The sequence below is a fragment of the Camellia sinensis genome, chromosome 4, assembly GCF_055761805.1.
Source record: "Camellia sinensis isolate YWXY chromosome 4, ASM5576180v1, whole genome shotgun sequence".
NCBI classification, from domain to species: Eukaryota; Viridiplantae; Streptophyta; class Magnoliopsida; order Ericales; family Theaceae; genus Camellia; species Camellia sinensis.
The window spans coordinates 28,955,856-29,027,944 of NC_138964.1; the positions used below are offsets into that span (position 1 = coordinate 28,955,856).

At 38.3% G+C, this 72,089-nt stretch overlaps 2 protein-coding genes across 11 annotated transcripts; both read right to left on the reverse strand.

Annotated features, from left to right (window-relative positions):
- Positions 1–9,314: 9,314 nt before the first annotated feature.
- On the reverse strand, positions 9,315–24,762 carry LOC114275031 (F-box protein At5g07610-like). 10 transcript variants are annotated; one of them, XR_014366266.1, is made up of 4 exons: positions 23,333–24,761; positions 14,878–15,007; positions 10,654–10,799; positions 9,315–10,564 (listed from the first exon to the last, which is right to left on the reverse strand). XR_014366266.1 is itself a non-coding variant. In XM_082924528.1 (2 exons), exon 1 carries the CDS (start codon positions 24,597–24,599, stop codon positions 23,373–23,375), a length of 1,227 nt encoding a protein of 408 aa, XP_082780654.1. In that variant the 5' UTR covers positions 24,600–24,762; the 3' UTR covers positions 9,315–10,564; positions 23,333–23,372. The 10 variants fall into 10 exon arrangements, 3 of the variants coding, with proteins under 3 accessions (XP_082780654.1, XP_082780653.1, XP_082780652.1); XR_014366265.1 differs by lacking the exon at positions 14,878–15,007; XR_014366263.1 differs by having other exon boundaries at positions 9,315–10,799.
- Positions 24,763–47,219: 22,457 nt separating this feature from the next.
- Positions 47,220–48,062, reverse strand: LOC114273691 (F-box protein At5g07610-like). The gene has a single exon (XM_028215481.2). It carries the CDS (start codon positions 48,060–48,062, stop codon positions 47,220–47,222), a length of 843 nt encoding a protein of 280 aa, XP_028071282.2.
- Between the last annotated feature and the right edge of the window lie 24,027 nt (positions 48,063–72,089).

Consider the following 72,089-nt stretch of genomic DNA (forward strand, 5'->3'; position numbering starts at 1 on the left):
TAAATTTGAACATTAAGTCCTTCTGTTAGTCATGTGTTAGATATTTGGATGAAAAATTGTCAAGTGCTGTGCACATGAGTATTATATTAAAAATTTTATCTTTGCATCGGACAGGTTGGAGCGATGACGTGGATCCAATGTGGCATGGGTGACGTGGAATACAGTTAGCTCCACGTGGCAGTGATGTGGCGTCCGTTGGCGATGAGTCAATCAATCGATCGAATTGTTGCATGTCCGATCTGGAGCGGTTTGATCATAACCGTTGATTGGAGATGTGCGTGATCGTACGGATGAGATGGCACCCGATCGTGATCAGGTATTATCAGTCAATGCATCTATTCGGTGTGAGAATGATCTGTACCATATATCGTCGATCCAACGGTCAGATCTGATCGGATGCGATCAAGGGACATGACCATTTGATCAGGTGCATGAAGGCCTATAAATAGGCTGCGAAATCAGTTATGTCAATCCATTCAAAATTCAGAAAGCATTCCTGCAATTCTCTCTTTCTCTCTCTCCCTCTTGATTTTCCTCTCTTTCCAATATAGGACAAAGTCCCCAAGCTTATTTCAAGCTTTCCAAAGAAAAATAAGAAAGGTTTTGAAAACACCCAAAAACTAGACAATTAATTTTGAAAATTCCCCAACATTCCTCCAACATTTTCAAAATGCTAGATGATGACTCTTGGTTCACTTAGCAGCCTTATGCATAGGTGAAGATATCTTATGATTTGAATCATTCACTTAGTAAGACACCTCAAAGTTAGTCAAGATAGCATAATAGACTTGTCTTTGAACTAGCGATCTTATACGACTAGCCGGACATGTCTCACGCATAGTACAGGTTACCTTAAGTATTCAAACAAATTGACACGTAGATTGGCCTTGTGTCAATATCTTGTTTCATGAGCGCTCTAAAGTCAAGCCCTTGGACTCATAAGAAGCGGCACCACCTCCTACACTCACATAGGTAAGCTTACTGAGAGTACCCCTATAATTTACAATACCCTAACAACCCAATTGTAAGCTTATTAAGAGTTTGCTAACTCATCCTCTTATTTTCACATTACAAGTACCAATCACTTCAACCTTGGGATGAAAATGAAATAAAACTAAGTACTTGCAATCACGACATATGGTGTACTTGGGCTCATTGAACTCAAGACTTAATGTTTCTTCAAGCGTTGAGTCGAGTTTTCATCAGGAGTGAGTATGTTAAGTGGGCTTAAGATCCATCCCCTTTGATGTTTTCCACACCAAATCCCTTACAAGTCCCTTTGTTAAGGGGTCAACCAAGTTTTTACTTGACTTTACATAACTAATGGTAATCACACCTTCTGTGATTAATTGACTGACATATCTATGTCTCAGTCCTGTATGCTTGGACTTTCCATTATAGACATGGCTATAGGCCCGTGTTAGAGTTGCTTCATTATCACAATGCAAAAATATTGGTGGCATAGGTTTTGGCCATATCTTAATCTCTAACAAGAGATTCTTTAGCTACTTTGGCTCTTTCCTACAAGAAGCCAATGCTACAAACTCTGATGCCAGGGTTGAGTTTGTTATGCACGTTTACTTCTTAGAACCCCAAGAGATAGCTCCTTCTCCAAGAGTAAAAATCCAACCACTCGTGGACGAGTGATCTTCACGGTCAGTTATCCAACTAGCATCTGTGAATCCTTCTAGCACTACTGGATAGCCATTATAAACTATGCCATAGTCTATCATTTTCCTCAAGTACCTAAGCATTCGGTTAACAGCATGCCAATGCACACTATTGGGATTACTAGTGTATCTACTAAGTCTTCCCACTGCAAATGCAATATCAGGACTAGTGCAAGTCATGGCATACATCAGGCTACCTATCACTCTTGAGTATTCTAGCTGATCAATAGCTCTTCTAGTATTAGGATTCAATTTCAAATTTGAATGAAAAGGTGTAGACATGGGGTACGATTATAGTGATTAAATTTTTTAAGAATTTTCTCAATATAGTACGATTGGGTAAGAATCAAATTATTGTTCTCTCGTTTGATCTTAATACCCAGAATTATATTAGCCAAGCCCATAACTTTCATACTAAAGCTAGATGATAAGAAACTTTTAGTACTTTCAATGACATTATTGTCAGTACCAAAAATAAGCATATCATCTACATATAGGCATATGATTACACCTCTATTGTCAGTAAACTTACTATACACACACTTATCTGATTCATATATCCTAAAACCATTTGACACTATTGCTTTGTCAAATTTCTCATGCCACTATTTTGGAGCTTGTTTCAGTCCATATAGTGACTTCACGAGTTTACACACTTTGTGTTCTTGACCCTGTACAACAAATCCTTATGGTTATTGCTTGTAGATTTCCTCATCTAACTCTCCATTTAGAAAAGCGGTCTTAACATCCATTTGATGGATTTCAAACTTGTAGTTTGAGGCTAAGGCAATCAACACTCGAATGGTGGCAATTCTGGCCACCGGAGCATATGTATCAAAATAATCGATACCTTCTTTTTGAATAAAACCCTTAGCAACTAATCTTACTTTGAACTTGTCAATTGTGCCATCAACTTTCATTTTTCTTTTGAAAATCCATTTACAACCAATTGGTTTGGACCCAAGTGGAAAATCAGTAAGTATCCAAGTATTGTTATCCATGATAGAATCTATCTCATCATTTATTACTTCTTTCCATAAAACAACATCTTGAGACTTCATAGCCTCCTCAAAGGTTGATGGATATGAATCCATATTCAAAGAAATCATTGTTTGTTTACAATAAACTTTCTTAGTTCCTTCTACAAGATAAACAATGAAATCAGGGCCAAATGACTTCTCAGTCCTAACCCTCTTACTCCTCCTTAACTTAACAGGCACATTAGATTCATTAGGCTCAACGGGTTCATGTCGTTCACTTTTCTCTATGGACATCAAAGGAGTTGATTCATTTCCTTATTTAGAATCCAACCTTGGAATGGTTGTGAAACGATTCTCATACAATATCGCATCACTTGATTCAATAATGGGATTTGTTTCCACTGAACCATTGGGCTCTATTACCAGAAACCTATGTATAGCATAGCCAAGGAATATGCATTCAATTCCTTTTCACCTAATTTCTTCGTTTTAGATTTAGGCAATCTGACTATTGCTCTACAGCCCCACGTTTTCAAGTAACCTAGATTAGATTTCTTGTTTTTCCAAAGTTCATAAGGAGTAACATTTCTTCCCTTGAGAGGAATTCTATTGAGTATGTGACAGACAGTGAACAAAGATTCACCCCAAAAACCAGAACTTAAACTGGAGTAAGAAAGCATAGTATTAATCATTTCTATTAATGTCTTATTCTTTCTTTTAGCTACTCCATTTTGTTGTGCTGTGTAGGGTGTAGACTTCTCATGAATAATACCAACATTTTCACAATATTCTGGAAAATGGTATTCACCATCTCTATCAAACCTAAGTCTCTTTATTTTAACATTACACTGATTTTCTACTTCTGTCTTAAAAATCTTGAATTTATCAAGCACTTTATCTTTTGAATGCAAAAGATAAATATGACAGTACTTAGAAAAATCATCAATGAATGTTACAAAATATTTATTACCACCTCTAGTAGGGGTACTGTGCATGTCACATACATCACTATGCACAAGTTCAAACAGAGATGTGATTTTATCTACTTTAGGAAATGGAATGCGAGTAATTTTAGATTGCACACAAAATTTACATTTTTCAAATATATCAATATCATACTTAGGAATTAAATCTAAATTAACCATATCATGCATTTTTCTAGTATTAACATGACCTAAATGAGCATGCCATAAAGAAAGAGAACCAACAATATAAGCAGAAACGTATGTATTATTGATAATGTTAAGTTTGAACATTCCTTCATACATGTAGCCTTTCTAAACAAAAATCCTATCCTTAGACAGGGCAAATTTGTCCGACTCAAATACTAACTTGAAACCATGCTTATTAAGCAGGCTTCCAGATACAAGCTTTTTCTTTATATTAGGTACATGATAAACATCATTAAGACTTAAGACTTTTCTAGATGTGAACTCTAGATCCACCGTTCCTTTGCCTTTGATAGCAACAGTTGAAGAGTTAACTATGTAGAGACCGGTTCCATCACTCACTTGTTCATAAGTAGTGAAACGGCTCTTGTCATTGTAGACGTGCCTTGTTGCTCCTGAGTCAATCCACCAGTCACCAGCATCTTCGAGCATGTTCACCTAGGATACAATAGCCATGAACTTGTTCTTGGCATTTGATGCTTCAGGCTTCTTCTTGTATGACCGACATTCATTTCTGAAGTGCCTTGGCTTGCCATAGTGCTAGCAAGCGCCTTTCCGCTTCTTAGCATCCTTCTTAAGTTGGGGGTCGTGCTTATGCTTTCTTTTCTTGAACCTCTTGCCATCATCCACCATGTGAATCTTGAAATCTGAGCCAATTGGTTATCTTTATTTTCAAGAAGTCTTGACTCTTCCTCAACTTGGAGGTGTTGAGCCAATTCCTCTAAAGTTAGATCTTCCCTTTTGTATTTTAGAGTTTTCTTAAAATCCCTCCAAGAAGATAGCAGTTTCTCTATTGTAGATGAAACTATAATAGATTCATCCATGTTCATGTTCTTTTGTTGAAATTGACTCAGAATATGTTGGATCTCATGGAATTGTTCCATAATGGGCTTTGTATCAATCATAGTAAAATGCATAAAATTACTAACAAGAAATTTCTTACTGATGGCATCCTCGGTGAGGTACTTTGACTGTAATATGTCCCAAAGTTGTTTTGCATTTCCAGATGTTGATACACATCGAACAGATAGCCCGACAACGCATTCAGAATGTGTCCTCGGTAAATGTAGTCATCATTCTCCCATTTGGTTCTGGTACGGGTTTGCTCCATAGTCTCATCTTCTTGCTCCGCCGGATAGGGGGTAGTCAGCACATAGACCACTTTGAGAGTGGTAAGCAAAAAGGGCATCTTCTTTTGCCAGCATCGAAAATTTCCTTTATCAAATCGGTCAAGCTTCATGAAATCTTGAGTCATTTTCTAAATAGACATCGCCATATCTATATATTGTCTTTATATTGTTGAAACAATTTGTCTTGAATTTTTCAGTTAGTGGTCTTTGGGTCTTCAAAACTTGGTGATGATTTTGTCTATGTAGAACAGAAATTGGTGCTTCAAGTCGCGTTACTTCGTCACTTTTCTAAAGACAATATTTGCACCCACCAAAAGGTGTATGGGAAGTTATAGCAAATTCACCTCCAAGATACAATGAAGGCTGATCTAAAGATCAAGTCTATTGGCTTTTGCACTGACGATAGTAGATCAAAATACTCTTAATATAATCAAGAAAATCAAGACACTGATTAATCAAGTCTGCAGAATTTGATTACCAATAAGAAAAGTAGAAACTCTTGATTGAAAACTCTAAATCAAAAGGGAAAGAGAGAGAGAGAGAGAGAGAGAGAGAGAGAGAATTGCATGAATGATTTCTGAATTTTGGATGGATTGAAATAGCTGATTTCGCAACCTATTTATAGGCCTTGATGCACCTGATCGAATGGTCATGTCCCTTGATCGCATCTGATCAAATCTGACTGTTGGATCGACGATCTATGGTACAGATCATTCTCACACCGAATAGATGCCTCAACTAATCACACCCGATCATGATCAGGTGCCATCTCATCTGTACGATCACACACATCTCCAATCAACAGCTACGATCAAACCGCTCCAAATCGGACACACAACCGTTCAATCGGTTGGTTGACTCATCGCCAACGGACGCCACATCACTGCCACGTGGAGCTGACTGCATTCCACGCCACCCATGCCACGTTGGATCCACGTCATTGCTCCAACCTGTCCGATGCAAATAGGAAAGTGCCGGTGCTAAGTGCAAAGTGCGCTATCAAACACCACACAGCCCACTACCTACGCCACGAGCGAGTGCGTGTGCGTAGCACCATCCTTACGATGTGAGTGCATGTACACTAGCATCAATCCCACAATTCCATATAGCATTTTATTAAGTGCTCCATATTTTCCTCTTTTTCCAATATAAGACAAAGTCCCCAAGCTAATTTCAAGTTTTCCAAAGAAAAACAAGGAAGGTTTTGAAAACACCCAAAAACTAAATAGTTAATTTTGAAAATTCTGCAACAAATCCCACCATCATTATTTAGTTATTATGAAGTATTTGCATGATGAAAGCTCTGATTTTAAGAAGGATATCATCTTTTATGACAAAGATATCCATGAAAAGGTGAGTTTGAATATCAAAATCGTCTTTTGTTTTTAGCACCATTCGATAGGCTAGGGTCGAAATTATTCAATGTTGTAGTATTAAAAAAGTTAGTAATATTTAATATTATACTTCTGAACATATCTATTTTTTTCGGAAATCAAGTTGCAAACTTGTTTTTTGGTGGCAAAGAAGTTTCAAACAAAACATTTTTTACCCCCAGCTAAAACTAAAGTTCCAAATAGAGGACACTTGTTTGGTACAGTAGTTTGAACTCTTCTTATAATTTCGATTATGAATTTCCCAACCCATATGTTTTTAAAACTTAGGTTTCTATTGTTTGGGTCTTATTGTAGTTCTATGCCTCAACTCAAGGAAGCGAGGTTCACTTTGATTATGTACTTATGTACTTTATTACACTAGTCAATTTACAATTAAACATGTTAACTAAATGAAGCTCCTTACAATTCATGTATTTATGATATATATTTTTCATAATATTCATTCCATTTAATTTGTAGGTTTTCAATAACCAAGATAAATTGCTATTGGCTGGGGTGTTAGCTTTGAGTTGTGGTAGGCAGATTGTTTGGGGCTCAATGTATTTTGAATTTAGTTCTTCTCAACTTTTTTTTTTTTTTGGTTCTTTTTTGTTCTTTTTTTTCCTTCTTAAATTGTAAGGCCGAGGGTTTGGTTATAAGAATGAGAGTAGTACTCTCTGAATCTCTCTCAGTGCATCTTTTTTTATTGTACCTTTAATTTCATATTTTTAATGAAATTTTTACTTTGCCGATCCCAAAAAAAAAAGAAGGTAAATTACTCAATTGGGGTATGTAATGTTAGAAAGATGAATGATTTTGTCGTTACTTTAAAAACATCGGATTATGGTGGAGGTCGTAAAAGACCAAGGATTTATTTTGTTTGTGAGAGAAGTTGCCAATATAGAACAAGAAAGAAGTTGAAAGATGATTCAAAAACTATGTTGAGAATAACTGGTATGAAGAAGTGCAAATGTCCTTTTGATTTGAGGACATACAAGTTGACCACAAAGGATGAATGGTCACTAAATGTAGTATGCAGGTTGCATAACCATCTAGCTACAAAGCATCTTGAGGGACATTCAGGTGCATGTATATTGTCAAATGATAAGAAATTATTGTTAATGGATATGTCAAAGAGTATGGTCAGATCGAAAGAGATTTTAATTATAATGAAATAGAGGGATGCCCTTAATGCACTGAAAACCATTACATTGTGCGTCAACGAAGCAAGGTTGTAGAGAAAATTGGAATATCATAGATACAACAACTCTTGGGTGAATTAGAGAAGTATAATTAAATTGAACGTCATCGATGTAAAGAGGACATTATGACTATGATAGACTTGTTTTGAGCACATTCTGTTAGTTTGGATTTATTTCGTTCATTTCCAAGTGTGTTGATTATGGATTGCACATATAAAACAAACATATATCGTCTTCCTCTTTTTGAAATTGTCAATGTCACATCCACTGAAATGACTTTCTCACTAGTTTTCACATATTTATAGCTTGAGAGGACTGATAACTATGAATGGGCGTCGAATATATTGTCTTGATAAGTTGGTGTATCATATATACTATTTATGAGAAGTGTGCAAAATTTTGAATACATTCTTTGTGCACCCTTTTGTATTGTGTACAAACATTAGTATTTTTCGAATCCCTTTCACATCATATGACCAATTGTGTACTCCCAACACATTCCTACAAATTCATAAAACAATCAAACTAAGAAATAAATTTGTAAATTATGGTAATGAAATTAATATTGAGCGCAAGGGTGACATCTTACTTGGTGTAATCAATTAATGGGACCAACCAAATGAGAAGGGAGGGAGTGATCAACCATAAGGGTGAGCATAGTTTGGGTTGGGTTGGTTTGGTTTAGCCGTGAACCAAGACCAATCCATTCCATCAAATTTAGAACCAAACCAATCCATGAAATTCTTGGAAACCACAGTTCAGTTTGGTTTGGAACTGTGAATTTTAAAAATATTATCATTTATTCACAATATGATCACAAAATATTTTTCACAACCTAAGAATTATTTACATGATTGTTTAAAACTAGTTCTATCACTATACAAAAATATACTAATAATATCATAGAGTTATAATATTTGATATTAATAAGATATTTTAGTATTTACTATCAGTAACAAATTATATATGATGTAAACAATCTGGTTCGATTCCAATTGGATTTGTAACTATAAAACCACAGACTAAACCATGAAACACAGTTTGTCAATTTCAAAAACTAGAATAGAACCGTGCATTAAGAAAACTAAACCAAAGCGTGCAATTTGGCCTGGACCAAATTGGTTTGCAATTTTTTGGTTTTTATGGTCAATCCTAATCAACCAAGTGGTCCTCATCCAACCTCCTTTAAATCATTCATTGATACATGACATTACGTGACAATGTCATCTAATATCACTGTTGCACCCAAAATCTCCTTGAGGGAATGAAGACGATGTCACTTTTTTGACACATCGAACTCTATAACCTCGAGCAAGAGAAAGCTTTACCCTGTTGCAAGACTTGAAGGGATTCAGACCAATTGGCCAGAAATGCATCAAGATTTACAAATATAGAATGAGAAAGAAATGGGAGAAAATTATAAAAATAGAAAGATAGCTTTTTGTTTATTCTTCAACTTTGCCATTCATTGGGCTACAAGATGAAGGGGAAAGGAAAGAAATTCAGAGAAGGCTCTGCACCTTACTAGCACTTGGCAACGAAAAAAGCACTAAATACAGCAATAGATGGAACAATCTGCTTACCATATTAACTAATAAGCATGTGAACATTATGATATATGTGCAATATTTTGAGGTGAATTGTTGGATTTTCAGATTGTTCTTCCCCTATTTCTTCATTATGAAATATTTTATTGACTCAAACTCTTTGATATGGTTCGTTGTCAATTCCCAGAACTACCTTATCTTTCAAATGGTCATAGAAATTTTCATATAAAGAACAATCTGAAAAACCAAAAACAACAAAAACAAATATAATTATTTGACACCATAAATCCCCAAATGAGAGGGCATGACTTACTTTCACAAGGGAGAAGTACGTGAAAAACATAGCTTATACATTACAGAATTCTAAAAAAAAAAAAACAGTACTAAACAAAAGCTTTAGAACAATAAGAAGGTTACAAAAGGCACATCTGCTCCAACATGTAGAACAAGCTCAAACAGTGGCCAGGCTCTCATGGAATTCATAAACATACTTAAAGCATATGATGCACAAGAAGCATCCTTGTAACCAGGACATTCATAAAAGCTAGTTTGGTAATCACAAAGCACCTTCACTGTCTTGCACTTCAGATTATAGGAAACAATTTTGCCAGGAATAGATAACACCAACGTAAAATCTTTTTCATTTGCTCCCTTCACAGCACATGGAACAGAAATTTTACTGAAGCTGGGCGTTTCAAGCATGAGTCTGCGTCTCTCATCTATCTCGGGAAAAAGAGATATTATAGGTCCAAGACTCACCTGGTACTTCTACATCCAATGACAGCAGTCCCTCTCCATCTCAAGAATTTTGAATCCCATAGCACAGCACTGACAAAGCTGAACAAGAAGTAAATGGCCACAGCATTCTCCAAAATACCAAATCTTCTCTTCGGAAAGAATTTTAGGGTATGAAGGCATTGGAGGTCCTATTAGCTTGTGAGCATCAACATCCAATCGAATGTAAATGTTATCGTAACTCATCCAATGAATTGCCCCATTCCAAAATACCCTTTTTGTGAAAGAGTAACCTGGTGGTGCAGCGGCACACATGTATGTCCAAGAGGCACTCTCCGAAGAGTATATGTCAATTAAGTAAAAGCATCCATCACTATTCCTAATGTAACTTATCAATAAAACTTTGTAGTTAGGTGATTTTGAAGGATCAAAAACCAAATAACCACCAAACATATTACCCAATGATCCAGATGAACTCCAGAAAACACCAAACTTGAGATGAAATTGTACAGAAGATGATGTAGTGCCACCATGATAGGGATAGGGAAGTACTGTGTATTTCTGGGTGGTCAGGTTACAAACAATGAAACATGTGCCATTCAACAGTAAGCCTTTGCAAGAGTCTTCAATCCTCTATGTACCAGACCCATCTCCAACACCATTTAGGAATGACAGAGTCGGAAGACTTCGGTGGTGGCCGTGAAGTGAGACAGACTTGACTTGTGCATTGTCTGATGTACAAGGGTTGATGAATAGTCCTGAGAACAAGGCATTGGGATCTCGGTGAGAGTGGTTGCAAGAAAATTGTGAATCGGAGATTAAAGAGAGCCAATCCTTAGAAGCGCACTTGAATCTGATGAGGAACTTTGCCGGCACACAGGTAAGGATCTCTGTTAGGATATCTGCAATGCTGCCAATTAATTCTGCAGCTGGTGTATGTTCCGATGAATTGTAGCCAATAATTAGCTTTCTTTTGTTGTTGGTCATTTTTCCCTGTGCACAACCCAGAACAAGAACAGGGAATACGCATCTCCATCAAACTTTTAAACGTCAGCCAAATTTTAGTTAAAAAACTACTTTTTCTATTTTAACTAATCCCACTACTGGAATTCCTTTTTGTCAAGCATTTTCCTTATAACTATGATGTGATCTAGTTACTAGTATAATTCATTACAGCATTCTCCCATCCTTCACAAAATCTTGTGTCAAATTTGAATTTCAAGAAAATGACTCCAATCATTTCATCAAATTTGTATCAAATCAAAATTTTCTTCAAATCAAGACAAAATAAGTTTTTCACTAGATTTGATGAAACAAACTTTTGGGGATAAGCATGGAATTTTTAAGAGTAAAGCCTCACTTGAGGGCTCATGGGACACACCACATATCCTGTTTCGATGATCCAAACCATTCATTTCATAAAATCTTTTGTATATATCATCTATGAAAAAAAGTAGCTCAGTCCAATAATCGTAATATCTGTATTTACCATGTTTATCGCAAAAAAATACGGTCTATTTTCAAAACATACTCATTGTCCATTTTTGGAAACAGACATGATGAAATGAAAATGTTGCCATTATTCAACTGTGATAATTTTTTTCATGGATGATATACACAAAGGCCCCTACATGAATGGTTTGGATCATCGAAACAAAACTTGAGCGGACCCCACGAGCCACTCAAGTTCTCCTCTCTAGTTCTCTCAAGCCAAGATTTGAACTTGAGAAGCCAAACCCAATTCGTAAAAAGGATTTGACGAATTTTTAAAGTGAGGATTGGAGCATTAAAAAAATTTCACCAAATCAAGCTTGCAGCTAAATTTGATGAAAAGCCATTGGAGCATGAGCATCCCATATCAAATCAAGCTTAAAGCTAATTTTTTACCCAAATTTGATTAAAAAAATAAATAAATAAAAGAATGAACTCATTGTATAGTGAGATCTAATCAATAGTTCAAAACTTTTAAAACTTGAAAAAAATTATTTGTGAGATTTATTAGTTTTCTTGTAAAATACTTCTGTTGCAATGCTTATACAAGAAATTATGATAAATTAGTAATCAATCAAACTAATTATGTATGTTATATGTTTAAGATTCCTAAAAGCTTTTCTGTATATTCGATTGTTTCAATTTACAAAGAGTTCATTAGTTTATATAGCCCTAAATCTATGATTGAAAAAGGAAATACAAACTATGACTGAAATATGAAATACAAACGAATTCCTATTTACACACTCATGCCATATATACACAATCTATATATATAGAATATATTCTCACAACCTCACTCAAACTCAAAGTGTTTTAGCAGAAAACGCTGAGAGTTTGCTAAGAAGAAACTGAAACTGAGCGGTAGTATGAGTCTTGGTGAAGAAGTCCGCAAGTTGCAAAGCTGAGGAGACAAAAAGAAGCGAGAGAGAGCCAGACTGCAAATGTTGTCGGACAAAACAAAATGACAATCAATCTCAATGTGTTTCATCTATTCATGGAAGACAATATTGTGGGCAATCTGAATAGCACTGCAGTTGTCACAATAGAGAGAGGTCAGAGAAGACTGAGATCCACCCAAATCAGAGAGAAGACAACGAAGTCAAACAAGTTCGTCAGTAGCATAAGCCATAGCACGATACTCAGCTTCGATAGTAGAGCGAACAACAACAGTTTGTTTCTTACTTTTCCAAGAGATCCAAGAATCGCCAAAAAACATACAGAAACTAGAGGTGGACTTACGATCATTAACATCACTAGCCCAATCAGAGTCAGCATAGGCCACCAAGTCTAAAGAGGAAGAAGTAGAGGACAACCGTAGGCCCTGAAAGATGGTACCCCGGAAATAGCGAAGAATGCGAACCAAAGTAACCCAATGGTAGAGCGAGAAGCAGAAACGAACTGACTAACCACATGAACAGCATAAGCAAGATCAGGACAAATGACAGTCAAATAAACTACACAACCCACAAACTCGCAATAGAAAGTGGGATCATCCAAAGGGACACCATCAGTACAGTTGAGCTTCACATTAAGCTCAATAGGTGTATCAAAAACCTTAGTATCGATAAGACTGGCACGGTGAATAACCTCATTAGCATACTTGGCCTGAGACAGAAAGTAGGCCTTTGGAGAAGAGGCAACCTTAATACCAAGAAAATATCGCAAGGGACCAGATCCTTCATTCCGAAGGTGTGGAAGAGATGTTGCTTGACCTCAGAGATATCAGAAGAGTCAGAGCTAGTGATGATCATATCATCCATAGAGTAAGAGAGCAACAAAACCAGCCGAGGTATGTCTCAGAAACAAAACAGAGTCGGAAGCAGAAGTATGAAACCTAATCTCGGTAACAGCAGTCTGAAAGCAATCATACCAAGCACGAGGAGATTGCTTCAAACCATATAAAGCACACCGAAGATAACAAACCTGCCTAGAGGAGTGGAGAAGGCCACAGGGAGGACGCATGTAGACCTCCTTAGTGAGATGACCGTTAAGAAAAGCATTATTAACGTCCATTTGATAGAGAGGCCAATGTCGAATAGCAGCAACAGAAATCAAGGTACGGACAGTAGTCATCTTGACAATAGGGGCAAATGTCTCCTCATAATCAATACCATACTATTGCGAGAAATCCTTGGCAACCAAGCGAGCTTCGTATCGCTCGAGAGAGCCATCAGAATGAATCTTGAATTTATAGACTCAATTGCAACCAACCAGATTCTTGCCAGCAGGCAAAGGAACCAACTCCCAAATGTTAGTCTTCTACAAGGCAAACAATTCATCTTCCATAGCTTGAACCCAATTAGGATCCTGACAGGCCTCCGTGTAAGACTGAAGTTTTGAAAAAGAATGAATAACAGACAAAAAAGTACGATAAGAAACAGAAAAACATATATTAGACCAACCCAACCTGTTTGAAGGACGACGCTCACGAGTAGGATATTGGTGTGCAGCAAGATCAGAGTCGTCAGAAGCAGGAGGATAAGCAGCAGGGGTAGAGACAACTAGTGGAGGAGGAGCCTTGCGATGAGAATAAACTAACAACAGATGAGGAGAAGCCGAAGGAGGAGAAGCAACCAAAGGTGAAGCAGGAGAAGATGATGGAACAAGCTCGGAAGGAACAATGGAGATGTACTTATCAGACGGGACCTCAAAAGGAAATGGATCAATATGAACCAAATCTTCTTTGGAAATAGGGGCGGTGAGAGAAGGAAGCTAAAAGTAAGGTAAACGTTCGAGAAAGGCAACATGGCAGGAGACATAAAGGCGACGAGAAACAGGGTCATAACAGTGATATCCTTTCTGAGTGAGACTATAACCAAAAAGACACAGAGAACAAATCGGACACTACGTTTGGTCCTATCTTTACGGGATAAAAGGACAAAACAAACAGATCCAAACACACGAAGGAGGGAGTAATTCGGAAGTTGGGAAAACAAAGCCTCGTAAGGAGACTAACCAAAAAGGAGGAGGGTAGACATATAGTTGAGAAGAAAAGCAGCAGTAAGAACTACCCCACCCCAAAACGGAGCCGAAACGGAGGCAGAGAGAAGGAGAGAACTAGCTATCTCAAGAAGATGACGGTGTTTACGCTCAGCTCGACCATTTTGGGCAGGTGTATCAGTTGGCCAAGTATTCACAGAATTCAGTTTTAAAATATTTCCCGCCCAAGTCAAACCGCAACAATTTAATAATAGACCCAAACTGTGTAGTGACCATAGACTGGAAGGTACAGTATATCTAGTAGAAGTTTGACTTATGAGTCATAAGATAAACCCAAGTGTAACGGGTGCAGTCATTAACAAAAGACATATAGTATGCAGAACCCCCTTCGGTGAGAGCAAGAGAAGGGCCTCAAACATCAGTATGAACTAAAGAAAATGGTATATTAGATATATGAGTACTTTTGTGAAAAGGTAAGGTTGTCATTTTGGCAAGTTTACACCCCCGACATTCAGTAAGTTTACTAAGAGAAACTTTATCCAATATACTCGATTGAACTAAAGACCATAAGCGATCAGCAGACAAATGCCCTAATCTAGAACGCCACAAGTAGAAAGGACTAGACAGAGAATCTAACTGTAAAGAGGAAAAGGCAGTTTGAGAGGTTGCTATAGGCAGATGCAAGCTCTCCACCACATAGACGTCTCTACTACATAAAGGTCTCCAACTCTACAGCCGGTCCCAATCTGTTGCTTAGACATCCGATCCTGCACAGAACAAATAGAAAAAGAAAAGATAACATCAAAACCAGAGGCATCAAGCTGACTGCTAAATAATAAACTGATAGATAACTAAGGAACATAAAAGACAGATGGAATAGAGACAGCAGACATAACAGATGGTAGGACAGACCCAACAGATATAACAAACATACCAGACCTATTAGCAGCATTGACAGTAATAGGAAAGGGATGAGTACAATTTTGAAGTAAGGGAAGATGGGGAGTCATATGATGAGAGGCACCAAAGTCAAAAATCCGGACAGACGAAGAAATACTTGACGAAGACCCAAGCAAACCTGAATGAAAAGAGAAAACAATGGACGTAGATGGGGATGGCTGGGAGGTAGACAGGATATGCTGAAGCTGATTAATCTGAGCACTCAAGGAAGCCAAGTTAGGATTAAGAACCGGAGCAGATGCAGTAGAATCGGCGAGAGGCTAAAAAATATTCGGAGAAGGGGCGCAGAACTGGATCGGAAACTGCTAAGAAGACAAGGCAGACAAACATCCCTTTTTAGGACAGTGATACTTCCAATGACCCCTTTGATGGCAGAAGGCACACTCATCAAAAGCCAAAAACATTGTAATAAATAGAAAGGTGAAGGATTTTAGTATAATAAGCCAACAACTGATGAGTCAAAACATATAATAATCCCAAACAACCAGAACCAAATCACCCCAACATGATACACACTGGTACTGACACTGATGTGGTCAAAGTGCAATAAGGACAAAACCTGGTGGACTAAGGTCAGAGAACCAATACAAAGAAAGGGAGCTTTCTTATCAGAGAACAGAGACGAGACCAAAGACGAAGAGAGAGGGAACTTCGTCAATACCAACAAAGAAACAGAGGGCTTCATAGAGAGAGAGAGCAGCAGACGAACCAAGGGGGAAATCCGTGATGATGTATCAAACCAGAAACACAGAGGACTGTCGATCAAACAGACCAGATGACCCACGATATGTGGTCGACTAGCTGAACCAGAGAGAACCCAGATGATTTGAAAGGGTTTCGTGACTCGTTAAGGCTAAGAGGAGTTGCGAGTTGAACCCAGACAACTGATGAACAAATCAACCTAGACGGACCAATTGATTAAGAAAGAGAAAACGAGTGACCTCCGAATAGAAGAACCAAACAAGCAGTCAATTGCGATCAAGGGAGAAGACCACAACCTACGATGCAAAGAGACTAGCAACTTCTAGGGTTCGGTGATAGCTCTGATACCATGTAAGATTCCTGAAAGCTTTTATGTATATTCGATTGTTTCAATTTACAAAGAGTTCATCAGTTTATATAGCCCTAAGTCTATGACTGAAAAAGGAAATACAAACTATGATTGAAAAAGGAAATACAAATGAATTCCTATTTACACAATCATGCCATATATACACAATCTACATATATACAATATATTCTCACAATATGCATATACATTGGCCTTTCCCAGAAAAAATTCCTAGTTCCACCCCTGCTGGCAAATGCTGTAAAGTGTACCTTTTCTTTTTTTCTTGGCAATGGTTGTGGTAAGATCATTTGGTAAAGATCTCCCAAAAAATTAGAACAACCAAAGATTGACTTCACCAAAATTAGTAGGGAAATGTTATTTTGGTATGGTATTTCCAAAAAAATCAAAGTGGCTTCACGAATGTTAAATTTGGTAAAGTATCCAATGAACTGATCGCAAGTTGGTAAGATACACCCTTTTTAAACTCAACTCAGAAATTAGCAAAACCACTATCCTTATCACAACCAAAGAAAAATGCCCAAAAATACCATCAATACGAGATATCTCGATGGAACTTCTCTAATCCAGAAGTGATGAAATCAGGATTGCAGAAAATGAACTTCTCTAATGTACATGAGATGATGAGTGAACATGTACAAAAAGAAAAAGATCACCCACAGTCTTGGTTTCATTTAACCCAAAAGATCTGACCCTAAAATTCACGTATCACAGAGTTGATGCGAGCATATCTTAAAAAACTAATTAATACTGTATTCAAACAAAACCCACTATTATTTGGGGCAGGTCTGTTGAACATCTACGAAACATGGCAGCTTACCAGAATCCATTTATTCATCTATAGAGTGGAAGGGAAAAGGCTTACCGCAGTGGGAAGACAGCCGACAAAGACCGGTGAGGAAGATAGCCGACGCAAATGGGCAACGAAGGTCGGTGACAACAATAGCCGACACAGATCAGCATTGTTTGTTTTCTGTTGATGGCAGACCACAATTTACCCAAACACTTCAAGAGAGGCATAAGTGAAGAGGTGTGAAGGGGAAGAGGTCTGCCCTAAACAATGGAAATAAATGAGAGTATTTCGGTAAATTCACATTTTTTTTAGTTGTCATCTTCCCAAACTGGAAAAAGACCCACAAGTCTTGGCCTTTTGCTTTTTGCACTGGTTGATAAATAAGCTGCTTTTTTCAATGTTGCCAAACTCCAATTTAGTCATAGTTTATTTTTCTAGTTAATCTATCCATTAAGAGGCATATTCATTTGGGCAATTTAACAAACACCACGCAAATAGTTAAAAATCTATCACTTTTACTTATCAATTGAAACAAATTCCTAATTTCAAATAGGATAAAATAAGCAGAATGATCACAAAATTTTATCAAATATCAAAAATTAAAATAGAACATACCAAATTGAAGAGAAAGGGTTTCTAAGGTTGATTCCAGCTTCGCTAACCAGTGTCTCCGCCGAATTTGATACAGATTCTTGCAGTGGCAATTTCCTTCTCTGAAGAAAATTGAGGGCACTTTTCACCACTTGGTCGAAGAAAAATGAAACTTCTAGAGATTCTTTTGTTGTGTCATTTGCTTTAAATGTTGGGGATAGGGGTGCTCATGGGCCCATCACCGGCCCAATTAAGATCAATATTTGTAAGATTTGAAAAAGAAAAAAAAAAGAAAAAGAAAAGAAGAAGTCTACTCTATAAGATCGGATCGAATTAAATTTTAACTTCATTTAATTTTTAAGTTGGATTTAGGATGATAAACTTTAGCTTATACCTGCATGAGTCGCTTATTTATAAAATATTAATATTAATTTTAAATTATTTAATTATAAAATTAACTAGAAAAATAATAAAAATATAAGAAAAGCATATATATTTATTTTTATTGGGTTGAATGGGTCGATTTGCAATTTAAATTTTTTTTAGATAAAAACCAATAAACTTAAAAAATAAAGAAAAATAGAGCAAATCCCATAAGCCCAAATAAAGAAACCTATACAAACTAAAAAAAATGCCCAAAAAAATAAAGCTAGTAACCATGGATAGCCAAAGCTCATGAACACACACAACAGTAATGGGTAAACCATTATGGGTGCTGATAATCCCAAAATTTAAGAACCATGAAAGGAGAAAGCACTCTCTGTGTCAGAATTACAGAGAAGCTTTCAAACTCTTCGCCGTATGCACAAACACCCAGATCTGCTACACGATAGAAGTGTATTTGTCATTGAATGAGCATCGGGAATCTCTAGAGAGAGAAAGTCCCGCAGCCCTCTTCACGGGATTGTCAGAAAGTCATTGGAGGGGGTATTGGGAATCTCTTGAGATAGAAAGTTGCGCACCCGTCCACGAGATAAGTAACTAATTAGTTGAGAGAAGCGAAAGTGAGAGTATCAAATGTAAACATACATATATATGGCCATTCAAGTGTGTGTAATGTGAAAATATATACACACCAACTAAAGTGCGTATTAAATAATATATATTAACATATATGTGTGGGATCATATATAAATAAACTAGTGAAGGCTACTTGACAATTTCTTTTATAAAACAATTCAAAGTTAATAAAAAAATGAAAGAAAAATCTTACACCTTCAAGTCTTTCTAGTTTCATCAATTGTCTCAAAAACTAAACAAAAATTAGCCAAAAAACATCGAAAAAAAAATTTAAAAAAAATTTGACATGGTAACATATTGAAGTTTGTTAAAGGAAAAAAGCTTTTCAAATATTTGCAAAATAAAAATATAATGACCTTACAAGAATTGTTGTGGATTTAATCAAGAACATGAAAGTCTTAAAAGGTAAACACATTCTTATGTCAACACAAATATACATTTTGAAAAGGGATCCTTTTACAATATACACTTTTTTTTAATGTATATTATATGTAAGGTATGATAATTTATAGTGTTGATATCACAAATGTCATAGTTAAATTACTTAATATGTGGTTGATTACTTGCCATAAAAATTGGATGAGTGTAATAATGAAATTAATTACCAAAAAATAATGGACAATACTATTAATTGGCAAATAGTTTAATGAGAACATTCTAGATAATTAGTTTTTGAGGATGAAGAAATGCAGTTTATATAAAAACCAAAGCAACTTACAAGATAATGAAAAAGAAAAATACCACAAAGGCCACAAACCCAAATAAAGAACCTACTCGAACTACAAAAAGCCGCCAAAGAAAATAATTAAAAAAGCAACGACTTTGAAAACTTCCAATCTTTTTACAAATGTAGTGTGAAGAAATAAGATTTTTATCAAACTTAAAATCAAACCCATTGTCGTCGTTGTTGCTGTTAATCAAACTCCACCGTTGCCGTCTCAATCGCCAATAACCAAGGGTAACCAAAGCTCAAGAACACCCACAATAGTAATGAGTACTATTGTGGGTGCTGATAACCAAAAATCTATTAACGATAGAGGGAGAAAGCACTCTCTATGTCAAAATTAGAGAGAAGCTCTTAAACTCTTCTGTGTATGCATAAAAACCTAGATCTACACGATAGAAATGTAATTGGAGCTTATTGAAAAAGCGTCGAAAAGTTGTTGAAGGGGTGCAAGAATCTCTAGAGTGAGAAGGTCTCACACCTCTTCACAAGACTGCCAAAAAGTCATTGGAATGGGCATAGGGAAATATAGAGAGAGAAAGTCCAGCACTACTCTCTAGGGGCCTACTGGGTCGATAAGTAGCTAATTATTTGAGATGGTGCGAGAGTGAGAGTGTCTAATGTGAAAATATAAATATGAACATTAAAGTGTGTTTAATGTGAAAATATATACACGGCCATTAAAGCGTTTATTAAATGATATGTATTAACATATATGTGTAGGATCATAGATAAAGAAAATAGTGAAAAAGTGGCACATAAAACTACTTGACAATTTTTTTATAAAATAATTCAAATTTAAAAACAAAAACACAAAGAAAGAGGAAAAATCTTGCACCTTTAAGTCTTTCTAGTTTCATTAATTATCTTAGAAACCAAACAAAAATTAGTAGAAAAAGGACATCAAAAAAAATAAAATCAAATCAAAAATTGACAAGGTAATACATTGAAGTTTGTTAAAAGAAAAAAGCTTTTCAAAGATTTGCAGGATAAAAATATAATGACCTTACAAGAAATGTTGTGGATTTAATAAGGAAAATGAAAGTCTTAAAAGCTTAACATCATTTTTGTAGGATTCAAATCTTGTAAAAAATCCCTTACAGGTAGGATCTTACAAACCTAGTAATTGGATCTTATAGGATCGTGGAATCCCGATCCGAATCTGATCCTATCCGATCCAATTTGTAAGTCTCATTTTGTATTTTTGGCCTATTTTATTGTAAATTTTATATTTGTGTCTAAATACCAATTTATATAGTCCAAGTGAATAAAGAAAAAAGTAATATTGAATCAAATGGATTAAGAGAAACAAACTAGGAAAACAAAAGAAAACTAACTAGCAAGAAAAACAAACTTAGCCTTAGCATAGTTTGAGGAGGGTAAGATGTACGCAACTTTAACCCAGTTTTCGAAACTACTGTTTTTGTGACTCAAACCCGCTCCACAAGGCTAAGGACAAACTTTATCATTTGACCAAGCCGTTCTTTTGAGTTCTCAATCTAATTTCATATCCAACTTTGCTAAATATATATATATATATATATTTTGATTGGCACCGGAGTGTCTAGATTAAAAGTCCGACTAATCTCCAAGGATGTAAAGGCCCTCGATAAGGAGCTTCCCGCAAGTGCACCACCATTCATTCAAGCGTTTTCTCCCAATCTGATGGCTCCAAGGAATTGTTAGCACCTAGGAGGTTTCGATCCTTAAACCTTAGAAGGAGCACACTCCCAAGACCCAAGGACTTACCATTAGGCCAACCTCTTGGGGTTAAAGTTAAATATTTTTCTTTCACTTTTTATGCATTATTGTAAATTGCAAAGTGTTCTATTACAAAATTCTTCTTTTTCACCTTTTTTGATGAAATGCAAAACTTTTAATATCGAGTTTTCCATCATATAATATTATATTTACATTTTACATGGAGTTCTATTAGTTTTAGTATAATTTAGGCTTATTTGTGTATATTTTTTAAGAAATATTTATTTAAATTAAATTATTATGTAATTTGTCAATTTCAGCAAGATCTTATGATCTTCGATTTGATTCTATGATCCGATCAAGTAAACTCATCCAATGATCCAATGTAGGATACCGATTTTAATAACCTTGGGTGCAACTTTTTGAATTGAGTTGCAATGTAACAAGTAAATATTCAATAACGTTAGAAAACCCCCTCAACCCTTGGTGGCAGAAGAAGGCCATTCCTTACCTACCAAACGCTGTAACTCTTGGTTGCAGTTGTACAGTGCAGCAACACTGTGACTGAGGGCATTTTGGGAAGTGAAAAAGTAGAAAACACTCGGTTTCAATTTATCTCCGATCATCATTTGTTCTTATTATTGTTATTTAAACAGCCATAAACATAATTGTTGGTTGCTAGGTTGCCTGAAACCATACTTCTCTGTTGAGAGTTGTTGAGGAGATTCATTTTATTTCAGGAGAACTATAGAAACAGCAACACCATCTTACAAAATCTATTGTTTTGGATATATTAACATGAACCCAATTACAAAATAAGAAAGAAATCTCTCCTATATGGGAAGTAAACCACAGATGGATTTATGCACGTCAATTGTATGTCAGCCTTAATCGACCAATCAAAACATAATGAATTATGATGTTTCCTGAGGCCAACGTCAAAACCGTGAAGTGAAACGAGTAAATCAAGACCTCTTCGGTGATCAGATCAAAGGATGATACTTGAGTTAACGTATCACAATGGCCAAAATAGGACTCGTAAGGCTCACAGGGATGCAATAGTACTGCAGGCCGTCGAAATAAACAATGGATGAACTAAAATGTGAAAATGTAAGATGCTGACTATCATAATTGAAAGTTAAGAGACTAAAATGAGATTTCGATCAAAGTACGACCCTAAACACACCAAAACTTACCGCTAGCAGAAATTGGCAATTGAACTTTAGCTCCTACTGTAAGATGCTATTTCAAGGACTACAACCTATTTTTTTGGACCTTTTTTTTTTATTCTATTTTTTTTATAATCAATTTGCAGCACTAAAAATTAAGATTCAATATTCAGGTTTCTCAAACTGGATCGACCATATTCAATTTCTGGAGCTAAATATCATCCAATTGATCTTTGAAATTTTCCAATAAAAAACAAACTGAAAACTCAAACAACACAAACATAGACCAAATTAATAGACTCAATCATATACGTCCCCATGTGAATGCATCAGGTTTACCAGATTCCAAACCTCACTAAGCAAAGAGACCAAGTTGAGCCTTCCAAACTTGAACACGGTTTTTAAATCACAATTGCATGTTAAATCAAATTATACCAACGTAGTTTTTGTGCTTCTCTCTTTTTATATTCTTTTAATCTTTCTTTTTTTTAATAATTGTTATTTACACAGTTCTGAACACAATTATTGGCTCCTATGTAAACAAACACCTTACATCTCTTGATTTGTTAAGGAAATTCATTTTATTCTGGAAGAACTAGTGAGGCAGCATGGATGTACAAGATCTTTTTCATAATTTTTTACTTATTTGCTAGAAACATTTTACAAAAAAAGAAACCTAGTCTCTCTCCCGTCCTCACAAGAAGGCACTACTAATAATTAATGACAGTTGCAAACAACAGATTGTTTCAATATATTCTACTCCTTCCTAGAGCATTTAAAACCATTCCACCCAACTACATCATAACTAGGAGATTAAAACCAGGAAGTGAATGAGTTTCACACACCCTCTTTGGTAATCAGAACAATCTAAATGATACTTGAGTGAATGAATTACCGTGGTCAAAACAGGGCTCACATATAAAGCAACAAAATTGATAATTCAGCCTTAATTGATGAATGAAGAATCTAAATATCAAAAGATGATAGTAGCATAGCATCACAGACCAAGAAACTAACAATAACAAATACTTATATAAATATAGAAAAGTTTATTGAGGGACGTACCATATGCTGAAGAAAGAAGTAGAAACATGTAGGACAATGATCAAACAGGTGATAGGCTTTCAATGAATTGATAAGTAGTACACCAACTTGCTCCCCAATGAACAGTATCTTCTGTTGATAAATCATGAAGCTCCTTCAATGTCTTGGACTTGACATTATAAGAAATAACTTTGCCCCAGATAGCTAACACCAGTGTAAAATCTTTTTCATTCGCTCCCTTCACGGCACAGAGCACATTAAATTCAGAGCATGTGACTATGGTTTTGCGTTCTGTCTTAGGAAATACAGATAAAATGGGTCTAAGATTAACCCGGTACTTCACAATCCACTCACAGTAATCCCTGTGCATCTGAAGGATGCTTAATCCCATGCTTAATCCCATAGCACAAGGCTGAGGAGTCTGAATAAGAAGCAAATCGCCACCACATTCTCCAAAATACCTAATCTTATCAGGAGAAAGGATTTTAGGGTTTCGAGGCATTGGGGTTTGTATAAATTTCTCTTCCTCAACCTCAAATCGAGCATGAACATTCGCATAGCTTATACCATGAATTGCTCCGTTCCAAAACACGCTGAACTTGAATGGCACAGCTCGCGGTTTAGGCACAGAAACGTGTTTCCAAGACGAAGTCTGCGAACTGTAAATTTCAATTTCAACCCAGTGTTCATTATTAACATAACTGTAACTAAACAATAAAACTTTATAGTGAGGCGATTTCGCAGGATCAAAAGCCAAGAAAGCAGCAGCATTTTTACGATACGATTCAGATGAAGTGGGACCAATAGCAGGAAGAAGTGAGAATTTCTTTGTGGTGAGATTACAAACAATATATGAATGTTTTCTGAAACCATTAGAGCACAAGATTAAACCATTGCAAGAGCGTTCAATCGTAGTTGCAAAACTTGATACAACGACACCATCGAGAAAGGAGAGTGTGGGAAAAAGAGTTTGGTGTCCAGCAATTGATACAGACTGTAGCTGTTCATCGGGAGACCAACGGTTTGAGTAGAAATATAAGGCTGAGACGGAGGAGTGGTGATTTCGGCGAGCGTGGTCGGAGGCGAATTGGGAGTGGGAGATGAGAGAGAGCCATTGCTTTGACACCGACTTGAATCTGATTAGGGATTTTGCTGGGACTCGGATTAGGATCTGTGTTAGAAGATCTGAATTGTTGGCAATTAATTCAGCAGCGAATGAATGTTCCAAGGAAGTACAGCCGATGATAAGCTTTCTTCTGCTTCTTCTTGTTTCGCTGTATACTTTCATGGTTCAATTTAGACTCTGCAAGAATAGAGAATGCCCTATAAGGAACGACGTTTATAAACAATCTTTGTTGGGGATGGCGTTAATTTAAAGGACCTCTTTGGGTTGGGACTACCAATTTACACCTTGGCTGGCTTTAATTTTTTGGCTGGCGTTAGTTTGAAGGCTACTACTTGCCTGTTTCTAGCCACCACTGCTTAGGTTCACCCTTTTTTTTTTCTTTTTTTTTTTTTTTTTTTTTTGAGGAAGTTCATTATTGGAATCATATAAATATTGTGGGGACATATTTTTATAGTCATATCACGTGGCTGAGGTATCACGTGACTGAGCTATGATGTCGAGATTATTGTGTTACTGTCAAGATATGATGCAGTAATGTAGAAATGTGAATAAAGGACAAGAGTCGTAGATGGTATCAAGCTATCTATTTTGATAGAGATGTGATTCTTGAAAAGTTTATCTTAATCTTAATAGTGTGAGTTGTAATAGATGTTATCCTTATAAAAGATAGAGTCTCATGAAATAAGACTTCTAAGGAAAATTCAACACTGATCATTACAAAAGTGAGGCATCCTGTGGGTCTAAGGTATGTTCTGACTTATGTATTGAGTACTTGTTTGATATCTCTGAGAGATAAGTTGACTGACTTGATCGTTTGAATGTCCACGGGTGGACGAACCACCGCGATATTCTCATCTTCTTGTTGACAAGTGGTTGGCTTAATCTATTCTGTCGCGTGCTCTCCAGTTTAATTCTCTGTTTGGTTGTGTGGTCGGAAATCATCACCCACAAATATATACAGTGAATTATACTAACGGACTTATAGTTTGATATTTGTATTATTTTGATCTCTAACTTTTCAATTGTGATATATTTGATCTTAAATTTTTAATCTTGTTTCAAATAAGGACAATTGAAGATAACATTAGATTTTTCAATGACAAAATCGTCAATTTGATAAAATATAAATTAATTCGACAAATAAATGTCAAAAAAATATTTTTAAATTTTTAAAAATTATTTCTGCACACTAAAGATAAAATTATGTAAAATTGATTAATCTTTTAGGCATTTATTTTTTTTCGAAATTAATTTTTATTATGCGTTTGGATGATAATTATGTAATGGGTGGTTGTTTTTCTTTTCATTAAATTAGTTTCTATTTTTTTCCAAAAGTCAAATATGGCAACAACTTTGATATCATTATTAAATCAATCCATTAAATCAAAAACTGAAAACATTTCATATATTAAATATATCAATGACATATTAAAAACTTAACAACTATCCATTACATGATCATCATCCAAACATATAATACAAATTAGTGTGGTAAAATAAATAAATAAATAGATGTCTAAAAGATTTATCAATTTTATATGATTCAGCTTGCTTGGTTCTATTTTTCCAAAAATACTTTTCAAAAAATTCTATTTTCTTATTTTTCGTATTTTTTTTTTGTTTTTACTAATTTTTTTTAATATTTCAAGCAATTTTTTTACTTTTTAGACACACCTAACATAAATACACATAAAAATTAAAAAAATTGTAAAAAAATCTTTTAAAAATTTACTAAATACCAAAAATAAAAAAGATACAAGAATTCAGTATATTTTTTGGTATTTTTAGGTATTTATTAATTTTTTAAAATATTTTTTCACAAATTTTTTACTTTTTAGATACATCTAAGTAAGGTGCATCTAAAAAAATTAAAAAAAATATTTAAATTTAAAAAATATTCACTAAAAACAAAAAAAAAACACGAAAACCAAAAAACTCAGTTTTCAAAAAACTTAATCTAGAAAATTCAAACCAAACACATTCAATAATTTTTAAAAATTTAAAAATATTTTTTTATTTTTTATTTTTGTCAAATTAGTTTATATTTTATCAAATTGATATTTTTGCCCTTAAAATTAAGTAATGGTATCCTCAATTGTCCTTATTTGAAACAAGATTCAAAATTTAGAGTCAAATGTGTCACAATTGAAAAGTCAATGACTAAAATGACATGAGCCCGAAAACTATAGGGACTGCTAGTATAATTTGCCCAAATATAAATTATTCATGAAAATTCCTTTGGTAGGTTCGGTTGGGTTGGGAGGTTAAAAGATTAAAATAGTCGTAAAAATATAAAATAAGTTAAAAAATTAATAAGATAAAATGTTATATCTAAATCATAATCATTTCACTTTTTTCTTATAAAAATTAAAAAAAAAAGTCAAAAAATCTAATTCAAACGAAACTTTTTTTGGTAGGGAAAATATGTAATTCCCCACAAGTAAATCAATCAATAGGAATAAAAACTAATGCGGAAAAATTAAATCAAAGGCAACACAAGAATTTTTACGTGGTTCCCTCAATGTGAGGTACGTCCACGGGATCAAAATCCGATTCCACTATCAACCAAATAAGTTCCAAACGATTACGAACGAGACACTAATGGTCTCACAAAACCACCCTTAGGTGAATTCCAAATAATCACAAATAAACAAGAGGAAAGACCTCACCAAATAGGTGAACAAAAATCTTCAGAATCAGAGTTGTAAAAGATCCAAAATAACGAACCAAATCAACACCGAAAATGAAGCAAAGAACCACCCAAATTAATTCCACTATTCACACACCCAAATAATTGATTTCACCAAAGTGGAGTATGTAGCAGCCGTTCTCTTCACCTAGGGATGAGCAAAAGAAAATCCTAAAATATTGTTAATCTAGGGTTTATTATCAAACCTTAGTTGTTTCCAAATTGAATTGGGTCTCCACAAAATTAGATATAATATATAAAAATATATTATACTTAAACCAAACCAAATTAAAACTCTTTTAATAAATCAATTGGGTCCCACACTCCAATAAGGAGGTATACCCAACAATTCTCCCCCTACCGACTTAGGTGGAGAAATCAACCATCCCCGCCAAAGTTCGACACTTTAAATGTTTGTCTCTCGACAAAGTCTTAGTCAACATATCTGAAATATTATCATCCGTGTAAACCTTTTCAAGTTGCAACAATTTCGAATCTAACACATCACGAATCCAATGGTATCTCACATCAATGTGTTTCGATCTCGAATGAAAAGTAGAATGCTTACTCAAGTGAATAGCACTTTGACTATCACAATAAAGCACATACTTTTCTTGCTTTAAACCCAACTCTTGCAAAAATTTCTTCAACCATAACTCTTCTTTGCAAGCTTCCGTAATGGCAATAAATTCAGCTTCGGTAGTTGAGAGAGCAACACATTTTTGTAATTTAGATTGCCATGCCACAGCTCCCCCTGCAAAAGTCATCAAATACCCCGAAGTAGATTTTCTAGAATCAATATCACCGGCCATGTCAGAATCTGTGAAACCCATCAAGCATCGGTTTACCATCCCCAAAACACAAACACACCTTCGAAGTCCCTCGAAGATACCTTAGAATCCATTTTACCGCTGCCTAATGTTCTTTACCAGGATTAGAGAGAAAACGACTTACCACACCAACTGCATGAGCAATATCCGGCCTTGTACAAACCATGGCATACATCAAAGAACCAACTACTGAAGCATAAGGAACTTTCAACATCTCTTCTTTGTCTTTCTCACTTGTAGGACATTGATTTGAACTAAGTTTGAAGTGACCCGCAAGTGGACAACCAACCGGCTTTGCTTTATTCATGTTGAACCTCTCAAGAACTTTCTCAATGTAGCTTTCTTGAGACAACCAAATCAATCCCTCTTTGCGATCACGAACAATTTTCATACCATGTATTTGCTTTGCCGATCCCAAATCTTTCATAGCAAAAGACTTGCTCAACTCCAATTTCAACCTGTTTATCATGGTAGAATCTTGACCCACAATTAACATGTCATCAACATAAAGCAAAAGAATAATAAATTTGCCATCCGGAAAATTTTTCACAAACACACAATGGTCCGAAGTGGTTTTAGAAAAACCATTATTCATCATGAAAGAGTCAAATTTTTTATACCATTGCCGCGGGGCTTGCTTGAGGCCATACAAACTTTTCTTCAATTTGCAAACAAATTTCTCTTTCCCTTTCTCCACAAAACCTTCTGGCTGCTCCATGTAAATTTCTTCTTCAAGATCACCGTGAAGAAATGCGGTCTTCACATCAAGTTGTTCAACTTCAAGGTTCATACTTGCAGCCATGCCAAGTACAATCCGAATCGAAGACATCTTAACAACAGACGAGAAAATCTCATCAAAATCAATACCTTTTTTTTGTACAAAGCCTTTCACAATAAGACGTGCTTTGTACCTCAGATTCTTGCCATCATTCTTCAATTTGAAAACCCACTTATTTTTCAGAATTTTCCTCCCTTTAGGCAACTTCACTAAATCATAAGTCTGGTTTTCAAGCAAGGAATTCATCTCCTCGTCCATGGCCTTTTTCCAATCACCTTTCTTTGTATGCTCAATTGCTTCTTGGTAGCTCTCAGGATCCCCTTGATCGGAAATCAACACAAATTCATTGGGAGGATACTTTCTTGAAGGTTGTCGGTTCCTTGTAGATTTCCTCAACTCAATTTGTGGTAGCGGTTCTTGAGTTGGATTCTCTTCCTCAATTTCTGGCTCAACCTCATTAGCATTAGTATCATCCTCCACATTTTCAATAGGTGGCTGCACATCTCCCCCATTTTCATCATCCACCGAAGATGAAGGAGATGGATCCATGTCAATGAGATCACTAGTTTTTGGCTCCGGTTGATCACTTTTGCCAAAGTCTTCAATTGTTTGGTCTTCAAGAAACACAACATCACGGCTTCGAATGACTTTCTTGTCGACCGGATTCCATAATCTATACCCAAATTCATCACGCCCATAGCCAAGAAAAATACATTGTCTTGACTTACTATCAAGCTTGGACCTCTCATCCTTTGGAATGTGAACAAAAGCTCAGCAACTAAACACTCTCAAGTGCTCATAAGTCACATCTTTGCCGGTCCAAACTCTTTCTAGAACACCACCATTCAAAGGATAGGAATGAGACAAATTGATCACGTCAACCGCTGTCTTCAATGCCTCGCCCCAAAAGGATCTTGGCAATTTAGCTTGTGAAAGCAAACATCTTGTTCTTTCCACAATGGTGCGGTTCATCCTCTCGGCAACTCCATTTTGTTGAGGAGCCTTCTTAACTGTCTTTTGATGCCGAATACCTTGGCTGCGACAATACTCATCAAATGGCCCAATGTATTCACCGCCATTGTCTGATCGGATGCACTTCAATTTCTGCCCTGTTTCTCTTTCAACCATGTCCTGAAAATGTTTAAATACTTCTAGAACTTGATCTTTAGTTTTTAGTAGAAAAGCCCAAACTTTCCTTGAATAATCATCAATGAAAGTAACAAAATAAAGTGCACCACTATGTGTTCTAACTTTTAAAGGACCACAAACATCCGAATGAATCAACTCCAAAACATTTTCTTTTTTAGAAGCAACATTTTTCTGAAAAGAAACTCTATGTTGTTTACCCGCCAAACAATGAACACAAGTTTTAAGATGTGTACCTTTCAAACCGGGTAGAAGCTCTTTCTTGAACAAAACTTGTAGCCCCTTTTCACTCATATGGCCAAGCCGCTTGTGCCACAATTCGGTAGAAGTATCATCTTCAAGTGCATTGACAACACCTTTACAAATTTTCCCTTGCATCGAATAAAGTGTATAAGTCTTCTTGCACTTAGCCACCACCAAAGAACCCTTTGTGAGCTTCCATATTCCATCACCAAATTTGTTGTTGAAGCCTTCATCATCTAGCTTCCCAGTAGAGATCAAATTGAGGCGAATGTCGGGAACATGCCTCACATCTTTAAGCAACAACTTGCAGCCCAAATTTGTTTCCAAGCAAACATCACCCATACCAATAATCTTGGACAAACATTCATTACCCATTCGAACGAAACCACAATCTCCTTCGGTGTAGGTAGTGAAGAAATCAACTCGAGAAGTCACATGAAAAGAAGCACCGGAATCAATCACCCAAGTGTTCTCTTGGCCCACAAAATTGATACAATCAGTTTCACAAACGACCATGAGATCATCAGTAGTAATTGCTGTTGTGTCTTCTTGCTTCTTGTCCACACTTTTGTCACGCCTTTCTCCTTATTCTTGAGCTTTCGGCATTCCCGCTTCATGTGCCCTTTCTCATGGCAATAATGGCACTCAATGTCTTTCTTTGAAAAAGAACCATCTTTTGATTTGTCACGGCTTTGATCACGCCCATGAGGAGTCTTACTCCTCCCCCTTGTTATGCTTCGGCCTCTCACAACGAATGCTTCCGAATAAGAGGAACCCGTTGATTTTCTTCTAGTTTCTTCATTCAACAGGCTACTAGTGACTTGGCCCATTGTGACAACTCTATCGGGCGCCGAATTACTAACAGTCACAACCAAAGTCTCCCAACTTTCGGGCAAAGAACTAAGTAGCATCAAAGCCTGCAACTCATCATCAAAAACAATTTTCATAGAAGCAAGTTGGTTAACAATACTCTTTATTTCATTTAGATGTTCCGGAATAGGGCTGCCCTCTTTATATTTTAAATTAACCAACTTACGAAACAGAAAGGCTTTATTTGTGGCTAATTTCCTATCATAAAAGCCCTCTAATTTTTTCCATAAATCATGTGCCGAAGTTTCAGTAGCAACATGATGAAATACATTGTCATCAATCCATTGACGGATAACGCCAACGGCTTTTCGATTAAGCCTATTCCATTCATCATCTTTCATACCTTCGGGTTTGCCACTATCACCCTCAATGGGTCCATACAAATCTTTACAAACTAATAGGTCCTCCATTTTAGTTTTCCAAGTTACCCAATTGCTTCCATTGAAGCTAGACATACGACCCACATTCCCCTCCATTGATTTACACAAATAAATAAACCCAAATAAACCGTAAGCTATGATACCAGTTGTTAGGGAAAATATGTAATTCCCCACAAGTAAATCAATCAATGGGAATAAAAACTAATGCGGAAAAATTAAATCAAAGGCAACACAAGAATTTTTACGTGGTTCCCTCAATGTGAGGTACGTCCACGGGATCGAAATCCGATTCCACTATCAACCAAATAAGTTCCAAACGATTACAAACGAGACACTAATGGTCTCACAAAACCACCATTAGGTGAATTCCAAATAATCACAAATAAACAAGAGGAAAGACCTCACCAAATAGATAAACAGAAATCTTCAGAATCAGAGTTGTAAAAGATCCAAAATAACGAACCAAATCAACACCGAAAACGAAGCAAAGAACCACCCAAATTAATTCCACTGTTCACACACCCAAATAATTGATTTCACCAAAGTGGAGTATGTAGCAGCCGTTCTCTTCACCTAGGGATGAGCCAAAAAAACCCCTAAAATATTGTGAATCTAGGATTTATTATCAAACCTTAGTTGTTTCCAAATTGAATTGGGTCTCCACAAAATTAGATATAATATATAAAAATATATTATACCTAAACCAAACCAAATTAAAACTCTTTTAATAAATCAATTGGGCCCCACACTTCATAAGGAGGTATACCCAACATTTTTAGCCCAAACTAAAATAATCAAAAAGTCAACCCACTTCCCAAACAAAACCAAAATAAGCATACATTGGTATAATAAGTTGTAGGACGCCAGATTCCCTCTTGCTTATAATCTGGATTAGAAGGTGTTGTTTGAGCCCATAGAATTTATCATGAGTTTCGTTTAAGTGATTAAAGTTGTTCATTTTGTCAGATATTTTATATGTTTCATTCATAAAAAAAAAAAAAAAATTGATCAATTTGATAATTGTAGCAAATTTAATTTATCATGTTTTTCATAAAAAGAAAATAATTTATTTTTAAAAATACAATTATCACTATTTTTTTTAATAATTAACCTAATAAATTAAATAAAATACAATTATCAAATGAGAGCTTTTTTTGATAAATCCCTTTTCTAAGACTTTTATACCATAAAACCCAAACCATTTTTGATTATCCCATTAGGTCCCATTCATTGTAGTAAGACCAAAATACCATCTCTTTCAAACGTGCCTATTCCATTCCCAAAACAAAACTGTTCCTATTCCATATCTTCCCAGATTTCACTCCACATATCATTTATTTCCCAAAATTGTCATCGTTGCCACCCCAAAACTCCCAAATCGTAATCCTAGGTTTCACATCGCTTCACCACCATCCTACTAGCATCCTCCGCCGCCTACTGTTGCCAGCCATTGCTATTCCGCTTCGTCTTACCACTACGAAGGTTTACATCGAAAGAAGGGTGGTTGGTTCTTTTGCGGTTGCCGCCGTCCGACTATTTTTCCTCAGTTCTAGGTATTTCCAGACCCCCCCCCAACAATAAGGAGCAAACTTAAGCATCATCCTTCCACCCTCTGTTTTTCATTAATATAATCACTGATGTATACATCTACATTGACTTATTATTGTTGTTTTTGGATTTGATTTTGTAATGAACTCTCTATTTTCACTATTTGTCAATGTTGGTGTTGTTGATTTTTTGTTGAATAGGAATCAAATAAACCAATGTATACATTTACATTAACTTGTTATTAATGTTTGTGGTTGGGATTTGGTAATGAACTCCCTATTTTCCCCCTCAATGTAGGTGTTGTTGATGGCAGGGACAGATCCAAGATTATGTCTTTTTTTTTTTGGGGGGGGGGGGGGACGCGCTACTCTATAGTTTAAAAAATTGGGGGGCTACTCTTTATAATTTTGAAATTGTCTACAAAAAATTTGGGGGTGCGAACTCCTATAATTTTAAGTTATTTTAAAATTTTTAATATAATATATGACATTTTTCAAATTTTTGGGGGTGCGGCCCCCCTCCCTCCCCTCCGACCCGTAGATCCATCATTGGTTGATAGTCATTTAATAATTAGAATAAAACCCCAAATTTTCCACTATCTTCTGACTATTAAACGTAAATTGTCTCTACATGATGATTTAAGACGATGTAAATATTTACATCATTTTGGCAACTAATGTTATTGAGTGAAAACATATGTCCATATTGACATCATGGTTAAGAACCAATGTAAACGTTTCCACCCTTTGTTACTGTTGTTGGTTTTATCTTGTCAAGTGTTATTATTTTGTAATACACTCCCTATCTCCCCCCTTATGTCAATGTCGGACTTGTTGGTATTGTTGGTTATTCATGGTGATCAAATATTTACAGCCCCAATTTTGGATGGTTGCCAACCCTGTTTTAGTTCAATGTGAATTCTTGTAGGCATGTTGTAAATAATAATATCTTATTGTTTCCCTTGTTATTGAGTAACAACCAATGTGAACATTCACATTCTAAGGCTAGCCATTTTAAAAATTTACATTATGGTGTTTGTTGTGTTGTATGTTGATTATCGGCTTTATTCTCAGTTTTGTAGTCTCAAATGTTTGTGTGAATATTCACATTGCTCAATGTGTTTCTATGCATGTTGACACTATGCAAGCCAACTTGATTTTAATATAATGGTCTTGTCTTGATGTAATTGTGGCTCAATTAGAATTTTCAAAAGGGGTAAATTACACTTTGCACCTCTGCACTTTACATCAAATCCCATTTTGGCCCCTACACATCAAATTGTGACACTTAACCCCTTACACTTTTGGTCAAGTGTCACTTTGGCCCTTTTGTTAGCCTCATTGTCAACAGAGGTCAGTCGCATGAAAAACATGTGAGGATAAATTACACTTTGCACCCCTGCATTTTACACAAAATCCCACTTTAGTCCTTACACATCAAAATTGTGACACTTACCTCCCTAAAGGATAACTTCTATTAGCCTCACAATTAACAGAAGGGCCAATCTGACACTTGACCAAAAGTGTAGGGGGTTAAGTGTCTCAATTTGATGTATAGAGACTAAAGTGAGATTTTGTGTAAAGTGTCGGGGTGAAAAGTGTAATTTACCCTTTTTGAAGTTATGACATTATTCACAATATGACTCATGTAAATATTAGTGTGAACATTCACATTATACTTATTGCTAAAAGAATGGTCACCTGGGTTTGGTCAATGTGGTTATGTAAATATTGATGCTGAGATAATACGCAAATGTTTCCTTTATGTTGTGAAATTTTGTTCTTGACAATATAAGAAATCAACATATGTTGGTGCACACTTTGATTAATTCCACTATTAGTTTTGTTTTCAAATCCACATTCACGTAAATATTCACATCTTTACTATTGATGTTAACATTAATATTGTAAGTTGTATTTCAATGTTTGATGTTAACAACTCTGTGAATGTTCACATCAATGGTGTGGATGTTCTCAACACTGTTGTTGTCACACACAAAAAAAATGCAATTCTCCGCTCTTGTGGTCTGAATGTGAACATACATGCCAAACAAATTTGTGCTAATGTCAACATAAATGCATAATCCATCCCCATTCCATTCAATTCTTTGTCAGATGTGAATGTTTACATCATTGTCCATAGATGTGAACATTCACATCAGTGCCCAAAGATGTGAATTTTCACACTTGTGCTCAGATATGTGAATGTTCACATTAGTATTTCAAATGTTCGCATCAGTGTTTTCACTGTAAGAAATAGAAGACTCAGTTGATTTTTTGTATTGCATAAATATTGTGTTAATGTGAATGCCTCATGTAACAGACGTTGCACACAAGCGAAAAAGGGACGAATATCATGTCAAAGATGAAAGCCCACCTACAGCTAACCGCATAAATGTTGACATGCAGCGTGTTAATCTAGATCCAACATGATAGGCTTGGTGAAATTAATGAAAAGCACAAAGTTTACAGAACTGTAGCTTGGCTGCGTGAGACAAACCACATTTTGGCAATTGTTGGATGCACTCACATTTAAGACAGTTTAGTACAAATAATTTTGACATGTTGGAACAAATTAGCTTGCTTGTAAATCAACACTATATAAATTCTTTTATTGCTAACTTTGATTCACCCCCCCTCACACACACACATACATATATATATATATATACGTTTTGAGGTCTATTTGGTGTTGATATTTTGGAATTTGAACTGTATGAACATTCACATTGAGCTTTTATTCATTTTTTGGAGCATGGTTGTTTTCTAACAAGAGTGTGAATATTTGCATTATAGTAATGAACATAGTGAAAACTATAACAACCCTCATCTTGTCTTAGTCATATTCATGAGCGTTTACATGATTTTGCCTTGATAAGCTTGCCTCTTTAGACTTTGATTCGTTTTGCCTATGTAAAGGTTCTTGTTTTGTTTTGATGCTTTCATGTTTTGCCTAAGTGTTATATGCATGCTTTGTTCCTTGCTTGGTGTGTTAAGTCTAGGCCATTTATCCTTGCCGTCTCAAGCCTTGGTAACACCTTTGAACCTTTCATACCTAGGCCGTTGAGCGCCAACACCTAAGACCATCTTGGAACCACTTTGGTTGACCTCCACCTTCACCTTGGCATATTGGCCGAGATGTCATCATCTAGGCCGAGATGTCATCATCTAGGCCGAGATGTGTATCATCTAGGCCGAGATGTTATCATCTAGGCGTCCTAGATCCTTGATCCTTGAACCTAGAAACCTTTTATTCCGGGACTGGTATGACCTAGGCCGAGGTGTGGCACATCTAGGCCAAGATGTGGCACACCTAGGTCAAGTGTTATCCTTCCTAGCCGAGATCGTTGAAACCTTCTTGTCCGAAGCCTATGTCTTGATCCGGGATCATTGCCTTGTCAGAGTACCCATGTCATCTTACTTGTTGTACACACTTTGTCATATCCTTGTCTTTTCACTCTGGCACCTTTTTTAGGAGATCTGATCAGATGATGCCACGTGTCCTAGGAGTGGTTTAAGCCAGCTAGCAGTGAGGGAATCTATATCATTTTGCCATATCTTTGCCTTGTAGAGAGAGAAGCTCTAGGAAGGAGAAAAAGGAGTTCTTGAGAGAGAACTAGATTTCCAAGCTTGATCCTTAGAGTTTGAACTGTTTGATTCGTGTTTTCAAGTTAGATTCTCGATCTACTCTTGTTGTTCTTTACGTTGATATGATCACATTGCATGATCTAGCATGATTCATGAGCCATGCATTGATTTAAAGTTTGTTTTAGAGAGAGAAAGTGATGTTCTTGTGTTTTTAAAAGAAAATCATGTTTTGATCCGAAAGTTTATACCAAGTCCTATGTTTTTTGTGTTTGTTTTCATGAAATCTTCAACTATGGGTACCCAGGTCCATGTTTTTGAACTCATATCATAAAATCTCAAATTTTGAATAAGAAGTTATGATTTTAGCATTCATGTTCTTCTAGAGGAAACCCAGATTTCCAGACTTCATTTGCCTAAGTGTGGTCACTGAGACCCACTCTTGCCTAGACCTCACACCTAGGCCAAGCATCGTATCTCACCTTAGCCTACCTTGCATGATCACTTGCACCTTAGCCTATCTTGCATGCACACCTAGGCCGACCACCACACACCTAGCCCGACCATGGCACACCCTTGCCGGCACCTTGTTACATCTCGGCAAGCAGCCGCGCACCTAGGCCTAGGAGACCACACCTCGGCCAAGAGGTGTGGGACCTTGGCCAAGACTTCCTGAGTTCACCAGTTAGGCCATTTTAGCCTGGGTCACCTCTGGGCATCCGTTCCGAGACTTGGTTGGTACCCAGCATGCTTTTCCAAGAAGAAAAACAGTGTCTTGACTTCCAGCACATGTTTTGCTTTGTCTCACTTGGTTTTGGAAAGAAATGTTAGGATCATTTTCATTCATGTAAAGCTTGTTTTGAGAGTGCATTGCACAACCATCTTTGAGCATTCCTTTTTGTGTTCTTGAAATGCATTCAGTGGACTTTGCTATATGATTGTAGGTCTTGGATTCTTGCCTTAAGCCCTACATCCGAAGAGCTATTGTGATTGGTATTTATAATAAAACTATGTTATAATGTTTTGATAAAAGCTTTGCTTTATTTTGTTTTGGAAAAGTATTTGATCAAGGATGAATGATTATCCATTAGCTTTTGTATCAAGTATTACCTTTGTTTTGATGACATTCTTGGAAAGTCCTTAGTGCTAGGGGACTATAATGCAACTAGTACCCTTGTTTGAGATATCTCCCTTGCCACCGACTGTCTTGTACGGTGGGTTTGTCTAATTGATTCCGGGTCGATTATTCCCTTGTTTTGTCAGGAATGTCATCCCTTGTATTATGTTGATGCTAGCAAGCATCCCTTGAAGCTTTGAAAGACTTTGATAGATGAACTTGGTTCATCCCTTGATTTTGTACAAGCTATGATATGTACTGTTTTGATAAAGATCTCGGATATCATTCATTCAAACCTTTATTACTTATATCATTCACTGAGTATCCAAGCTCACCCCCCCTTTATATATATGTAAGTGATGAGTAAGAAGGCGGTGACGCCTAGATGTTATTTACAAGTTGTTTTCAGATTCATGTTTTGCTAGCATCTTGAAGATTATGCTTCTTAGTTTTTAATTCATGTTTTTTGTATATTTCGGCTTGAGAAGCCTTTTGATCAAGATGTAAGATGTATTTTATTTTGTATTCAAGTTGTAAAAACCATTTTAAGATGCATGTCATTTCATTTGATTTATGCACAACTCTTATGGATAACTTAGATTTAAATTTATTGCTTCCGCACATGTAAGCCCCATATGTATACTCTGATTGTGTGAAACCTTGTAAGTTGGCCTTTGATAGTCTCGGATTACTGGCCATCATGGCACCATTCTACTAGGGGCAGAATGGGGTCGTGACAAAAACATATTCACCATTCAATATTATATGGGTGTGTGAATGATATGAATACTAACTAACAACACAATGACAAATTTTCATTTCAAATTAATGTGAATATAATGACATTCAACATCCTGATGCATGGGAACTACCAAAACATAATGAAAATCAATATCCATGTTTATTTTTTTGTGTGTAATATATATCAACATTAAATATAAGGGTATAAGAGTTTAAGAAATTAGTGTAAATCAAGAAAGAGAACCTTATGGAATAAAAATATAAATACATAGGATTAAGTGGGTTATAAATTTCCTTCATGGACTTCTTGGGTTAGAACACTCTTAAATGAGATTTATCAATAAAAATCCCTTATCAATTGATTTAATTTTTTTTTTAAATCAACGACAATAGTGTTACTAATGTATATCTCTTTTGCGGGAAGGGGGATGCTCCTACTGCCATTCAAAATGGCAGTGTGTTTGCCTCTTACAAATGAACCCGCCGCCCAAAGCACAATTATTAAGGAATTGATGGTGTTACATATACCAATTAGTGCATTAACTAGTGTTATGACATTATTACTGATCCCACTCATTATATAAATTACAAAGAATAATATTATATGCACCAATTAGTATACTAACTAGTGTACCAATTGATGATGTGGCATAATTTAAGAAGTTTTTGGTATTTATAATGTGATTAATGAGTGGGATCAATAATAATGTCATAACTAGTGTTGGTACACTAGTTGGTACACTAATTGGTACATGTAACACCACCGAATTACAATTACCCAAAACCTTTAAAATTATATCACATCATCTATCTTAAGGAATTGGCCACGTTAATAAATAGGATAGTTTACAATTTTTCCCCTTCAAAGTATGTATTACTTTTCAATTTGATCATTAGAAGAAAAAAAAAATTCCACTTTAACCTCTTAATTATGTTATGTTTTCACATTTGTATTAACGGTAAGTATAATTTTAAGATTAAATTATTGACATAAATGTGATCTGATTAAGTGAGTATTGATATCCGATCAATATATTTTTGCATAAATAAAGTACTTGACGAGCCTTCCATATTGAATGATTCGAATCATTGACGTAGGCTCCGTAATAAACCTGCTGAGACTCAACAACATCATCTAATTGGTTTTTTCCAACTAGAGAGATGTCTTTTCCTAAATATAATTTCCATAGTATTATTATTTGGAATAATACTGCATTGATGGTAGACATGAGTGATAAGGCCCATTTAAATTATTTCCAAGAAATAATAAATAAAATATAATACATAAATATAATTTTTATAACAGTATTACGTAACTTATTTAGTTAAGGTAATCAATGATTTTTTTGTTTTTTTAAGAATTGACTCAGGTGATCAATTATTTATAAGCAGCCTTTACCTTTCTATAGTATCTGCAATTGCGACATTTCATCATATTTAACATTTTGCTTCCCGTTTGCATCTAAAATATGTAGTCTGAAATTCAGATCAATAGACATTTAACAATTTTGCTTCCCCTCTTGTGGTTGTAATTTTAATTAGGGTAAATTATAAAATCCTCTGTGGTTTATCCAAAAAATACGGACCCCTCTTTAGTTTCATTTGTAACACTTAAACCCCCTATACTTCATACCAAAGTGCAATTTTGGATGGACATAACAGAAATTGTAACAAGTCTAAATTACCCTTATTTATTTCCCTAATTTTCTTCTTAATGCCATTACAAACCAGAATATTCTTTAAATTTTCTTTAAATTTTTTGTATTCCTCTTCTTCTTTTTCTTCTTTCTCATTCTATGGCAAACCACACACCTCTAATACCATCATCAAATACATATATCTCTCTCTAGAATTTAGACCCAAACAAATACTCATCTCCCCCTCTCTAGAATTTAAATTATACATATATGATATATATATTAACTGATATATATAATACATATACGATACATATTTGATATACATATATGATATATATAATACATAAATGATACATATGGAAGAATTGATGGGTAGTTTCAATTATACATATATGATATATATACATACATATTAACTGATATATAATACATATTTCAACAGTTATCTTGTATAAGGAAAAATGATCTTGTATTACTTCGTATATCTCTCTCTTTCTCTCTCTCTCTCTTTCTCTATATATATATATATCTTCTCTCTTACCGTGACCACCATCATCACCACCATTGCCCAGCTCTGTCAAAACCAAGAACCACCCTTTACAAAGTGCTATAAATGAAGCAACAGAAGAGGGTGGATGATGAAAAAGAAAGAAATGGATTTGGAGATGTTTCTTTGAAATGTGTGAAGTTAGTTTTCGGACAACTTTCGATATGCCGAAACCACCCATTTCAGGAAGAAGTGAGAAAACGAGGTAACGTATGATGAAGTATAAAGCAAGGTGAGGAGATTGGTGAAAGAACGGGATAAAATCGTTAAGAAACGAGAAAATTATGGAGTCCAAAAAATGGGCCGAAGAAATGTTCGAAACGGGAAGAAAAAGTGGATTTGGTTGGTATGAATCCCATCAATGCTATTTCAAAAATCTAAATGTTTACACATATTAATTGTTTGATTTCATGGGTTGGGTTTGTTACTAATTTGAATTATAAAAAGAAAAGTTAATTTTTAGAGAGAGAAGTTGTGGTGGTGATTTTGAGTGGTGGTTTTGCATGGGATAAGAAGTTGGTTGTGGTTTTGCATGGAATATAATGGTGGTGATGTTGGTTGGTTGTGATTTTGCATGGAAGGTGATGGTAGTGAGATGAGAGGAGAAATAAAAGGTGATGGTGTTGCATATTTACATAATGAAGGAGAGAGAACCTGTGTAATGGTCCAAGAGTGTTACCCATGCTTTGTTACACTACACCATTCTATGTATATATAAGCCAATAAGGGTGTTTTGGTCATTTTTTATATGTTTTTGGGCGGAAAAAATTGCTCTACTCACCATTTATGGTCGTGCAACACACATTCTGTTTAAACAAACAGTTCCATCGAAAATTGCACTTTGGTGTGAAGTATAGGGGTTTAAATGTTACAAATGAAATTATAGGGAGCTTTGTGTTTTTTAGGCAAACCACAGGGGGTTAAATTATAATTTACCATTTTAATTATAATTGAAAAGGATTTTAGATATATATGAAAAATATTTAATTATAATTTATAAAGTTAATGTTAAAAAGTGATTTGGCTATAAAACTTGCATATGGTACATCTTTTTTTGAAGGGTGTGTATTGTATCATCACTCATATGATTTAGTGGCTTACCAAAATGAAAATAAATAAAAAAGAAAAGAAAAAAAGACTGACCAAAATGCAAATAAATAAAAAAAGAAAAGAAAAAAAAAATTGAGCTTCTGTACAATTCATACCTGGATTGACAGGTGTTGTCTGAGTAGGGGGCTCATCATCGGTTTTATTTTGATAATTTAACCTATTCATTTTGTAAGGTCTTCTGTTTATATCATTTATCAAAAAATTAAGTAGATCTGATAATTGTAATATTTTCATTTTATCATGTTTGTCTAAACAAAAGTGTACAAAAAATGTGTTTTTTAAAATTAATCATCCTTTTTTTCTTTTTCTTTTTGTTGAAGCAAAAGCTATTAAATGAAAAGGCTACAATAATAAGACTGACCAAATGTGAAAATGTAAGATGCTGACTGTCATAATTGAATGTTAAGAGATTAAAATGAGATTTTGATAAAATTATGACCCTAAACGTTCTAAGACCTACAGCTAGCAGAAGTTGGCAATCGAACTCAGCTCCTAGTGTAAGATGCTATTTCAATGACTACAACCTACTTTTCTGGAACTTTCTGAAAACTCAAACACCACAAATGTAGACCAAATTAATAGACTCAATTCAATCCTCATTGAGTGAAGAGACCAAGTTGAGCCTTCCAAACATGAGTGTAGACGCGCCCTTGGGCCTTGCTACTATAGTTCGGACTCAAATGTCACGGTTCTTAATCTGATCTCACAATGTGTGATGTGAGATTGATAAATCACCAAAGAGTCCAAATCCGGCAAATCGTTTTGGAAAGCTGATTTTTGTAAAGAAGTGCTAAACATGGACTGCTTTGCCAGATACAGAGTCGCCACCTAAATATTTATTTTAGGGGAATTTAGGAAACCCTGACTCGTGCCTAAGGCCACGTGTCCGTCATCACCAAAGTTGCCTCTGCTCGGGAACTTGGGTACGATTGGGGAAGGTCATGCAATGTGCACCCCCACTAGCCCGATCAAAGATCGGCCACTACTAAACATGATATCTTATTTTTGAAAACACATGCGTTCTTATTCTGATTAATTAGCTAGAATTACTATGTGATGCGCATGGCAAAACAAGTATAGACTAGATCACCTAATTTGGAACAAAGCATCGCATATCCGTTTGTTTGGAAATGGTTTGAAGTTTGCTACTCGCAAGTAGGCTAAAACATGGATTTCAATGAATCGTTCCAATTCAAGTAATCCAACCTTTACCCACAGGCATTCAGGCAGTTATATCACATAAGCAATTAGCCTCATGGAAAGCATGCTGTCATGTTCACGCTCACACACATGCAAGATGCTAAAGTATAAACACTCACAGTGTACTTCGCGCCAAAACAAGAAACTAGTTAGTAATCAATGCATGATCCTAGTTCATGTTAGCAATGGCTAGTGCAACACATACAAAATGAAACTAGAATAGGCTCAGCTATTCTAAGAATGGCATATGAGATGCAGCTTTGATACATGTATTCAACTTGGAATTGAAATACAATGCAGTTAGTATGATGCGTCGAACCCGGTGCATGCAATACAAATGAATGATGCAAACATGCATAGCATAAGGATACTAAATCAAACATGCCCTAAAACTAACCATCATAAGCGGTTAAATAAAAGGGAGAAAGAAATGGGGGTTGGAAGACATGCATCACACACACGTACACTTATTACACAATTAGCCCTCTCGATGGAGGGTCCGAAAGAATAATACAAATTATCTAATTAACTAACTAACAAGCTAATTAATTATTACACAACGCTTAACTAATTAAGCTGATCAATTAAGCTACTAAAGCAGTAAAATAGCCTCGAGAAGAGGGATGCATGCATGCTCGGTCGGCTTCACTCGGAAATCCATCACCATGTCATGTTGCCTCTGTTTGCACTACTCTGCACCTCTGAAAACTGCACAAGTCTCAAGGATACTTCTAAACCACCTTGGGGACATGCTGAGAGTCCATCGACCAAGTGACAAGACCATCGGCCAAGGATAACTGTTCATCGACCACATGTGAGGCTCTCGGCCAACAATTTGTAGCCAACCGACACTTTAGATGGCCGACCGGCCATCTATTCCTGTAGAATGCTGTTTTGCTTCAGCAGAGGAAAAACAGAGCATGGCAATGCATTTACAAGACAATGTTTGCACGACCACCCTCCCTATCATGTTATGAACTCAAGGGAGTATGGTTCTCAACCCTCGGACCATCAATCACGCATTTCAATGCATGATGGCCAAAGGAGCCAAGTATGCATTTGATATCAAATGAAATGCACACAAAACAAACAAGGGGGCCCAAACTCTATCATGGTTGATCCAGAGGCAAGGGATGCAAATATGCAATCAAAACTAATGCAACATGAGCATGTTAATGACAATGCCCTACAAGGCTAATGGTAATAAGCATACCAAATGCAATGCAACCTAGACACGCATGCGAACATGCAAGGCATGTGACAATATTCAAGGATAGGTAAGCATGTAACAACATGTGGGGCAAGCATGCAACAACATGCAAGGGACAATACATGCAAACATGCAAAGCAACTTAGCAAAAGGGGCATGCCAAATGCGATATAACTCAAGTGTGCAACAAAATGCAAGGGGCCAAGTATGCAACAACATGCAAGGCAAGCATGCAACAACATGCGGAGATGGTCTTAAACCAAAATGGGCAACTCTCAAATGGGCCAAAATCAGTGGCCAAAATGATGCGACAAAGGCATGAAATACACATACAAACATGTATGCTAATTAACCTAACACTTAGGCATAAAAAGGGCGACTTTTAAGCACACTTAAAAGGGGATAAATATGGACATATGATAAACATGGTAAGCTCTGAAATCATGTTAGGGATGATGCCAAATCATCCAAATAATGCAAGTAAGGTATGCAATAAAGCTCAAAACTTGAAACTAGCCAAGGGACACAAACCAAGGCTACATGATGCAAGCCCCAAAGGGCCAAGGGGACTTAAAACAGTCCCAAGGCAGGTCTAAACAAGACCAAAAGTGAGCTTAAAACTAGCCAACACAAGCTAGAACACAATGCCAAAACATGAGGCATGCAAGGCCACAAAAGAGGTGTTACACTACACCTAACACAACCAAACATGGCATGACTTAAGCAACCAAAATCAGAGTTTTGGCATGTCAAAGTAAGCCCAAAATCCCACTTAGATGGCATCCCAAATGCCTAAGCATGGTGGCATACACAATGGCACATTCATAAGGCATAAAACACAAACCGTTTAAGACATTAAAGGAGTAATAAGTGCAAGTGTTTGAGCATGAAACATGGACTGAAATAACATTACAAGTGATGCCAAACCACTGAAATGATCCGAATAGAGCATGCTAGTGACTCAAACACCCAAAGCTAACAAGCTAGATTGCATGGTAGCTATACAAAATAATGTAAGCATGACCAAAACAATGAAAAACAGAGCTCAAGCATGTTAAAACAAGGCTAGAAGCTTCATGAAGTTGAGCCAAAATCATGCTAAAATGACATGTTACAACATGATGCATGTTAAGGCAAATCATGGGATCACAAGACAAGTACATGAAGCATGCATGGTACGTCTAAACCAAGTCAAAACAGTGCTATATCATGGAAAAACAAAGCCTAATATATACTGAAATGAAGCTAAAACAAGCTAAGCATACAAGCCACCAACATAAGCCATTTATGCAAGCATTCAAGACAACAAGGAGAGGGGATGACCCTCTCCTATTTAAGACCTCAAAACCACCTTTCCACCACTGAAAATCCTCTGGATTTCAGTGGTAGAAAGGTCATGCAAAGCCAAGAACAAGGGTCAAAACAGGTAGCTTAAAAAAAGGCCAAACAAGGCCTAAGAAGGGGTAGACAACCCCCAACCGAAAAATGACCTTAAACAATAATTTAAAGCATGTAAAAACAGAACTTTTTTTAGTTTATAGTTAAGCTTAAAACAATATGGAAATAGGTCTAAAAGCTTAAGCTAAAATGGGGTATTAAAAGCAAGTTTGCTCACCCTTGAAGAACACCTTCAAGAACAAAGCTCCAACACTCTTCTTGGATCAAAACCAACTCAAGAACTCTGAAACCAACTCATTAGCACCTCAGCAACCAAGGATGGTGTTCTACTAGGTGCTCTAGTGCAAAAATATGAACAAAACACCCTTTAAAGCACTAATACACACACAAATATACAAAGAGAGAGAGAGAGAGAGGGATATATGAACTCTATATCAGATTCTTGAACCCTTGGGAAGGGAGGGGAGGCTTCCTTCTTATAGAAATCCAATTTCAAAGCTTCCAAAGCAAGCTAAACCAAGAAGCAAATTCCTTCATACACGTGTGTGGAAGGGGTCAATTATGGGTGCCAGCTGGCACAAAATATCTGCATAAAGCAGAGGAATAGGGTTCGGCCAGCAAAAATGGCCGATCGACCAACACAATGGCCGGCCGACTAAAAATAGTGCTGATCGGCCAACACTTTTGGCTGATGGCAAGAAAACAAGGCCGATGGCTTCAAGCCTTGACCGGTGGGTTGAGGGAATGGCAAACAAACCACCCTCTTTCCTCAGAAGCAAAAACACAAGTGCTGGTCCACAACCAAGCACAAAGCAGACAAGTTGAGAGATCTTAAGGCAAGGCACGCGGCCGAGACCTCGGAGAACTCAAAATGAACACGAGCATGGATAAGCATCGAGTGTTCAAACGATGACATCCAAGTTTTGAGGACGGTCAAAAATGGGGTGTCTACAATGAGCACGGCTTATAAATCACAATTGAATGTTAAATTAAATTTTACCAACATAGTATTTGTGCTTCTCTATTTCTTCTCTCTCTTTTTATATTCTTTTAAAAAAAAAATTAATTGCTATTTACACAATTCTAAACACAATTATTGCACCTTAAATCTCTTATTTTATTAAGGAAATTCATTTTATTCTGGAAGAACTAATGAAGCAGCATGGTCTTACTAGAAGAATTTTACAAAAGAAGAAACTCATGAAAAGGAACTACTAATAATTAATGGCAGTTGCAAACAGCGGATTGATTTCTTTAAGTTGATGACAATTATGAAATTCCAACAATTTTTCAAAACATTTTGTTTCAATATATTCTACTCCTTCCCTAAGCATTTAAAACCATTCCACCCAACTACATCATAACTAGGAGATTAAAACCAGGAAGTGAATGAGTTCAGCATACCCTCTTTGGTAATCGGAACAATCTAAATGATACTTGAGTGAATGAATTACTGTGGTCAAAATAGAGCTCACATATAAAGCAACAAAATTGATAATCACAGTAATGCTCTATTACTACAGGAGCTATGCTATGTACATCAGTTGTATTTCAACCTTAATTGATGAATGCCAAATCTATTTGTAATGCAAGCTTAAAACAGAATCTAAACATCAAAAGATGATAGTAGCATAGCATCACAAACCAAGAAACTAACAATAACAAATACTTAAATAGATAGAAATATAGAAAAGTTCATTGAGGGACATACCATCTGCTGAAGAAAGAAGTAGAAACATGTAGGACAATGATCAAACATGTGATAGGCTTTCAATGAATTGATAAGTAGTATTACACCAACTTGCACCCCAATAAACAAGATCATCTGTTGATAAATCATGAAGGTCCTTCAATGTCTTGGACTTGACATTATAAGAAATAACTTTACCCCGGATAGATACCACCAGTGTAAAATCTTTTTTATTTGCTCCCTTCACGACCCATAGCACATTAAATTCACAACGTGTGATTATGGTTTTTCGAGCTGTTTTTGGTAACACAAATAAAATGGGTCTAAGATAGACCTGGTACTTCACAATCCATTTGCAGTAATCCCTGTGCATCTGAAGGATTCTGAATCCCATAGCACAACGCTGAGGAGTCTGAATAAGAAGCAAATCGCCACCACATTCTCCAAAATACGTAATCTTATCATAAGAAAGGATTTTAGGGTTTCGAGGCATTGGGGTATGTATCAATTTCTCTTCCTCAAGCTCAAATCGAGCATGAACATTTCCATAGCTTATACCATGAATTGCTCCGTTCCAAAACACGCTGAACAATAATGGCACACCTCGCGGATCAAGCACAAAAACGTGTTTCCAAGACGAAGTCTGCAAACTGTAAATTTCAATTTCAACCCAGTGTCCATTATTAACATAACTGTAATGAAACAATAAAACTTTATAGTGAGGCGATTTCGCAAGATCAAAAGCCAAGAAAGCAGCAGCATTTTTACGATACGATTCAGATGAAGTGGGACCAATATCAGGAAGAAGTGAGAATTTCTTTGTGGTGAGATTACAAACAATATATGGGGGTTTTCTGAAACCATTAGAGCACAAGATTAAACCATTGCAAGAGCGTTCAATCATAGTTGCAGAACTTGATACAACGATACCATCGAGAAATGAGAGTGTGGGAAGAAGAGTTTGGTGTCCAGCAATTAATACAGACTGGAGTTGTTCATCGAGAGACGAACAGTTTGAGTAGAAATATAAGGTTGAAATGGAGGAATGGTGATTTCGGCGAGCGTGGTTGGAGGTGAATTGGGAGTCGGAGATGAGAGAGAGCCAAATAATTTAGCAGCGAATGAATGTTCCGACTAAGTATAGCCGATGATAAGCTTTCTTCTGCTTCTTCTTCTTTTGTTGTATGCTTTGATGCTTCAGTTTTTACTCTGCAAGAATAGAGTATGTGTAGTGCTTTACTTTCTTCACATGCCCCCTTTTCGGAGAGACGCGAATTAGGTCCTACAGTTCGGACTCCTGTCACGGTTTTGATCTAATCTCATGAAGTGCAATATGAGACTAATAAACACCAAAGAGTCCAATCCGGCAAATTATTTTGGAAAATCGATTTTAAATCAAATAATGCCAAACTGGACTGCTTTGCCAGATCACAGAGTCACCACCTAAATATTTTATTTTTGGAAAATGTAGGAAACCCTGACTCATGCCAAAGGCCACGTGTCCGTCATCACCAAAGTTGCTTCAGCTCGGGAACTTGGGCACGAGAGGGAAAGGTCCTGAAATGAGCACCCCCACTCGCCCGATCAAAGATCAGCCTCTACTAAGCATGATATGTTCGTTTTATAAACACATGTGTTCTTATTCCGGTTATTAATCTAACATTACTATGTGATGCACACAACATACAAGTATAGACTAAATCGCAAGAATTGGAACAAAACAACTCATGTTTGTTTTCGAAAATAGTTTGAAAGTACCACTTTCAAGTGGGCTAAAATGCGGATTTGCCACCCTCAAGTGGGCTTAAAACATGATTTTGCCACTTCGCAAAGTGGGCTTAAAACTCACATTTGGTGAATTGTTCCAATTCAAGCAATGAAGCCTCCAAATTGCCTCTGTTAAATCTCAAGACCACACTGATGGCTGATCGGCTATGATTGGGGGCCATCGGCCACTACTGGTGGTCGGTCGGCTGGCTTTGCTGGCCAGTCGGCTAGTACATGTGGCCGGTCGGCCACTAATCTCCTGAACTTCCTCCTTTTGCTGCAACAGAGAGCAAACAGAGGCATGGCTGTATTTGCAAGGAAATGTGTGTACTACCACCCTCCTTATCATTTCTCAAGCTTAAAGGAGTGTGGCATTTGACTCTCAAGCCACTAATCAAGCATTTTCAATGCATGATGGCCAAAGAACCAAGCTTGTACAAGCTTAATGAATGCGCACATAAGACTCAAAGAGCCTCCACCCTATCATGCATGATCAAGGGTGTCGACGACCAAGAAACGTGACACATTTCATCACTATGAGTATGAAACGTCCCACATTTCTTGTGTTTGGATTAAAGTCTGATCCAAACACATGCAATGCAACACAAATGCTTATCTTGTTCATGTTTTACTTTGCTCAATTCTTGTTTACACATTTTATATTACCGATTAGTCCTTTAACCGATTAAGTCCAATGTTAAAGGCCTCTAATGAGAGAGGGGTTAGCCAAATGATGATTTAAGACATGAGAGAGACCATGTCTTTGACTAGGAGGAACCCGCAAAAGAGAGTTAAAGCCATTGAGCACAAGCTCTATCTCAAGCTTAAACACAACCATAAGGTTAACCAACCCTCAAAGCAAATGGAAAAATGAAGAAATGAGGGAGGATGCAGAATTTCAGTGCTGAAATGGCATGCTAAAGACACTAAACCATGCAAGCAACACATACACGACATGTTTAAAGCCAAAAGCATTAAAGCTAGTGAAGAGCATTACACAAGAGGCATGCGATATCAAGCTCAAATGACCAAACCAACTCTGGACAGAGCTTAAACATGCCAAAATAGTAGCCACAACATGCTGAAATTAAGGCATAGAAAGCAAGAAAAACATGCTCACATGTTGGCTCACAAACAAGGCTTAGTGCACAACTCTCAAAAGCAATGAAAGTGTGAAATATGTGAGAGTGTGACAGAGATATATGCACTGAAATCACATGTAAAATGATGTTATATCATGCAAACATCTCATGCAAGATATGTTAGAGGCCTCAAAACACAAAGTTAGTGAAGGCATTTACACTACAACCATGCAAGGCTAAGTTCATAAGACCAAGACCACTCAAAACAGAGCTAAAGCATGACAAAACATGAGCAAAAACATGTTGAGATAAAGCTAACATAAGCTAGAATGATAGGCTAACTCATTAGGCATGCTAAGCTAGTAAGCATGATTACACTGCAAGTGTAAGAAGCAAGCAACAAGTGGCTTAACCAGACAAAAACAGAGCTAAAGAAGGTCAAAAAAGTCACAAAAACAAGCTGAGATCATGCTATGAGATGGTAGAAAAACATGCTCACATGTTGGGCTATAAACACTTGCAAAGAAGACACAAGGAGGTGAGGCCACCCCCTCCTATTTTAGACCTCAAAACCAACTTTTTGCCACTGAAATCCCCCTAGAATTCAGTGGATAAAAGGCCAAAAAGAGGTTGTCTGAAAAGCTTTAAAAGATGGCATAACTCTTAGCAAACAAGCAACAAAAAATGGTAAAAGCAATTACATGCATGTGTTCAAGCAACTAAAACATGGATCATACCCATTTGAGCTCAAACATGCAATATTCAAAGCAATTACACACACATTGTGTTCAAATATGGAAATTCATAACAATTTTCTACATGCATGTGTTCTAAGACTTCAAATTTAACAAAACCAACTCAATTCATGTTCTTTAACATTTTTCAAGTTTGAACTTACAAATTACAAACAAGAGTCAATGAATCCACTCACCTAAGAGCTTCAACACTCAAGCTCTAGCCAAATCTAGAGCTAGATCTTCAAGAGATTCAAGTTTTGAACCAAAATTGCACAACTCTCCTCTTTTTCCTTTTATAGCCGACCCTTCCCTCTCTTATCTTAGAGTTGAAATCAGCCCAAATGAATATAAAAAGGGAATTGAGTGTAGAATGCCCATTTAAAATAAGTCCCACTAGCCAAAAATATAAATATTAAATAATTGGGCACGGCAATAAACCATTAATTAAATCAATTTAATCTAACTCAAATAAATTTTCAATTAAATCTCACCGTAGGCTCTAAAAATTATGCCAATCACAATGGCGCAATCAATTTCAGTTTCGGTGGCCGATAGGGCCTTCAATTAAATTTCCAAAGCAGATAATCAAACAGATATTCCTACGGTGAACAGATAAAAAAATCAAAACCACATATTTTCGCATAATAACACACAAAATCATGCTCATATTAAGGACCAATTAACATATTACGGAACAGGGGTATCACAGTCTTCCCCTATTTAGGAAGTTTGGTCCTTCAAACTTAATTTACCTTCGTCGGGAAATAGATGTGGATAGTGTAGTCGCATTTCCTCCTCTTTTTCCCATGTAGCATCCGTCCCATAATGTTCCTTCCATTCTACTCTCACCATTAGGATAGACTTGCTTCTCAATTGTTTCACTTGCCGATCAACGATTTGTTCTGGCCATTCGGTGTATTCCAAATTCTCATCAATAGCTACCCGGTGATAATCAATCACATGGAACGGGTCTCGGAGGTAACCCCTCAACATCGACACATGGAACACGTTATGGATTTGCTCGAATCCCGGTGGCAAAGCGACTCTATAGGCAACTGGACAAAGCCTTTCCAAAATCTGAAACGGCCCAATGTAACGGGGCGACAACTTGCCCTTTTTCCCAAACCTGACTTGGCCCTTCATCGGAGATACACGGATGAACACATGGTCACCAACCTCATATTCAAGAGGTCTTCTTCGAACATCTGCATAATTCTTTTGTCGGTCCTGAGCTATTTTGAGCCTTTGCCGGACGATCTTGATTTTTTCAGAAGTGTCTTGCACAATTTCAGGCCCAAGTAAAGCTCTATCCCCGACTTCTGTCCAACAAATGGGTGATCTACACCTTCTACCATACAAAACCTCGTATGGTGCCATACCGATGCTAGAGTGGAAGCTGTTATTATAAGCAAATTCTGCAAGTGGCAAATAATCTTCCCAACTCCCCTGAAAATCCAAAGCACACATCCGAAGCATGTCTTCTAGAGTCTGTATTGTTCGTTCTGATTGCCCATCTGTCTGTGGATGGAATGCAGTACTGAACCTTAGTTCTGTCCCCATGGCTTCTTGCAAACTCTTCCACCACCTAGATACAAATTTTGGATCTCTATCCGATACAATAGATACCGGAACTCCGTGTAAATGGACAATCTCATCAACATAAATAGTAACCAAACTATAAGCGTTAAACATAGTTCTAACTGGAAAAAAAATGTGCAGATTTAGTCAGTCTATCAACTATAACCCAAATAGAATCCATACCTCGAGAAGTCCGAGGTGGGCCAACAATGAAATCCATAGTCACGTGTTCCCACTTCCATTCAGGAATAGGGAGAGGTTGAAGTAGACCGCCTAGTTTCTGATGTTCAGCCTTAACTTGCTGACACTGAAGACACTTGGACACATATTCTACAATCTCTTTCTTCATTTTAGGCCACCAATAGGTTTGTTTCAAATCCCGATACATTTTATTGTTACTCGGATGCATAGCAAATACGGATCTGTGGGCTTCATCTAAAACCCTCTTCTTTAGCTCCGGGATATCAGTGACACACATTCGGTTTCAGAATTTCAACACTTCGTTTTCAATACTGAACTCCGCTTTCGGACTTGACTCAAATTCATCAATCACTTTCTTGAGGAATGCATCATCTTTCTGTTTCTGCTTGATTTATTCAATGATTGCCGGCTCGGTTATAATAGCGGCTATCAATCTGCCCTGCTTACACATTTCCACTTCAATTTCAGACTTCTCAAAATCTTGCAGGATCTCTCTCTATCCAGTAAGCAAACATGCCATACTCCCCATTGATTTTCTGCTCAAGGCATCAGCAACTGTATTAGCTTTCCTGGGGTGGTACTGAGTCTCTAAATCATAATCCTTTATCAGTTCCAACCATCTCCTTTGTCGCATATTCAACTCCTTCTGTGTGAAGAAGTATTTCAGACTTTTGTGATCCATGTAGACTTCACACTTTGCCCTGTACAAATAATGCCGCCAGATTTTCAAAGCAAAAACAACTGCGGCCAATTCTAAGTCATGTGTTGGGTAGTTCTTCTCGTGCAGTCTCAATTATCGGGAGGCATAAGCAATAACCTTTCCGTTCTGCATTAACACACAACCCAAACCTTTATAAGACGCATCATTGAAAATTACAAAATTTTCTGTACCTGATGGCAGTGTCAAAATCGGTGCAGTGGCCAATCTTGTTTTCAATTCATGAAAGGCTGATTCTCTTTCATTGTTCCACTCAAAAGGTTGCCCTTTGCGCGTCAGTTGGGTAAGAGGCACAGCTAATTTCGAAAAATCTTTTACAAACCTCCTGTAGTACCCAGCTAAACCCATAAAACTGCGGACTTCTGCTACATTGGTTGGTGTAGGCCAACTCATAATTGCCTCTATTTTCTGTGGGTCCACTGAGATCCCTTCCTTGTTGATCACATGCCCTAAGAAAACAACTTCATCCAACCAAAACTCACATTTCTTTAGTTTAGCAAACAATTTCCTTTCCCTAAGTATTTGCAGGACAGTTCTCAAATGCTGTTCATGTTCAAGTCTATCTTTAGAGTATATCAGAATGTCATCAATAAAAACCATAACAAATTCGTCAAGGTAGGTTTTAAAAATTCGGTTCATTAGGTCCATAAATGCTACCGGAGCATTAGTCACTCCAAATGGCATAACAAGAAACTCAAAATGTTCATACCTCGTTCTGAATGCGGTTTTCTCAACATCTTCTGCCTTAACTTTCAGCTGATGATACCCAGATCTCAAATCAATCTTAGAAAACACCTGTGATCCTTGTAACTGGTCAAATAAATCATCAATATGGGGTAAAGGGTATTTGTTCTTTATCGTTACCTTGTTCAATTCCCGGTAATCGATGCACAGACGTAAAGTCCCATCCTTCTTTTTCACAAACAAAACTGGTGCACCCCAAGGAGAAATGCTAGGTCGGATAAACCCCTTGTCAAGCAGGTCTTGCAACTGTTCTTTCAATTCTTTCATTTCAGCTGTAGCCATTCTATAGGGAGTTTTAGAAATAGGCTAGGTGCCTGATACAGTTTCAATAGTGAATTCTATCTCCCTGTCCACCAATTCTCCTGGTAGTTCATTTGGAAACACATCTGGAAATTCTCTAACAATAGGGATATCATTCAATTCAGCATTTACAGATTGTTCAGACAATACATAGCACAAATAACCCTGGCACCCTTTCCTGATCAATTTACATGCTTTCATTGCAGATATCAAATAAGGTGGAGGCACTATCCCGTTACCCACAAATACAATTTTCTCTTGTTCTGGTGGTCTAAACACAACCCGTTTGGTCACACAGTCAATGGTAGCACAATATTTAGTTAACCAGTCCATGCCCAAAATTATGTCAAAGTGCCTAAAGTTCAAGGGTAACAAGTCCACATATAGAATGGCATTTCCAATTCGCATGTCACAAAAACGATAGACAGTTTCACACAATACAGATTCCCCAGATGGAGTAGACACACATAGTAGATATGGCAATAATTTTAGGGGTCTACTTAGTCTAGATGCAAATACAATGTGACAAATGAGTGTGTCGATCCAGAGTCAATTAACACAAAGGCATCCTGATTACATATAGAAATAGTACCTGAGACAACTGCATTGGCATTCCGCGTATCGCCCGGAACAAGCGCAAAAACTCTCCCCTATTTCACGGTGTCTCCAGCGGGGGTAGGTCTCGTAGCATTTCCTGGTTTTGGGACTGATGCTGCCGAACTAGCAGCAAATTTTCCACTGTTCTGTTTGCAATCTCAGGCCATATGCCCCTGTTTATCACAAATAAAACAAGCTCCTGACACACGATAACAAACCCCACAATGCCTGTTACTACAAATATTACACAACGGGGTTGTATCTCGGGAAGAATTAGAAGTATTCGAGGAGCCCGTATTTTGCTTCTTTGAAAACTTCTTCTTTGTGAAGATGCCCTGCCTTTTACTGCCCTTCTAATCAGTTGTTGGTTTAGTTTGTCTGGCTATATTAGCCTAAGATATTATGGCCCTATCTAGTACCCCGATGTAGGTCTCCAGCTTCAAGACATTCACCCTCTCTAGAATGTCGCTTCGAAGCCCGCCTTCAAAGTGCCTCGCCTTCTTATAAGTTATATCAATCACATGTGGTGCAAACCTGGCCAACTCAGTAAATTTGGCCTCATACTCAGCTACAGTCATACTATCTTGCTTAAGTTCCATGAACTCTGCTACTTTCCTATCCCGGACACACTGCAGGAAGTACTTGTCATAGAAAATTTCCAAAAATTTCCAAAAATTTTGCCCAATCAGCATCTTTGTAACTCTCACGCATTAACATCCACCATCTTCTTGCTTCGTCTTCTAGCATAAAGGTGGATAGAAGCACTTTCTGTGTATCCGTACACGGGAACACTTCAAATAGTTTTTCGATGCCGAGGACCCAAGCTTCAGCTTTCAAAGGATCTAATCCACCATGGAACTGTGGTGGTTTCATTTTCTTGAACTCTTTGGCGAGGGCTATGATTCGGTCAACATTCTGATTATCTGGCGCAGGAGGTGCCAAAGGTGGAGGCGGAGGATGTGGCTACTGCCACTGTTGTTGCCATTCCTGCTGTTGTCTCAAAGTCTCTGCCATTTCCTATATCAGTCTTTCCATTTTGTCCAGTCGGGCAGTAGAAGACTCCTCTATCTCATCACCTCTTGTTCTCACCATCTGATTAAACTTGCATTATATTTTATACAGAAGATATACAGGTATGCATATACTAAAGAGCATACATAACCAGATAATTTGAAATGCAAGCAGTTCACAAACATATAACACTTAGTTGTTCACATTAAACAGTTAAGCGTATTCTTGATGCGTTCAGGTTCATACTTATCACATGAATGCATCCTAGATCTTTTCTAGACGCTTATTGCTCTTTTGGACAAGTGTGTGAGTTATTAACTCGTGCTCTGATACCACTCTGTCACGACCCGAACCCGCCCTTATGGGTTAAGGCCATAACCAGCCAGTAATCGTGTGATTACCTACGGCCTCAAACCAAATAAGTCAAAACTCATCAGAGTAAAAGGGGCCAAACGGAAGCAATTTAAAACTTTGTCCATAGAGCTGTGCTTATATGCACACCATAACATTTCAAACATTTACATGTTAATAACTCACATCAGAATATGTACTAATACAAAACACTGTAGATACAGGATCATCCAGATTTAAGTTAGTCAAACCCAAGACTTATATACAACAATGGTCTGATGATTTCGCCAACAAAACAAAACTATAAATAGAGGACAAAAAGGCGAAGACAGTCTCATGCGTGAGACTTTTGGGTTGACTCTTCAAAACTCTGGCTATTTCTCATGATTCACTGGGGCTGGTTTTGGATGTCCCTTGGCACACCTACATGTACATGAATGAGCGTGAGCGAATGCCCAGTGAATAATATCAATAAAAAGATACATAAGCAATTATTGAAACAGTTACAGTAAATGGCCTTTGGCCCAATCATTTATATCTATCGCCTTTGGCCCAATCATTTATGTCAATCATTCGTATCAATCGGCCTTCGGCCCAATCATTCATGTCAATCGGCCTTCGGCCCAATCATTTGTAACAATTGGCCTTCGGCCCAATCATTCATGTCAATCGACCTTCGGCCCAATCATTCGTATCAATTGGCCTTCGGCCCAATCATTTGTATCAATCGGCCTTCGGCCCAATCATTTGTATCAATCGTTGTCCACCATTCAGATTAATGAACTTACAAAACTTACACATAAGTAAACAATCGGACAACAGTATATTTCAAATATCTTGTTAAGATATTACTTATAGTGATCAGTTTGTGGATTTTCCTTGGAGCTTGACCCTATACATTCCATAAACACAAAAGGGTCACCAACAATTCAATCTGTTCTTAAATTCACATTTTCCCCTTTAGGCTTTATTCTTATCTCTATAACTCAATTACAATGCTCAATGCATGCCTAAGAGTACTTAGAAGTGAAGGAGAACAGAAAACGAAACACAGAATGCATTTTCAAAATTTCAGAACACAGGGTCCCCGCTCGAGCGTGGACTTCCCCGCTCGAGCAGACCCCTAAGGCCTGCAAAAGTACTAGTTGCCTCAAAAATACGCTCGAGCGTGAATTAGTGCGCTCGAGCGGAAGGCCTGTCTACAAAAGCTCCCCGCTCGAGCGTGAAATATCCCGCTCGAGCGGACACCAAGTCTGCAAAAAGTACTGGGAGCACGTATTCCTCGCTCGAGCGGCACTTCCCCCGCTCGAGCGGACGTAAAAAATTCTGGGTTTTCCAGAACACTCTCTTGAGTTCAAACTCGACTCTCAACCAACATTTCATGCATTTTATAGCTCCAATTCCACACATACTTGTTCTAACATGGTATAAACACCAAAACACATCAACATGGAGCTCAATTTCAAAGATTTAACACATGCATGGCTCAAATTGACACCAAACTCAATTCTAACATACACATTCATGCATTCAAAGCTCTTATCTTCATAGATTGTACATGCATGTGATGTCTAGCTCCCATTATTAACATAGAAGATACCAATGGTGATTATACATGAGCTTCAACTACAAACTTACATGGATCATACCCATTTGAGCTCAAACATGCAATATTCAAAGCAATTACACACACATTGTGTTCAAATATGAAAATTCATAACAATTTCCTACATGCATGTGTTCTAAGACTTCAAATTTAACAAAACCAACTCAATTTATGTTCTTTAACATTTTTCAAGTTTGAACTTACAAATTACAAAGAAGAGTCTATGAATCCACTCACCTAAGAGCTTCAACACTCAAGCTCTAGCCAAATCTAGAGCTAGATCTTCAAGAGATTCAAGTCTTGAACCAAAATTGCACAACTCTTCCCTTTTTCCTTCTATAGCCGACCCTTCCCTCTCTTATCTTAGAGTTGAAATCAGCCCAAATGAATATAAAAAGCGAACTGAGTGTAGAATGCCCATTTAAAATAAGTCCCACTAGCCAAAAATATAAATATCAAATAATTGGGCACGGCACTAAACCATTAATTAAATCAATTTAATCTGACTCAAATAAATTTTCAATTAAATCTCACCGTAGGCTTTAAAAATTATGCCAATCACAATGGCGTAATCAATTTCGGTTTCGGTGGCCGATAGGGCCTTCAATTAAGTTTCCAAAGTAGATAATCAAACAGATATTTCTACGGTGAACAGATAGAAATTCAAAATCACATATTTTCGCATAATAGCACACAAAATCATGCTCATATTAAGGATCAATTAACATATTACGGAACAGGGGTATCACAGAATGCTTCTAACCAACAGGGTTCAAAGGATAGTAATGATCTTACCCGGAATTCCTCTGAATGAACCATATATACAAGATCGTCTAGTTGCACCAGCTTTGAATGAACCGTTCATACAATATCGTACTTGCATAAAAAAAAGACTTAACAGATACAGCAGGATAGGAATGCATGTTCCATACAAGATTGACAGCATGCACCATGCTCATATAAGAAGTGCATATACAATGTAAGTATAAGGAGTGCAAAGAGAATGCGACACAACACAGCATACATATTCTGTGCATAGTAATCAATGCATATTCGATGCAATAACAACAACATGTTCGATGAAGAAATGCGTGTCTTGACAAGACCGATTCGGTTATAACCTCCGATTTACCTCTCAGAGGAGTTCAATCAATTTAAAAGGATACATCCTCGTACGTGTTGAGTACCACATACTGAAAACATAGTCCAGAGCTTCCGCAGAGGCCATTTGAGCTTCAAAATGTACCTCCGTTGCACTTTCTTGAAGGACCAAGGCACAAAACAACAAAACAATACCCAAGTAGAGCACCAAAGGCCTGCCAGCCACTCTGGAAGCCATCAGCCCCAAAATAAGGTCATCGGCCAAAAATTTGGCCGGTCGGCCAACAATGATGGCCGGTCGGCCATCGATGACAAATTCGGGGCAATTTTGACATTTTACCATGGGTCTTTAAATATAGGGTTCCAAATCCTATTTTCTCACTTCCTCTTTGCCGAAAAACATTCCCCTTGTGCTTTAGACCACTTTTCCTCCCTGATCTGAGCTTCAAACGTGTTTTCAGTCATCCCACAAACAACCAATTCATAAACCCTCGTAGTTTTCAACATTTGGAACCGATTGAAAAGTGTCTTCGGTGCCTCTTTCTTGATTTCCATCACTTGGGGTTTGTTTCCCCCAAGTTACCCTTGATTTTCGTGCCCTCTTCCGAGCCTTGACCTTTTCTTTCATTTTTCACCCCTTGGAGTTGACTTTTTGTTGACTTTTGGCATTCTCGCCCATTTTCCACACTTGCGGTCGTTCTTTCGTCCTTTCTTGAGATGGCGGACGGCATTCCACACGACGGAGCTCCTCCAGGGTTGGAGATGGATCCCAAGTTCGAGCCTTTGCCATTGAGCATTCGACCGTTTGACCCGGCGACGTACCATCCCAAGGTACACGTATTACCTCCTGATAACATTCGCCAGTTCAGGTGGTTCGCACTAGGTGCACCAGAGGATCTCCTGCTACGCGAGCCAGAGTCACACCTATCCCATGGCATCTCTGAGGTATACATCTCCTCTTTATTCTCCGCAATGTAGATCATATTTCTTGTGTATCTACACTTTTGAACTGTATTTCATCTGCTCATTCCAAACACATTCACGCACTGTATCTATGCTCACTCTGAACACATTCACACACTGCATCTTTGCTCATTCTGAACACATTCACGCACTGTATCTCTGCTCACTCTGAACACATTCACACACTGTATTTCTTACACTGCCTTGCATCTATTTATCCTGCTTACAGGGAGATTCACATGCTTTCCAAGGATACGGGACCACTTCTGCGAAGAAGTGGTACATGGAGCTGCCCAACGCAGTACGCCACATCATTGATGAGGCCGGCTTCAGCGCATTTTGCATGGGGCTCCACGTCTCAGTGCGAGCCAGCCTTTACTAGGCGCTTTAGTAGAGAGGTGGTGGGATGCCACTGATTCCCTTCATTTCTCTACAGTAGGGAAGATGACGATGACTCCCTTTGATTTCCCCATGCTCACCGGCATAAGGGTAGGGGGTCATCCGATTCCTTATGACATCAACATGGCCGAGTGGGAGGCCACTCAAATCTACTTGCTGGGGATTCGCCCACCCATCTCTCGATCAGGGATGGTGCGATATACCTAGTTTGCTGACCATTTCAAGGGGACGACGCCGACGACCCGCAAGGAGACCGAGTACTATGCCCGGGGATTTCTCATGTTCTTGTTCAGTATTACTCTATTCGCCGACCGGACGAACACCGTCAGACTCTACCTCTTGAGCGCATTAGTGGACCTGTCTCACGTCCGACTCTAAGACTGGGGCGGCGCAGGCTTGGCCACACTATATGGATACATGAGCTCCTCTTCTCGCCGGAGTGGGCATCTGCTAGGAGGCTATTGGAGAGCCTGGGAGGTACATCTTACCCTTTTGCTTTACATTCCTGCTTTACATTATCTGTACATCGCACACACTATACGATGCACTGTACACCATCTGTTCTCTACTTCACATTATCTGTACACTGCACACACTGCCTACTGCACTGCACACCATCTAATTTCTGCTTCATCTGTACACTACTTTACATCCGATAGATATACTCACTATTACCCTTCCACTTTCTGCAGCTATGGGTATATGCCTACTTCCCGAGGCTTGTCCCAGAGCCAGAGGTAGAGATACCTTCCATAGTACCATATTTACACAGATACGACGGGAGATGCCAGACAGTCATTCTCATTCTTCCACCGATTCTTCGATACTGCGGCCGCAGCAGAGGTATTTCAAACCTTACAGTTATTTCAGCTGTACTTCACATTACATCTTTAATGGCAGCTAACAATCTGTATATTCACTAACTGCATATCACCTGGCAGCCGTGGGCAGTGATGCCTGACGGGGTCAGAGACCAGTTCGCAGGCGCTTGGAAGGCTTCCCAATTCCGGATCTTGCTCGATGGCCCAGTTTGTCGGGCATGGTTCTTAGGAGAGCAATTTCTGCGACAGAGCCGTGGCTTACCTGAGCCGATAGTTTCGATGCCGCATCCCACGTACATGAGGGTTACCGAGAGGTACACGATGCAGGAGATGATTGACTTCACCAGAGGTTGGGATGCCGACTTCTTCAAGCTTGATGGCGACTACACTGTTTTCATCCAGACATATCTCATGCCACCTCTGACTGGCGCTCGCGAGGGTGAGAGAGACAGAGCTGCAACTGCAACAGAGAGAGCGGGAGGATCCAGGGCGACTCAGGCCCATGGCAGGAGAGGCTCCCAGATGAGGAGGAGAGCAGGGTGGCCAGAGCTGCTTACTACCATGACCTGCTGGGGACGTTCTAGAGAGACTTATCAGATTCCCATAGAGCCTGCGCCAGCTGGTCACGAGCTTGTCGGAGTTCGAGGCCCTACCCCGGTATGTACCATACTTTACATTTTGCTCATTCAATTCATTTCAGTTATGCTTTCTAGACCATTAATCATCTCAACACATTTGCAGGCGTCCATGGAGTACACCAGGCGGGCTCTCGAGCTATCGGCTTCTCTGATGGAGATGGTCCAGACGTGCATGACCCTACTCAGCCTCTATAGGATTCCAGTAAGTATGCTCAGCTTGCACTTTATGCCATCAAATTTTCTGCTCATTCATTAATCACTTCAACTGTTCCACATTACACCAGTTTGATATATTGCACTAAAACACTACATTGATACACTGCTTATTGCTTCCACACACTGCTTTGAACACTGCACTCAGCTTTGCATCCAATATATACCACAACTGATGTATTTAACAAACTGTTCTTTTCAGGTCCCTTTTCAAATGCCAGCCCCATTGGGTGCCCCAGCAGAAGCTACGGTAGGGCCTTCAGTGCCTCCTCCAACAGCAGGGAAAGAGAGATGAGGGACTTCGGCACACAGCTGAGGCAAGGCTAGGCGTACTCATACTGACAGCAGTTCACCAGAGCCTATCCCGGATGATGACGAGACTAACGAGGATGAGGAGCCAGCGAGCCCACAGTCAGAGTCATCTCATGGTGGAGGTAACGGCACCGGCTCAGGTTCTGAGGGCAGTGGTGATACTGAGGGGGGCTTCGGCTCAGATTCAGATAGTAGGGCTGATGGCGATAGCTCTGAGGCCATGCCTAGGAAGAGGACGAAGAAAGCCTCTCGATCTTGAGATGGATGGCACTAATGTAGATGCTTTTTGCTTTAGTTTTCTTTTTACTAGTAGTTAGCGCATTGCATAGCCTTAGGCAGCTTTATTTTCGTTAAAACTTGTACTATTTTGTAAAAAAGGAAACCATGATTGGAATGAAACAACTTTTTGTTTAAAAGTGTTGCATTTTGTATTCTAAGCATTCATCGCATCTCATCATGAAAATGAGATTTGATCTTTGTTGAAAATTGCGCTTTCAAATTGCATTGTCTTAATTAGATGGTGAACCGACCAACAGGTGAAAGAACAAAACAACTCGATAAACAAACCAAGAACTTAACAAGCTAATCAAATGTAAATACAACTCGATAAGCAAGACAAGAACTTAATAAACAACATAAATACAACTTGATAAGCAAATTGCAACAACTCGATAAACAAATCGACAGAAGAAAGACACCAAGAATGGAACCAAACATAGGTCCTTGGCATTTTCAACACATGGAAGGGCCAGAGGACAAAATAGAAGGCCACCGGCCATAAATAGATGCTGCCGGCCATCAAAAATGGTTGTCGGCTACTAGTACTGGCCGGTCGGCTACAAAAGTGGCCGGTCGGCTACAAAAGTGGCCGGTCGGCCACCAACACTGGCCGGTCAACCACTAGTGTAAGAAACCTCTAGATTGTTGCCACCTGTCTTCCACTCAACACCTTATCTTCTACAAAAACTCTAGCTTTAGGGTTTCTTCAATTCAGCTCTATTTTTGCCCCAAATGGAGCCATTCTTCGTTGAAAAACTCTCCAATTGGCTCGTGACTTTAGATGGCTCATAAAAGCTGAACTTTCGAGGTTTCGAGATAAATGCACTATTCCCGCTGAGTCGTACTCCACTGTGTTTTCCGTTCCTCCATACCGCGGCTAGATGTTGGAATCTGATTACACATGTTTTCATCTTCGGGGGACAAGAGATATGCCCCACAATCGAAGAGTTCCAAGCTTTGATGGATTCCCAACGTGACGAGGAAATCTTGTCCCAGTTACATTTTGGCCACATCCAAGCTTTAGGACAGATGTGTGGGCTCACTTTACACGATGCTCGATCTTTGGCTCACAACAGGGAATTGGATATTCCCAGCTTGATTCATCAGTTTTCTAATGCTGGCGACCGCGACGACTGTCTTTGGTAAGGCTTTTGGCAGCATGCCCTCTGTTTGTGTATGTTGGCCCATTTTCTTCTTGCTCCTGGCTTCGGAGGATCTAGCATTCGCTTGATCGAAGTTACCAAAGGCTTGAAAGAGGGAAAAAGCTGCATTGGCTTAACATTAGCCGAGACTTTGATGGGCTTGGATGCTTTCCACCGTCGGGAGACAAGCAAGTTTGCAGGAAGTCCACTACTCTTACAGGTAATGTTTCCCACCCTTCTCATATGTGTTTCTCACATCACTCGGCACTCAGGCTCTGTTTTTCTCTCAAAACCCTTTCTCACTTTTTCTCTGTACATACACCTCTCTATTCTTTAATCTTTCTTACTTTTCATCCCTCCCCAGATATGGCTCATGGACAGGTTGAAAATAGTGGATTCTTGCCCTGCATATTTAGCGCGCGGCTATTTCTTTTGCCAATGGCTAATTGATTTTCTGAACGAGGGATGGTGGTGCCACTGGATGTGCAACAGATCTACTGTTGACATTGCTTGGCGTTGTCCCTGGTTTGATCTGCTTGAGATGAGCTACAGCATGTCTTGCCAGTCTGGCGTTCAGCTGATTGGCCTGACGCACTGTGTCTTCTATTTTCCATTTCAGTTTAGGCGTCAGTTCGGACACGACCAGACTTGCCCAGAAGAAGGAGTAGAATACCCAGTTTCATTTCCAATTCGAGGCTCACAGCTAGCTCGATATCCCACTGCATGGAGGACAAGAGAACTTCTGGTTCCCGTTCCCAATTTCAATTGCACCTTATCTGGCGAATGCATAGCTTGGCTTGAAGATGAGGCATAAACCGGGCCTACTTTAGCATCTGAAACTTTCACAAGCTCTGGGAGGGGGGCAGGAACACCTGACCTAACTATGCCCCAAGTTTATTGCTTTAATCTTTACTTTCAAGTTTTCCTTTCTGAATGTAATAAAAGCAACTTCAATTTGTATCAAGAGTTGGAGAACTCTATATTGAAATCAATGAAATTAAAGGTTGTGGGTACTGAAAATTTTTCATTTGGTCCAAAAATGGTCTAAGTTGTAAAAAGATTAATTTGAACAAAATCAACTTTTATTAAAACTTTTCAAAACCATTTTCGATATGGATCACAACTGGAAACATTTGGAATCTATCCTTGAGATGTACAACCCCGAATCCAGTAATGGAAAGTTGCCCCTTGTCTGAATGGCACTGCACTGTATTGGAGATCACAACCGAACTCTTGGATGTAGAAAAGACAGAGATGGCCAGAACAATCACATTGACACAGTTGATTTGGAAGTGTTTATGGCTGGACTTCAGAATGAAGTTGCCTACGTATCCCAAAGACGGGAATCAAGCCTTACGTAGTTCAGTTCAGGTTCATTCGAGTATTAACACTCTCTTTTTGCGCTATAACTTTTGCCAAGGCCGCCTTTTCTGGGTTTTCAACCTTGCAAGCTCAGTTTTTCTTTTTTTCTTTTTTCAATTTTTTGTGCTCTAACTTTTGCCTAGGTCGCCCTTTCAGGTTTTCGGCCTAGCTAGCCACTCAGGGGTAATATTTCTTCAACTTGTCCATGTGATTGGTTGGGAGAATTCTAGGCCATCCAGGTCCATAAGAACGACAGCTCCACCCGACCAAATAGACTTGATGATGTAAGGACCAGTCCAATTGCGTCTGAACTTGCCCCTAGGGTCGTGGATGGGAGCTCGGTTCTCTTTGAGCACCAAATCCCCTTCCTTCAGATTCTTGGACTTAACTTTCTTGTTGAAAGCCCTGGCAATCCTTCGTTGATAACCTTGGACGTGATATAGTGCTTTCAGCCTTCTCTCATCAAACAGCATGAGTTCTTCGAATTTGCTCTGTTGCCAATCTGCTTCTGCTATCTGGCACTCCGCCATAACCCGCAGTGACGGTACCTCAACTTCAATCGGCAGAATAGCTTCTATCCCATAAACAAAGGAGTACGGAGTTGCCCCAGTAGAAGTTCGAATTGATGTTCCCTAGTCCCAAAGAGCAAATGACAACTTATCTGGCCAATCCCTGTAGGTTTCCACCATCTTCTGCAGAATGTGCTTGATGTTCTTGTTGGTGGCTTCAACAGCTCTATTGGTTTGTGGCCGATATGTGGATGACTTATGAAAAGTCACGTTGTATTTCTCCAACAAGTCAATCACTTCCTTCTTAAAGTGGGAACCATTATCCAAGATGATCTCATTCGGGACCCCATAACGACAGATGATGTTATTCCTGATGAACTTGGATACATGTGATGCTTTCAACACCGCATAGGATTGGGCTTTGACCCACTTTGTGAAGTAGTCGATTGCCACCAAGATATACTCATGCCCGTTCGACCCCTTCGGAGTAACTGCCCCAATCACATCAATTCCCCAAACTGAAAATGGCCACGGACAAGTCATGTTGTACAGCATTGACGGTAGGATATTCATGCGGTTTGCATGGATCTGACACTTGTGGCATCGCTGGACAAAACCGATACAATCCTCCTCCATGGTTGACCAGTAGTAACCCTGTCTAAGAATCCTCCGAGCTAGCATTACTCCGCTCATGTGCGATCCGCACTCCCCTCCATGGATGGCCTCCATTAGGCGCTTTGACTCTTTTTCATCAACACACAGCTTGTGCATTCCCAGATGGCTTCGTTTGTACAACTTACCCCCGCAGATGATAAACTGAGCAGCCATTCGCCGTATTACCCTTTCGTCTTTGGCATTTGCCCCTTGTAGATAAACCTTCTTTTCCAAGAAGTTCTAGACATCGTAATACCAGGGTTTTTGATCTTGTACTGCATCTATGGTGGCAATAAACTCGTAGGCCGGCACATATCTTTGTTCAATGATGATCGGACGCATCTGGACTCTCAAAGGGATGTCTATCATGGAAGATAGAGTTGATAAAGCGTCAACAAACCTGTTGTTCTCTCTTAACAGATGAGTGAAGGTCAGCTTCTTAAACCGAGGAATTAGAATATCCAAGGTCTGGTGATAGGTTTTCATCATTTCTTCTTTAACTTTTCAATCTCCTTTTGCTTGAGATACAACCAGGTTTGAGTCCCCAATGTCGTCCAACCGTTTTGCCCCTAGTTCCAAGGTGGCTTCCAAACCAGCGATACATGTCTCGTGTTTTGCTTCATTGTTTGATACTTTGAACCGGAGTTTGAAGGCTAAAGGTATGTGGGAATTCTCGGGTGCTATCAGCAACACCCCTATCCCATACCCGTACTGATTAGACGCTCTGTTAAAGTACATAGTCTAGATCTCTTCTTCGACGTGCAGAATGGCCTCATCTGGAAACAGATACTTCACTGCTTCATCTCCCTTTACTGGTGATCGGCTAGGAACTCTGCTACCGCTCTCCTTTTCACAGACTTGCGAGTCACATACTTCAAATCGAATTCGGAGAGAAAAAGCAACCAACGAGCTAGCCGACCCGTAAACGCTGGTTTCTCGAAAAGATATTTGATAGGATCTAATCTCGAAACTAGTATTACAGAGTGAGCTAACAGGTAGTGCCTCAACTTCCTGGTGGCCCATACCAAGGCTAAGCAAGCTTTCTCCAACGGAGTGTAGCGGGTCTCATATTCCAGCATCTTCTTAGTCAGGTAATAGATGGCTTTCTCCATTCTATCTTCAGATTCTTGTACAAGCATGCAGCCCATTGTCGTGTCGGTTACTAACAGATACAAAATCAACGGCTTTCCCGGCTCTGGCGGTGACAACACAGGTGGGTTCTGTAGATACTGCTTGATCTGCTCGAAAGTAACTTCGCATCGGTCATCCCATTGGAATTTCTTTCCTTTCTTCAGGAGACCAAATAGTGGTTCACAAGTCAAGGTTAATTTTGCAATAAACCGTTTTATAAATTGCACTTTACCTAGAAAACCTCGCACCTCCTTTTCAGTCATTGGTGGTGGCATTTCTAAGATGGCCTTAATATTCTTCAGCTGCTTCAGTACAGCTTCTTCTTCTAGCAGTATCTCTTTCTGTCTCTCAGCCTCCTTGTCATTCCCAAACACTTCCGGTTGGTCTAGATGTGGGGCCTTAAATTACCTCCCACTTCGGGTCATGTGATCCACCTCTTCGATGTACCATGTATCATCCGGGAGGTTCTGTTCCCAATCCTCATCAGTATGGGCAAGACGCAAATCATCGTTTTCCCACCATGATCCTCCGACAACCGACAAGCACACATCCGGTTACACTGTAATTGTTCCCTTGTTTACAACACATTCTGTCCCTACAGGGCCTTTGGCTTTTCTAGCCCGCTGATCATTCTCCACTATTTCCTTTTCAAACTGCTTCAGGGCAGCCTCCTATTCGGTATCCGCTGTATAAACATTACTCGATTCCCGAGCAAAATTCTTCATACCGGTGCTCACTGGCAACTTTCCTTTGTTATCGATCATTCTGGCCATTGCAGACCTTCTTGTTTCTGACTGTTCCTATTTTGGTTAAGACCCCTCGTCAACATCTGGTTCATCGCTGAGCCACCTTGCATTATCTGTTGATCCGTTCATGTCAAACCAGCCAAGCTGTACATCCCTTGGATCCTGTTCATCAAAGAATTGCAGATTACTGATATCTTCTTCAAGCTGTGCTAAGTCATCCAATCCTTGACTCAGCCCTTCCTCCCGGACTACATTGACTTCCATTCCCCTCGGCAATTCTACCTCTGACTTGGGTTGATTGGCTAGTACAATATAGCGGCAGGGGTTGTATTCTTCCTTTGCTGAGTCCCCAGATCCCTCAGGTTCTGAACTAACATTCCCATCCTCCTCAAAGGTCACCCTGACTTTGTTTTCCACGGTCACCACCACTGGCTTGGGTTGGGATATAGAGATGCTCATCATACACAGATCTGTGCTCTCTGGGATGAAAAGCACCGGCTTGGGTAGGTGGAAGGGAGTGATGTACATGGTGGGGTCATATGGGACGGCCATGGTTTGGATAAGGTTCACTTGCCTAGGTGGAGGGGGTTGGTTATGTAGTGGGAGAGGATTTGTAGTGACATTTGGCTTCTCAGGAGGTGCTATTATTTTGTTGTCAATGAGATCCTGGATCTCATGATAGAGTTTGAAGCAAAGGTCGGTACTGTGACCATGCTGCTGGTGGAAGGCGCAATACTTAGCGGGGTTATGTGTAGGAGGGAGGGGATTAGGCAATGGGTGAGGCTTTAAAGGCTTCAGGTGCCCCTTTCTGATCAGGACCCTCAAGACCGTTAACAGAGACATGTAAAGTGGGGTAAAAACCCTCTGGCTCTGGGGTGGGTACTTTGCAAGTTGTGAGGTGGGTGCGGAGGTTCCTATAAAGGGTGTGGCTATTTTTGGTGTGGTGGTAACCATACCGACATCAGAAGTCCTTGTAGCTGCATTCGAACTGCGTGTAAAGGTCCTCTTGGGTTGCTCCTTTTCATGGTCAATCAGACCTTGTTTCATTGCATCCTCAATCTGGACCCCTATCTCATGAAGATCAGCAAATGTGGGTAGGGGTAAGACAATCATCTTCTACATCAGCTTCGGTTGCAGATTGTGGACGACTATTCTTATCTGGTCCTTCTCAGCTGGCTTGGTTGTCATCATAGAAGCCTTGGCCCTCCAACGGGTTACAAAGTCAGAGAAGCCCTCCTTCGGCTCTTGACGAGTAGCCTTGAGATCACGAGTTGTGACCTCGATTTGAGTATTATATGAATATTGGGCGACGAAGGCCTCGACCATCTCCTCCCAACTTCATTTCACGGAATCTTCCAACTTAGCATTCCAGATGGCCGCAATACCCGACAGGGTCCGACCAAAGAGAGAAAGCTTCTACAACCTAGACAGGCCCATTGGCCGTAAGATATCTGAAAACAACCGCAGATGGACCATAGGATCTCCTGAACCGTCAAAGCGGTATATGTGAGGCATCTTGAATCTATCTGGCAATGTCATTGTCGAAACTGTGTAACCGTCCTCAATGTCCGGGATGGAGTTGACTCCTTGAGCCCTCTTAAAAAGCTTTTCAAGCTTACTCACTTTTAACGCAGTTGGATCAATCTCAAACTCAAAGGGGGCCTCGGTTGGGAAGGCCTGTGCTTTGGAAGTCTGGGGTGGAATGGGATCCATCGGGATGTCCATATTCTCCTGGACATTAGCTGTGGGGACAGAAGCCCTTAGTATAGGAATTTCTACTGGAGGTGGGTAGAATGCAGAAGCTGTTGCCTGTTGCGGTTGTTGTTGCTATTGTTGTTGAAGCTTGGCAATGAGTTTAGCCTGCTGGGCTACGACCTCTGTTTGGCGAGCGATAACCTCCGCTTGGCGAGCAACGTCTCGCTGCATGGCCTCAATGGTCAGTTGGAATTGGCGCATCATATCCTCCATACTCATACTATCTGAGGGGTGCTGATCTATCTGTTCCGGTGAGTATTCTCTTTCTGAGGGAAAAATAGGAAACTGGGCTCGACTGCTCACAGGTGATGCAGATAAGGACCGTTGAATTGGCGACTGCTGAAGCGGTGATCTATGCATGACTGCTCTCCGTCTCGTAACCAGTGGTAATGAAGCAAACACTGGTTGTCCTCCAATAAGATCCTCAGATCGGTAAATCCTCCTGACTCGAGTCCAGAGTGCTCGGGGGGTATCTGCCTCGTCGGAAGCAATGATGAAATACTACCTTGCAGAAAGAAAATAAAGCAAAATGAAAAGAAACATTAATCAGCAAATGGACAACATCTCGGCTTAAACAGAGACAACACACAGTTGAAACCATAAGCTGAACAATTTGTACTCAAACACTGATTTCTGCCCCCAAATTTCTACCTCAAATTGATACCTAAACTTGCAACTGATACATACATTCCTGTAGAGTCATACTCTAAAAGCACATATCAAGCAAGTGAGAGCCAAAACACCCCTATGGTGGGGTAGGGTTTCCCTGTCCTAATTTTGTCAGGAACTAGGGGTTCGCTATGCAAACAAACGGTTTTGAACAACCTACGTTTGGGTGAGCAACCGGTCCTAGTTTGGAACAGTCTCTATGGTTTCCGATATGCAACTAGGTCGAATGGTCAAAAAGGATGCCTCAGCAAGACCACCTAATATACCTCTCGCTCCTAACACCGAGAAATGAAAGGAGGATCAAATGGTACGGCAATGATCCAGATCCAAGGTTTGCGTGTCCATCATGGCAGAGTACGCAACCGGTCAGCCTTATGGCACGCTTTTCCAAGCAAGCCTCCAGCAAACCGCTCAGGAATAGCAGATGAAAAACACTGTAACTTAAGCGCACCAATGCAAATACAATGCAAAGAAACACATAAGTGTAAAGAAAACAACATATCATGAGTTCGAGTCAAGTTCTCTAAATCTCTAGCAAAGTCGCCAGAAACTGTAGCGCTCGACTTTCTTCACGTGCCCTTATTTCGGAGAGGCGCGAATTAGGTCCTACAGTTCAGAGTCCTGTCACGGTTTTGAATCTAATCTCACAAAGTGCAATATGAGACTGATAAACACCAAAGAGTCCAATCCGGCAAATCATTTTGGAAAATCGATTTTAAATCAAATAATGCCAAACTGGACTGCTTTGCCAGATTACAGAGTCACCACCTAAATATTTTGTTTTTGAAAAATTTAGGAAACCCTGACTCGTGCCAAAGGCCACGTGTCTATCATCACCAAGGTTGCCTCGGCTCGGGAACTTGGGTACGAGAGGGCAAGGTCCTGAAATGAGCACCCCCGCTCGTCCGATCAAAGATCGGTCTCTACTAAGCATGATATGTTCGTTTTATAAACACATGTGTTCTTATTCCGGTTATTAATCTAACGTTACTATGTGATGAGCACAACATACAAGTATAGACTAAATCGTAAGAATTGGAACAAAACAACTCATGTTTGTTTTCGAAAATGGTTTGAAAGTGCCACTTTCAAGTGGGCTAAAGCGCGGATTTGCCACCCTCAAGTGGGCTTAAAACATGATTTTTCCACTTCGCAAAGTGGGCTTAAAACTCACATTTGATGAATTGTTCTAATTCAAGAATGAAGGCTTCATCCATAGGCATTCATGCAGTTTAGCATTTAAGCAAATAGCCTCATGGCAAGCATGCTATCATGGCAACACTCACACTCATGCAAGCATGCTAAAGCGTAAAACTTACAATGTATTCCAAGCCAAAACAAAAGCTAGTTAGAAATATGCATGATCCTAACTATATAAGATGCCTAATGAAACACATACAATATGCGATTAATAGGCTTGGCTTTCTAAGATGGCATATGAATGCAACAATTTGATACATGTATTCAAAGAAGTATTGAAATACGATGCAGTTTGAATGATGAGCCGAACCCGGTGCATGCAATGCAAATGAATGATGCAAACAT

Excerpts from the sequence above, each read along its gene's own strand:
- LOC114275031 (XM_082924528.1), bottom strand. The coding sequence starts at position 24,599 with ATGAAAGTATACAGCGAAACAAGAAGAAGCAGAAGAAAGCTTATCATC.
- LOC114273691 (XM_028215481.2), bottom strand. The coding sequence starts at position 48,062 with ATGATTGAACGCTCTTGCAATGGTTTAATCTTGTGCTCTAATGGTTTC.